At 39.9% G+C, this 71237-nt stretch overlaps 6 protein-coding genes, 2 long non-coding RNA genes and 1 pseudogene across 10 annotated transcripts; 1 reads left to right on the top strand and 8 right to left on the bottom strand.

The window, feature by feature from the left end:
* Positions 1–3682: 3682 nt before the first annotated feature.
* LOC130998357 (uncharacterized) lies at positions 3683–12687 on the top strand (annotated as a pseudogene).
* A 6365-nt stretch (positions 12688–19052) lies between these two features.
* On the bottom strand, positions 19053–21568 carry LOC130997816 (S-adenosylmethionine synthase 3-like). Of its 2 annotated transcripts, none has more exons than XM_057923252.1 (2): positions 21170–21568; positions 19053–20479 (listed from the first exon to the last, which is right to left on the bottom strand). In XM_057923252.1, the coding sequence occupies exon 2, from the start codon at positions 20470–20472 to the stop codon at positions 19300–19302; it is 1173 nt and encodes a 390-aa protein (XP_057779235.1). In that variant the 5' UTR covers positions 20473–20479; positions 21170–21568; the 3' UTR covers positions 19053–19299. The 2 variants fall into 2 exon arrangements, with proteins under 2 accessions (XP_057779235.1, XP_057779237.1); XM_057923254.1 differs by having other exon boundaries at positions 20964–21229.
* Positions 21569–30713: 9145 nt separating this feature from the next.
* LOC130998356 (lysine-rich arabinogalactan protein 17-like) lies at positions 30714–31187 on the bottom strand. Its single transcript, XM_057923781.1, has one exon. The coding sequence runs from the start codon at positions 31185–31187 to the stop codon at positions 30714–30716; it is 474 nt and encodes a 157-aa protein (XP_057779764.1).
* Positions 31188–34276: 3089 nt separating this feature from the next.
* Positions 34277–35223, bottom strand: LOC130998355 (uncharacterized). The gene is made up of 2 exons (XM_057923780.1): positions 34744–35223; positions 34277–34678 (listed from the first exon to the last, which is right to left on the bottom strand). The coding sequence occupies exons 1-2, from the start codon at positions 35221–35223 to the stop codon at positions 34277–34279; spliced, it is 882 nt and encodes a 293-aa protein (XP_057779763.1).
* A 36-nt stretch (positions 35224–35259) lies between these two features.
* LOC130998354 (uncharacterized) lies at positions 35260–36915 on the bottom strand. Its single transcript, XM_057923779.1, has 2 exons — positions 36106–36915; positions 35260–36015 (listed from the first exon to the last, which is right to left on the bottom strand). The coding sequence occupies exons 1-2, from the start codon at positions 36913–36915 to the stop codon at positions 35260–35262; spliced, it is 1566 nt and encodes a 521-aa protein (XP_057779762.1).
* A 5668-nt stretch (positions 36916–42583) lies between these two features.
* Positions 42584–45068, bottom strand: LOC130997815 (S-adenosylmethionine synthase 3-like). The gene is made up of 2 exons (XM_057923251.1): positions 44761–45068; positions 42584–44071 (listed from the first exon to the last, which is right to left on the bottom strand). The coding sequence occupies exon 2, from the start codon at positions 44062–44064 to the stop codon at positions 42892–42894; it is 1173 nt and encodes a 390-aa protein (XP_057779234.1). The 5' UTR covers positions 44065–44071; positions 44761–45068; the 3' UTR covers positions 42584–42891.
* Positions 45069–51604: 6536 nt separating this feature from the next.
* On the bottom strand, positions 51605–54141 carry LOC130997814 (uncharacterized). Its single transcript, XR_009093220.1, has 3 exons — positions 53904–54141; positions 52498–52573; positions 51605–51894 (listed from the first exon to the last, which is right to left on the bottom strand). It is a non-coding gene; the product is annotated as an uncharacterized LOC130997814 (long non-coding RNA).
* Positions 54142–59891: 5750 nt separating this feature from the next.
* On the bottom strand, positions 59892–62486 carry LOC130997812 (uncharacterized). Of its 2 annotated transcripts, XR_009093218.1 has the most exons (3): positions 62249–62486; positions 60843–60918; positions 59892–60239 (listed from the first exon to the last, which is right to left on the bottom strand). It is a non-coding gene; the product is annotated as an uncharacterized LOC130997812 (long non-coding RNA). The 2 variants fall into 2 exon arrangements; XR_009093219.1 differs by having other exon boundaries at positions 59892–60918.
* A 441-nt stretch (positions 62487–62927) lies between these two features.
* On the bottom strand, positions 62928–64108 carry LOC130997811 (zinc transporter 1-like). Its single transcript, XM_057923250.1, has one exon. It carries the CDS (start codon positions 63952–63954, stop codon positions 63421–63423), a length of 534 nt encoding a protein of 177 aa, XP_057779233.1. The 5' UTR covers positions 63955–64108; the 3' UTR covers positions 62928–63420.
* Positions 64109–71237: the final 7129 nt, after the last annotated feature.

The following is a 71237-nucleotide window of genomic DNA, read 5'->3' as shown; positions in this document are numbered from 1 at the left end:
CATCATCAATCTCCTTGTCCTTTTTCTGATTCTGCTTGAGGAGATCTTCGAACATTTTCCTCAGCTGACAGTGATCAGTCAGGAGCTGATCAAACTCGTCAGTTTCAACGGATGAGCTATCTCCAGATTCTGAGTGGTCTCCTGAAAGCATCAGGAAGTTATCAGTATATGGAGTTTTCGTGAGAGATTTTACCTCTGGGCCATTCATTCCATTGTCGTAGCTGTTGTCAGCTACACTTTTTGATTCGTTGGCCATCAGGGCTCGGCTCTCATCATCTGAGCTGGAACTGTCGAAGTCGGATGATTCTGATGTGTCGTTGGAAGAGTCAGCATCATCAGCAACCATCGCTTTCTTCTTCAAAGATCTGCGATCTTTCTTTGCTTTCAGTTCCCTGCGCTCAGCTGGAGTCAAATCAGGACATTCATGCTTAAAGTGTCCTTTCTTTCTACATCCATAACATTCCAATTCTTTGATGTCGTTAGCGGCTGACTTCCTTTCTCCGCTTCGATCTGTGGAATGTCTGGAGTCCCTTTCTCTTTTTTTCCCTTGTAGTGCTGCTTGTGGAACCTTCTGTACTTCCGGAACTTGGACTCCATCTTGTTGAATCTGTCAGTCAACAAGGCATATTGACTGAAGAAGTCCTCAGGGTTGAGTTCCGTTGGCTCCTTGATCTGCTTCTTGCCTTCTCTGGTTGAGGCCTTCAATGCAACTCCTCTTGAGGTTGATGGACCATCTTCGTCTGATCCTCCAGCCTTCTTGTTACCAAGATTTCTCAGAAGATCGAACTCATTTGCCATGAGATCGGAGAAAAGCTTGTTTGTCGGGAGCTGACTGAATCCTGGCTTATGCTGATGAGCGACTGAGTAGATCTGCCATTCTCCTCGTGGCAGTGCTCGAAGAATCTTCAAGTTGATTTCTCGTTGAGTGTATTTGTCTTTGGAAATGGATTGAACTTCATTCAATATGAGGTTGAATCTTTGTTCCATTTCCTCGACAGATTCATTCTTGAGCATGAGAAAGGAGTCGAATTTCTGACAAGCTATGGAAAGCTTATTCTCCTTGATCTCCTCAGATCTACGCACATTCTTTCCAGAATATCCCACATCTCCTTTGCTGTCCTGCACTTGATGATCTTCATGACATACTTGTCAGGAACGGTGCCGGAGATGATGCTTTTGGCGAGGTTGTCTAGCTCATCTTGCTTCCTTTCTTCTGTGGTGAAGTCTGCCTTTGACTTGGGCTGGTCCTCATCGTAAGGTTCCTGACGGATGTCAGTAGGAACCCTTTTTACAGTTTCGGTGATAATGATTGGACCGCTGGTGATGACTTCCCACATTCTACAATGTTGGGCAATGAGGAAGCTTTCAAGCCGAAACTTCCATATGTCGTATTTTTCAATACAAAACATAGGTAGAGAAGAAAATCTGCTGTGGTTAGTCTCCATCAAAAAAGAGAGAACAGGTAACAGCAGATAAAGCAAGTAGCAAGCACAAAGCAAAAAGAAAGAGTAAAACTTTTTCGAGACCTTTAATAAGGATCTAGTTCAAGTAGAACTAGTCAGAGACAGATAGTTCTTGCGAACAACCTGCTCTGATACCAATTGTTGGGTCCGGGGGGTCTCGAATAGGTGTATGGGGGGGAGGGAATACACCTATAGGCTATTTTTATGACTATCTACAAACCTCAATCAGAGGGATCTCAGTCAGAGATAGAAACGAAACTTTACACGCAAACAAGACACCTATTTAACCGAAATAAGTGTTGACCAACAGGGTTGACGACTGATACTGAAAGCTCTTCAGTAAAGAGTTATCAGTTAAGTCACTGGAACTTAACTGATCCACGTAAGGGCTTCAGTCATGTTTGCAGAGATGAAGATGATATCTCTCTTCCTTACTATCAGAGGATAGTGAGTCAGATTGATATCATACGCAGCGGAAATTAAACTTAGTTTCGAATAGCCTCGGTGGAGCAGATAGTTGGATTAAGGTTTCTCTTTTCAGTTAGTCAGCATTCAGTTTTATCAATTGAAATAACACAGTTATGAATATAAAACTGAAAGCTGTAAATAACACAGAGACTTTTACGTGGTTCGGAAAAACTCTTTCCTACATCCACGGCTGGTTGATCAGACCAACAATCCACTCCGCAAGTGCTTCCCGGGTGCACTGCAAACCGTGAACTGAAGATAGCTCTCTCTTCAGCACCTACACACCTCGCGTAGGGTTTCCCTACCTACACACCTCGCGCAGGATTTCAGCACCTACACAGCTCGCGCAGGATTTCCTTGCTAAGCACACCTCGTGCTCAGACTTCCCTATCAGAGTTCAGAACACCTTCTGAAACTCCGAGTCACTCAAACACTCTTATGGGGGAGAGGTTTAAACGAGTGCCAACTATACTTACAAAGAACAAGTTCTTTGAAGCAAGTTTGACCTTTGGCTTCTGGGTACACAGAATATATGCCTAGGGTCTAAGAGAATGTATGTAATCAGCAGTGACTGATTTTGGCTTTGGAATTCTCTTCTTCGATTCAAGCTTTGGGCGGTTTAAGCTTTAGGCTGAGTAGCTATTTCGGCAGAGCTTCAGCTTATGTCGTTGAATCGGTGAAGATTGAAGTGATCCTCGAGCGCTATTTGTAGGAGAACTCTTGAATAGATCCGTTGGCGTAAATCGTCCTCAAGATTTCTTCCGTTGGAGAGCAATTCGAATTTGGGCTGAGGCTTCAATCTTCGAGGTTCCTTGTCTGTGTGGAAACGGCTCTCTTTGATGGACAGGAGATGTGACATCTCTGAAAAGTAACCACCAGATAGGAATGACCTCTGCAGAGATAAGATATTGAGATATCTCTGCATTTAATGCGGCTGTACTTGAGCGTACGTGGCTTCCTCTGAACGTTGGAAGATCAGTCCTAGGAGGAATGTTCAACTGATACTTGACTTTAGTATCAGTCCATGGCGCGCATTAAATAATCAGTATTCAACTGATTCTTCAACTGATACTTCAGTTGGTGACTGCAGTCTTCAGTCTTCAGTCTTCAGTCTTCGTTCTTCAGTCTTCAGTCTTCAGTCTTTGACACCGCAACTAAACTAGAAACGAACTCTAACACTTGAGTTCAAAAACGATTCTAGTCTATTACATTTAAGTCCTATGAATTTTGGTATCATCAAAACATGGGTTAGGATATTCCACAAGGTTCCCAACAGAAGAAAACCTAGAAATTGGATTTTAGAATTTTGGGAATTAAATGTAGGAAAGAGAGGAAATAAAGAGGAAGGGAAGTAGAGGAGTCGGCCTCGCCGCGCCAGAGGCAGCGAAAACTGGCGACACTCACCGGAGAAGAGAGAGAGAGAGAGAGAGAGAGAGAGAGAGAGAGCAGAGAGAGGGAGAATATGGATGACATGGATTTGAAAAAATAGAATATAAGACATGGATTAAAACAAATAGAATTTAAATTACACTGTGTCATCCGGCGAGCCACGTCACATTTCTGGTGATCGAAAAATAGATGCGGGATATATTTGGTAAAACCCTGATTCTTTGAGGGTTTAGAGAGCATTTCAAAACTTACAGGGTATTTTTGATAAAGCAGGAATAGTTCAAGGTTTAATATGATATTTACCCTTTTACATACTAACTTTGGCACTTGGGTTAATAAGGGTCAAGTCATGTAAGTCAAAGATGGAGACTGATAAAGCAATTAAAGAAAGTAATGATAGAAGGTTGAAGGCAAAGTACAACAATGCCATCTATGTTATTCAAGGGCTCTTGCCCTTTACTCGTATGCTCTTGTTTCCCATGATTCTCCATATCGAAATTTTGGAAGTTTCTTGTGTATCTATTCATTCCAAGCTGGTTATTCTTATATGACCATGAGTCTGTCTTTATGTTTATCAATTATCATTATGTAGTTTGATAGTACATGCTTCGTCATAATAAAGATAGTTCATGTGGCAAAGAATCCAGTGACATCCGAGTTTAAAATGAGCTACTTTTATCTATTACTAATCCTTGCAGTTTTTCCCATCGACATTTTGAAACTGTTCAAAAATTATATCTTGGGGTTATCTTTTATTTTAAGGGGTGTCTCAACCCAAAAAAAGTTTCCACTGATGATTTTGTTTGTAGTTAGGTTTGGGGCTGGCTATGGCTATGTTTCATAAGAGGTTTTGTTATATCATATGTGAACTATCATAAATACCCCTACATGCTAAGACTTGAAATAATGGATATTTTCCGGATAAGGATACTAAAGTACTCCAACTGAAACACACTTTCACATAAGTATATTTAAGACTGTGATGGTAGATTACTTAATCTTTAAAGGATAAACTTTGTACAAAAAAACACTCTGACTTTGCTTCTTAAGAAAAACCTAAGTGATTAGGAGACTAGTAATGATAATCTCAAATTTGTACAAGTGGCAGTAATGAAAGAAGCCTAGAAATTAAAAAAAAAATGTTCTCTTATAGTTTAACAATGACTTTTAAGTTTTAACTGTCTTAGACTCTTAAATAGATTCAGTACTGAATAATTTCATTGACAGTGTTGAAGAGGTTGCCTTAAGCTTCAATGGAGGAAAAGATTCAACTGTAAGTCACACTTTTTTCCCTAATAAAATCCTAAGCTGCATTTGGAGAGAAGGATGAAAATCCAGTAAAGTCCATTGGTTGATTATTTTTTTAATGCGTTTAGAATCCATAATTATGAGTTCAAAATATTTCTTGAGTGGTTGTGATGAGTTTGAAATGATATGTAGTCATTTGGAGTCCTTTTACCAATTCATCTGCACAAATTCAACCTTAAGACGTTTATTGTCATTAATACTAAACATATAATAGCATAGATGTCTCTTTTTTTAGGTTCTGTTGCACTTTATTAGGGCTGGCTATTATTTGCATATGGCTGGGGGAAATCTGTCCTTTGGGATCTTGAAGATGCTGAAACCACATTGCCAATAAGGACAATTTATTTTGAGAGCCCAACTGTTTTCCATGAAATCAATTCATTCACTTATAAAACAGCTTCTATGTATGTGATCTCTTTCTCTCTCTCTCTCTATATATATATATATATATATGTGTGTGTGTGTGTGTGTGTGTGTGTTCTTCTTCCTTACATTCAGTTATTATGGAAGTAAAAGTAAGTTGTATAAACTTGCATGGCACAATCTAATATATTTCTTTTTATTCTCTTGCAATTGGAATGCATGATATTTTCTTACCAACCTTGGCAGTTGCAAATTGCAAATGTTCATTATCTGCTTAGATTTTAAATCTGTCTTGGAGGCTCTTTTAAAAGCTAAACCCATTTCAAATTTGGCTTGGTGACCCCCTCCCCCTACGACAGTATGTGTTCAACTTTATCCCTGCATAAATTTCAACTATGCATGAATAGTTTGGAATAACATAATTGAATTTATAAAAATTAACTTGACGCAATCTTTCAGGTAGGGTAAGAGCAGCTCTCCCCTAGCTCACCCGGTTGGCCGCCATTCATGAGAGTGAATCCCATCTTGGATTGGTCATACAGGTTGGTCCTCTATTTTGATGTTATATTATGTATTTGTTTTTGTTTAATATGTCTTTATTTTTTTAATGATAAATTTATCATGAGATTTGTAGTTATAAAAGATCTCTGTGTTAGTGGAAGAATTTTGCATCATATAACGACATTGTTTCAAAACATTTGCTAATCCTTTTCAACTCAATACTTCAGTTCAGATAAAAATAGATGTACCTGGTAGTTAGAGCATACTCTTTTTCTTTATCCTTGTTTTAAGAGGATTCAAAATGTATGAATCTAGTTCCTTCAACCATAAGTCGGTTATCAAGAACATGAAGAAACGTGTATATCAAACTATTCATAAGCAAAAATAGATTATTCAGATACAATATTGTTGCATTTGATGGTGTGTTTCTTTTACATCTGTTACACATACAAGCACATAAAGCTTGGATACATAAAAGAAGTTTAGGTAAAGGTGATTTGTGGTTTATATTACTTAGAATGCATGGCTTTCTTAAGTTTAATTATCTTCTGGAAATTACTTGTTCATTTTGGGAGGAAGCTACCCAAAGATCATGCTTAAAATTGAGTACTTATTTTGTTTGTAGGATGAACAACTTCTTGTTCCCAGTTACTGCCTAAATTGTATTTCTTACCTTAAACTATTTGTTCTGTAGAGATGTTTGGCCTTTTCTCTTGACTTGCAAGGTCTCATACTGCAACATTTATGATCAAGGGTAATTCATTGTTAGGCCTTCGAGCTAGTTTGAAGTTACTGAGAAGAATACTAGTTTTTAGTAGCTTGCATGCATCTTTTGAATCTTTGGTTAAAATGCTAGTATCTTTCTAGCCTTTTCTATTCTCTCCATGGTTTTGGTCTGGTGAAACGAGAAACCAACACCTAAACTAGAAAGCAGTAAACGAGTAGTAAACGACACCGGATTTACGTGGTTCGGTCGAGAAGACCTACGTCCACGGGGATTTGGGGGTTTTTCACTATAATCGAGAGAATGCTTTACAGTTTACAAGTTGTGAATGAATAATGAGATGATCCCCCTCTAACCCACTACTAAGTCTCTATTTATAAGCATGTAAATAAGCCTTAGGGCCTCAAGCCCATTCCCTAAGATAATTGGGCTTAAGCCCCTTTAATACATTGACCTTGGTCTGAGTCGCCTATGCTTGCTTGACTACGCCGGAAGCTCTATTATTTCTTTTATTATCCCAAGTCTTCAATTAAACCTGCAATGATTAGCTTAATAATAATAATACTAATCATAAGCATAAATAGAAATGTTCCCATTATATAGTGCACAGCGCTGGTGCATATTTCAGTCCTCATCAGCTACTCCCCCCCTGGTCTGGTTGAACCGGGTATTCTTCGTGTTCAGCCAGTCAAGTATTGTTAAAGCCAGCGCTGTGCTGTTTTCCTTAATCCCTGCAAATCATGAAGACATAAGAGTTTTAATATTATAAGAAAGCATAGATAAGCATTTTCCCCTTGACTTTGGAATTGTAGTCCAAATTAGATTTCCTTCTTGTTTATTCAATGTTGACAAAGATAAATAATTTCCATTTCTTTGGGCGCATAAGAAGACCAGCGCTGAGAATACCCCATATTGAATACTTTGCATAGATAAGCAATATAAATGCTTTGTGTTGGATGAATCAGAAGACCGTTGCAAGAATACCCGAATAACATAGGAAGACCCATGTTGAAGTTGAGAAATATGATACTTTGATCATATGAGAAAACCCGTCATAAATATTTGTCGAGTCTGAACAATATACCATGTTGTTGAGCGCGTGAGAAATCCAGCGCGTGAGAAGACTAATAGATAACAGTAGCACGCCAAAAGGCGGCTTCTTTCTCGCTGAGCAGCGATTAAAATAGATCAAAGCAGCCCATAGAGCAAAGGCGCAAAACAGTGTAGCCCATAGAGTAGAGCAGAGAAATACCCGGTCAGAGCAGAGAAATTCCTATCAGATCAGAGAAATGCTCGTCAGAGCAGCCCGGTCAGAGCAGAGAAATACCCTTTCAGAGCAGAGAAATGTCCCTCAGAGCAGCCCGGTCAGAGCAGAGAAATGCCCTTTCAGAGCAGAGAAATGCCCCTCAGAGCAGCCCGGTCAGAGCAGAGAAATGCCTTTTCAGAGCAGAGAAATGTCCCTCAGAGCAGCCCGGTCAGAGCAGAGAAATGCCCTTTCAGAGCAGAGAAATGTCCCTCAGAGCAGCCCGGTCAGAGCAGAGAAATGCCCTTTCAGAGCAGAGAAATGTCCCTCAGAGCAGCCCGGTCAGAGCAGAGAAATGCCCTTTCAGAGCAGAGAAATGTCCCTCAGAGCAGCCCGGTCAGAGCAGAGAAATGCCCTTTCAGAACAGAGAAATGCCCGTCAGAGCATTGAAATCCCGGCAGAGGATTGAAATCCCGGCAGAGCATTGAAATCCCGACAGGGGATTGAAATCCCAGCAGAGGATTGAAATCCCGGCAGAGGATTGAAATCCCGACAGAGCATTGAAATCCCGGCAGTGGATTGAAATCCCGGCAGAGGATTGAAATCCCGACAGAGCATTGAAATCTCGGGAGAGCATTGAAATCCCGGCAGAGGATTGGGCTCACGGACGGTAGCAGAGCATTGGGGTCACGGACGGCGGCGGAGCATTGGGATCACTGCAGAGCAGTGAAATCACGGTAGAGCAGTGAAATCCCGGCAGAGCATTCCTCAGCTGCTTCCCTCCTTTGTATGCATTCCTTTGCTGCTTCCCCTTGCTGCTTCCCTTCGTTGTTTCCCTTTGCTGCTTCCCCTCCAAGCTTGAACACTCTGCGCGGAGCATGGAGGACCCGGGGGGTGCAACCAACTTTCGCGGCTTACGATTAAGAGAACACCCTGCACGGAGCATGGAAGACCCGGGGGGTGCAACCAACTTTCGTGGCTTACGGTTAAGAGAACACCCTACACGGAGCATGGAGGGCCCGGATGGCACAACCAACTTTCGTGGCTTACGGTTAAGAGAACACCCTGCACGGAGCATGGAGGGCCCGAATGGCACAACCAACTTTCGTGGCTTACGGTTAAGAGAACACCCTGCACGGAGCATGGAGGGCCCGGATGGCACAACCAACTTTCGTGGCTTACGGTTAAGAGAACACCCTGCACGGAGCATGGAGGGCCCGGATGGCACAACCAACTTTCGTGGCTTACGGTTAAGAGAACACCCTGCACGGAGCATGGAGGGCCCGGATGGCACAACCAACTTTCGTGGCTTACGGTTATGAGAACACCCTGCACGGAGCATGGAGGGCCCGGATGGCACAACCAACTTTCGTGGCTTACGGTTAAGTAGTAACCTCTGCGCGGAGCATGGAAGGCTCGGATGCGCGACCAACTTTCGCAGCTTACGAGCGCTTCCCTCCCTCTGCGCGGAGCATGGAAGGCCCGGGTGGCACAACCAACTTTCGCGGCTTACGAGCGCTTCCCTCCCTCTGCGCGGAGCATGGAAGGCCCGGGTGGCACAACCAACTTTCGCGGCTTACGAGCGCTTCCCTCTCTCTGCGCGGAGCATGGAAGGCCTGGGTGGCACAACCAACTTTCGCGGCTTACGAGCGCTTCCCTCTCTCTGCGCGGAGCATGGAAGGCCCGGGTGGCACAACCAACTTTCGCGGCTTACGATAGCATCCCTCAGCTTTTCCCTTGACTTGCTTAAAAGCAATTTTGAATTTGTAAATTGGGGACTACGGGTATACACCCTACTCCCCCCTCTGGTGACATGTGCAATGCCCTGCATGAACATGTTAAGTGTGTGTGTGTTTGGTGCTCATGCTTGTGATGATTGTGAGAGAGTTAGCATAACTACAGTTCCCAAGTAACATAATTCAAGTTGCATTTCAAGCCCTAGCACATATGCAGAAGGTGTGCAGCTTCGTTTATTAATAATGTCATATTGCAAGTCTAAGCACATATGCAGAAGTTGTGCAACTTCCAAGATGATGTTGTGATTACATAAATCCCAGCATAGATCATATAAGTCATGGTTTTGCCCAAGTAAAGAAGTAGAAAATTTCTCAAATCCCTGTCATGCTTACATGCTTCCACGAGATAAAGTTCAGCGAAGTACCTGAATTACCACTTACAAGTGGATTAGCTTTTCGTGTTATGATGATTACCATACTTGTTCAAGTTTTTTCCCAAAGCTGTTTATCATGTGCTGTAAAAACTCTTGAACGAGAATATTAGTAAAATATGAGAGCCACTTGAGACAGGGCTGTAAAGAGAATTCGAACCCTAGATTATATAATCCATTGCCACAACTTGATTCCCATATTCATATACCGATGAATTCATTCAAATTTTCAAATCCCATCAAAGATCATATAAATCATGATTTTGCCCAAGTGATAAAATATCCCATTGATAGAGTTCAGCGAAGTACCTGAATTACCACTTACTAGTGGGTTACCCTGTTTACATTATGGTATTTACCATATTTGTTCAAATCATTCCCCAAATTTGCTTATCCTTGCTTTTACTGAGCAACAACGCTGTTCTAAACATTTATTCCACCGATTAAAAGTTGTAAGAATCCCCAAAAATGACATATAAATTAGAATATTTATGTCCCAATGGCTGAAATCCAGCATCCTGAAATCATGACTCTCAAAGAGAAAGTAAAACGGATAAACAATAATTATTTGTCAGTGCAAATGATATGAAACCACAAATTCCCTAATGTCCTTAACCCAAAAACCCATATCACGATTAGTCTCTTTTTTGTGAGTATGTTCAGCAGCCATGTTTTAACGCTATAACATTCCCCAAAAGTGGAGCTAAGGACCCGAGCAAGTAACTAGTGGAGCTGGCATCTGTCCCCTTATGTCAAGAGCTCCCATGAATAAACCATATTTGGCTCGGCTAGGCAATCGTAGTGTTCTCAACAGCAAACAAATGTTGAAATACCCGTCTTGATGACCCTGAACTCCCAATGCAAAATCAGGGCTAAGTTAGTCCAGCAAAATGACATATTTAATCCCCAAAATCAACACAAAAGTCATAGCTAAATCAATCCCAAGTTCGGAGCTATATTATGGCAATATCAAGTCCCAAAAACCATAATAGCATCATAGCCGTATCAAGATTACAAATAAAGTAAAAGCACAATAATACCAAGCTCAAAAATCCCAAGAACCAGCACAGGGCAAATGATGAATTTAAAAAGGCCAATCGCTACACAATCAAGGTAGTGTACAATAGAAAAGCTACTGAAATATCCTGATCATTTTGCTATCCCTCTAGACACAGTAGAAATTAATGGGCTAAGTTCAATATGAATGAAATTCGTATTTGTTTTCAATCACTATAACCCCACAAGTGACAACGTGAATCTCGACACAAATCTTTGAATCTTTAAAATCAAGAACACGCAGTAGGCATCTTAATATCTCAAACATTTAGCCAAACTTATATGTTCTCCAGATAAACATTTTCAAAAGTAACAATGAAATTAGCAGATCGTAGAAGGGAATGATCGCAGACATAATTTCAGTTCTCATCTCCCTAATGCAGTTCAAAGGGTGATAACATATAGAGAGATGAACAAATATCTTAGCTTTGGTATTCATTTCTTCTCGAGGCCCAGATCATCATTTGGGGGGTCTCCAATGGAGCCCTCTTCGAGATTTTGCGGTGTGGAGGAGGCTCGATATACAGACGGACCTGTTTCGAACCAGGAAGCGGACGGCGGCTCTGCTGATTTTGAGAGAGGGAGACTAGTTCGACTGGAGAGGGTGAAAGATGGGTTGATTCCAAATGTTTGCACGACAGAAGGCTTTGGAGTTCAGGGAAGAGCAGCCATTATTTGATCGGTGACTCCGATTGGAGATGGCGGCGGGCGTTTGCCGGATTTTCAGAGAGAACCACGATGTGGATTTGAGGGGAAATTTTTCTGGTGTTTTACGAGAGAGAGAAATAATGACGATGGTAGGCTGGATTTCATATTTGGGTGCCGGATTTTCGCCGGAGAACCTAGTGAGCAGCGATTTAGGCTGGAATAAAGGGAATTTGTGGAGATTGGGGTCTTTTCTTTGAGGATTTCAGATTTTCGCTTCTGGATCGATTTTTTTGGGGGATTTGCTGAGGAAATCGGGAAGTGATCAGTTTTTGGGGAACTGAAATGGGTGAACCTCGATTTTTCGAAGGAGGTCATCGGTGGTATTGGCAGGATGTTTTCATTTTTTGTGAAGGAGGTTTACCTCTGTTTCAGTGGCTGATATCGCCGGAAAAGTGACAGAATAGATCGGAGAAGATGAATTGTATTTTTTTTTTTCTTTCGATGAACAGTAACTTCGATGAACAGTGAATCTCACGCCTTAGCTCGATTTTCCCACAGACGGCGCCAGTTGGTGAAACGAGAAACCAACACCTAAACTAGAAAGCAGTAAACGACACCGGATTTACGTGGTTCGGTCGAGAAGACCTACGTCCACGGGGATTTGGGGGTTTTTCACTATAATCGAGAGAATGCTTTTACAATTTACAAGTTGTGAATGAATAATGAGATGATCCCCCTCTAACCCACTACTAAGTCTCTATTTATAAGCATGTAAATAAGCCTTAGGCCCTCAAGCCCATTCCCTAAGATAATTGGGCTTAAGCCCCTTTAATACATTGACCTTGGTCTGAGTCGCCTATGCTTGCTTGACTACGCCGGAAGCTCTATTATTTCTTTTATTATCCCAAGTCTTCAATTAAACCTGCAATGATTAGCTTAATAATAATAATACTAATCATAAGCATAAATAGAAATGTTCCCATTATATAGTGCACAACGCTGGTGCATATTTCAGTCCTCATCATGGTCTTATTTGATTTTTTAGTTCATTGTATTCTGCTCTGTTCTCAAAATAGTTTGTGTTATTTGTTCGCATTTTCTTTTGTTACCATTTTTTTTCCTTTTTATGTATCTTATACTGCTCTAATTATTTTTCTATAACTTTTTCTGCAGTTACACTTCAATTGGTAGCATTCATAATACAGTTCCTAATGCATTGTTGTCCCTGAGCAAATCCAGCAGCAGTGAAGATAGATTCAAACTTGCTTATATGCTTTGTGATGGAAGATGGGAAAAAGCTGGGAGAAAGCTAAAATTTTCATATCTCAGCCATCATCTGTTGTTGATAATGGCATGAAAAATGAGAATTCATTCATAAAAAGCATGTTTACAGCCTCGGTCATTGCGGTGGGTGGATGAAATCCTGTAAGTTCTTTGTTGCTCGTTCATATTCCAACATTTACCTCCGTCTTTTGAGACTGTCACAATATTATTTAGTTGTGTACCTTATTTAGCATTTGTATGTGCCACTAATTATATCGATATAGATGCACTTGTTCCATTAAGAATTTCGGTTTAAATGAAGAGGTCCCCACCTTGCTTTTGTATAGGGAGAAATATCTTTATTGTATATGATTAGCATATGTGATTTCTCTTTGTTTCGTCAACAATATTCTTGTGTTGGTTCCATAGCTCAGGTTTGGTATAGTTGAGGATAAAATGAGATCCATATTGTCTGAAAGCTTCATTCCATAGGCTGGGCTATGTTCACATGTTGTTACCAGAAATTATGTAAGTTTTCTAATATTGTGCCTCTTATTTGTACCTATGTTCATGTTCTGTGCCCTGCACCCCTACTGTTTATGTTTACATCCTCCCTACATCTCTGCGCAACTCGTGTTTTCCAAAGATCTTCTATTTACTTGCATAATGCTGGAAATTCATTAGCATGCTTTCTGATTTGGTCTTCTTCTTTCTCTAGCAAGACATGCTTGTTTGCAGGCCTGACTTTATAAAAGAGCTTATGATTTCTTGAGATTCTATTTTCCTTCAAATTTCTGTATTGCATTTAACTTCACTTTGGGTCGTATTTCCAGATTGATTCCATTGTAGATTAAGTTAAGAGACAGAAGTCTATGACTGATATGGTAAACTTTATTTCTCTCTCTCTCTCTCTCTCTCTCTCTCTCTCTCTCTCCCCTACACGGTGTGTGTAACTGCGTATGCACTCACATGTTTTTAACTGCAATTTGATTTGACACTTTCTCTAACCAATATAAGGGTATATTGTTACCACAACTTTCCATACATGGAGGGGTTGGTCCATTACCATCGGATGTTACTATAGCTGGTGTTGCTAAGGCTTTTGGTGTCCGCATGGTATATCTTGTATGTTGTCCGGGTCTTTTGACCCATGTTAATGATTAAAAATTCTAGTACTTATGAAAAGTATTAGTTCATTTATATATACTTGGCCTTTTAACTTGGTGTTCTTAGTTAATCTTGTAATGAGAAGCAAGGACTCGATCGTATGCCCTTGTAGAAATTTTATACTGGTTGTTACTTTCACTGTCTCATGCATTTATAAGTTTTTTTCTTTCAGCAAAGGCCCTTGACAAAGAATTTGAAGAATAATAAAATAAGGATTTGCCTAAGATACTAAGAGAATGAGTATAATAAGTGAACTGATTTAGGCTTTGATAATTCTCTTCTTCGATTCAAACTTTTGAAGGCAGTGAAAGGCTGAAGCGCAATTTCGACAGAGGTTCAGCATGTGCGTTTGAATCAGTGAAGATTGTGGTGTTCCTCGAGCTCTATTTATAGACGAAGTCTTGAATAGATCCGTTGGCTGAGATGGTCTTCAAGAATTCGTCCGTTGTGAGAGAGATTTGAATTTGGCTGAGGCTACAAACTTCGAGGTTCCTAATTTTGTGAAGAACGGTGTCTCAGGTACAACAGGTAAGGTGCCTCGAAAAAGCTTGCACTAAAAAGGAATGCTCTGCAGAGAAATGACGATCTTCAATATCTCTGCATTTAATGCGGCTTGTACTTGTGTGTACGTGGCTTCATTTTAGCTTAAGAGTCTTTAGTCCGAGGAAGAATGTCAACTGATACTTGACTTGAGTATCAGTCCGTGAATTCCTCGTGGCCAGCATTATTACTTTAGTCATAACCGATTCTTCATAAGACTCTCGTCCAATCAATACTTCAGTAATTAACTTGGTTTTTTCACAGCTATCTTCAGTTGAGGTCTTCAGTCCTCTGTCTTCAGAACAACAGTCTAACTAGAAAACATGAACTGTAACATTTGAGTTTGAAAGGTTCTAGTCTATTACAAGAAAAACTAAGAGTTTTGGTATCATCAAAACTAGGGATATGATATTTCATTAAGTTCCCAACAAAAGATGTCAGCACAACCTACTTCTTTAAAGATATAACATCTTAGTTTATTTATTAGGTTTGCATGAGAAGTGGGTATGAAGTGAAGTGGAATTAATTCTGGACATCATCTTTTGTAAATGGTAAGAAAGATCAAAAGTACATGTGAAGGTCAAGCATGGCTTTCTTGGTTTAGAGTAGTGGACCTGCAGCATTTAAGGAACTTGGCATAAAAATCCAATTTAAAGGTTTAAACAATCCAGTCAAGGATGCACATCATACGTTACTGAATTACTATCAAACCTTCTTATGTTATCCCGTTTCCTCTTATCATCCTGCCATTTTCCCTCTTATTTACTTCTACCAAATAGAAATAGCTCTGTCTTCTACCAAATAGTCTAATTAGATATACTTTGTTTAATTATAAAATTAATTAAACTAAAATACAAAATACTTCATCCGTCCCAATAGTAGTGTCCCATTTTCCTTTTTAGGTCGTTCCAATAATAATATCTCATTTCCTTTTTGACAATATATTGTCTTTATATACTTAATATTTAAATAATTTCCACCAACCAATTTTATCTAATTTTTACACACTTCTTAATCTTCGTGCCCAAAAGTAATGGGACACTACTAATGGGACGGAGGGAGTACTAAACTTCATGAAGCAAGGGAAAAAAAAGTAAAAACTGATCGAGGCACAAGTTAGAGTGTGATGATCTGATCAATAGAGTTTGATATCCCATAGACCCATTATAAAGAAAGTCGGAGAGAAAAGGGCTTCTTCGAGAAAGATTGCAAGAGAGATACGTTAGATTGGTGGTGGCGTGGCGGAAAAATTAGAGTTTCAGAGATATATGAGTCAGTGTTTTTTGTATGTAAAAGACAGAAAGACGGAGGTAATTTGAATAAAAATACTTAATTTTAATTTTATGGAAACAACTATTCATTATAACTTTTTTGCATGAAAAAAACTAATAATAATACCTGATGAATGTTTATATGAATGGCTGTTTTTATCCTTGTAAATGGAAAGTGAATGTTGTATTAATTCACTGAAAGGGAAAGAGTTGGTGTGACTTACATGCAAACGTCATTAAATAACATGGCTGTCACACTTCTTAAACAAGAAACATGCAGGATAAACGTCATTATTAACACAGTTGGGCTAATTAGTATATAGAAATTAAAATGCGTGCGTGAGTGAGGCACACATATTTCTTCTGGACAACTTGACCTTCAAGCCGTGCTTGGCTTGCAGTATGACGGAGTCACGAGGAGAAACAGGATGCCCCTCAACTAGCTGCACCTGGTAATCACAAATGATAGCAGCCGCCACCATCTTCATCTGTACGAACGCCATCTCCTTCCCCAGGCAAGTCCTGGGCCCCGCCTTGAACGCCATCTCCTTCCCCAGCCATCCCCTAGGGGCGCGCTCCAGTGAGACCCCCTATTTTTCGTGTAACATGAGTACAATGAATAAGACATATAATACTAATGAATAAAACGTATATCTAATGAACAAGATGTATATACTGATGATGAAAAATAAAAATAAAAAAATTCGTAATGAATAAGATATATATACTGATGAACAGGGCCATATATACTGATGAACAATGCAGTATATACTGATGAATGACAAAATTTAAAATATTCTGCTCCCTCCAGGATTCGAACCCTGTGAAAAAAAATCACCCTCCAGATACAATCTCAGCCATAGGATTGATAAAATAAACGCACCAAATTGTGTCCTAGATCTCACTAAAATTAAGGGGTCTCATTGGAGCGGCCCCCTATATATATATATATATATATATATATATATATATATATATATATATATATATATATATGGAGAGATTCTAATATATAAAACCCTTTTTCAAAATGAGAAATAGGAACTAATCTTAGCCTTTTAAAATATAGATCTAGTGATTAGGATTTATTCACTTAAACAATACGCCTATTTTGTAGTGATAAAGTTGATAGTGCCGTTTTTTTCTTTTTCAATTAATTAGAAGGTTAGTTAAGTCTTTCATAATATTCTTATTTAATTAAAGAGCCATTATTTGTAGTAAATTTTAAGAGGTACTTCGTCGAGCTCTCTTCCTGGAAATTCCAATTTGGCAGCTTGGATATAGAGTTTTGTTCCACTAGCGATTCTGACAATATTTCGTGCATATGCATTTTTCCGAGCTTCCTCCTCCCGAATACTTATTTTCTCCCCTAGACGATCGATAGATACAAAGAAGAGAAAAAATAGGGCCAAATGGTCCAAAAGTCGAAGACACATCAAACTCTTCCCTTAGGTAGTATATAGAACCAAATAAGGACCACTCATTTTCTCCATGTGGAGCACTAAGGGAGTGACACGTGGCAAGGAGCTTTGAAGGCCTTCTAAGGCAAAATCTGTCCATGAGTAAAATCGGAATATAATTTTCGAATACTTTTTAAAAAAATTATTATTTTTCATTTTTATATATATTTAAAAAAACTGATATATTTTCCATGCATATTGTTATACAGAAACATGCATAACTTTACACACAAAAATGCATTTTTACCGCCCCACCCCGACCTACCCCCCCCCCCTCCCCCCAACCCCACCCCTCCCACCCCCACCAATTTTTTTAATTTTTTTTTTATCGAAAAATTCATTTTTTTTGCACGCTTCATTAACACCAGATGCATGGTTCTGTTTTATAATATGCATTTTTCAATTTTACAATATACATGGTTTACTAACAGAATATGCATGGTATTTCTCGCCCCCAACCCCCCACCCCCCTGCCCACCACTAACCACCTCCCACCCCACCCTCTCACCACCACCAAATTGTCGAAAATTCATTTTTTTGCATACTTCATTAACACAAGATGCATGGTTCAGTTTTATGATTTGCATTTTTCTGTTTTGCAATATGCAGGGTTCGTTGATAAAATATGCATGGTATTTTTCACCACCTCACCCCCACTCACACCACCCCCCACATCAAATAGAAAAATGAACCATGCATATTGTAAATCAAAACAATGCGCATTATAAAATTGAACCATGCATCTCGTGTCAATGTATCCTGTAAAAAAATAAATTTTTGATTAAAAAAAACTAAAAAAAGAATTGTTGGGGGGGGGGGGGTGACGAGAAATACCATGCATATTGTATCAATAAACCATGAACATTGCAAAACAGAACACTGCATTTTGTAAAACTGAATCATGCATCTCGTGTTAATGTAGGCTATAAAAAAATGAATTTTCGACAAAAAGAAATTAAAAAAAAATTAAAAAGAATTTTAAAAAAATGGGGAGGGGGGAGTGGTGGGGGTGGGCGTGGGGGTGGGGTGGATGGGGGTAAAAAAAATCAGATTTATCGCATCTTTGTGTGTAAAATATTCTGTGTAATAATATGCATGAAAATATGTCAGTTTCAGGAAAAAAAAAAGTAAAAAAAAAAAACTTTTTTTTATATTCGATTTTTTTATTTTCGATTTTACCTCTGTGCGAATTTTACCTTGGAAGGCCTCTACCACGTGTAACTCCCTTAGTGCTCCACATGGAGAAAATTGCTCAACCTCTTTCATAAATTTGTATGGAGCTTCCTGATCTAGCCATTGGTAAAGATTATTTTTTGATAACTGATCGCTTGTTTCATCTGATCTCCCATCATCTCATCGAACTACGTTTATGTCCTATTTCTTTGGTTCATGAAGGTGGCTATAGGGAATCAAGAAAAGGCCCTGTAGTCATTACCTTTAAAGGGAAGGTATGAATGTTTATACTTCAATAGAAGTATTTCAACAGCATACATATAACGAGGCTGCTATAGAACTTTATGCAAGAAGTTCCATCATGGCGCGTTTTCTGAAATCGACTGAGTTGGATTGCTATTCAGTGCCTGATCAACTGCGTGCCTTACAAGCTGCTTCGATTTGCAGTGACATCAAGATTATGGTGAAGGACTAAAGAAAGATTGAAAGGAAAAGCAATTGAAATATGAATGACAGTAGTATCACAAGGAAACCAAGGAATAGGATGAACCAAGAAATGACCCAGTATCTATTTGTATGTAAAAGAAGCACCCCCACCCTCCCTCACCTCACTATTTTTGCTCCGTTTGTGATTGATTGCATTCAATCCGAGCCTCTTGTTTGCATACATTTCATTGGAGGACCATGTATGAAACCAGTTTCATGGCAGGTGAGTCCTATATTATCGGCAAGTTCATGGTGTGCAAGTCTCCGTAATTTAAATTTTGGGAGCATTGCTGCTTCACCATAAGATTTCACATTTCTGACTTGATGAATCGTAAAAAAAAAAATGAACATAACATTCAATCTCAAACTCCAGAATGCGAAGCTTCTTTATAAAAATGGGTTAGTAGACGCTTTGCTAACACAAAACAACGGTAGGGAATAAAACAAATAGGCAAATATGACGATGAATTCAAAAATACAGCAGGCTCCCACATTTCGGAGACACAAAATAACACTGATACTGCATCCGGGAGGTCCTGAAAAGTATGCGTAGTCTTTGATATACTCAGCCAAGCTAGTTATTGGTCTGCAGCAACGAGCTCAACAAATTCAGGCTTTGGGCTTGAGGATCTTGACAGTCTCCCAGGTGAAGTCAGGATCATCACGGCCAAAGTGACCATAAGCAGCAGTCTTCTGGTACCTGAAGTTTCCTCCTCTCAGCAAGTCTAAGTTGATGGCCATCATTCCTGGCCTGAAGTCGAAGTTCTCCTTGATTAGTGTCAGAATATCCTTGTCTGGGATCTTCCCCGTCTTGTATGTATCAACGAACACAGACAGTGGTTCTGCTACTCCAATAGCATACGACACCTGGACAATGCATCTGCGAGCAAGTCCTGATGCCACAATACTCTTTGCTGCTTGCCTCACAATATATGCTCCACTCCTGTCCACCTTGGTAGGATCTTTGCCAGAGAAAGCACCTCCACCATGAGCACCCCACCCACCGTAGGTGTCGATGATGATTTTCCTACCGGTGAGACCAGCATCTCCATGAGGACCACCAATCACAAACCTCCCAGATGGGTTGAGATGGAAGATTGTCTTGTCATCAAGATACTGAGCAGGAATCACAGGTTTGATGACGTGCTCCTTCAAGTCAGCGGCAATCTGATCATTTGTAACAGTCTCATCATGCTGCGTAGAGATGAGGACTGTGTGAACTCTGATAGGAACCATGGCCCCTCCCTCGTTCTTGTACTCAACAGTAACTTGTGTCTTGCCATCAGGTCTCAACCATGCGCAAGTCTTGTTCTTCCTCACTTCAGTGAGTTTGGCACCAAGCTTGGTGGCAAGGACATGAGTAAGTGGCATCAGCTCTGGTGTTTCATCGGTGGCATAGCCGAACATGTGCCCTTGGTCACCAGCTCCGATCTCTTCAGGTTTCTTGGTGAGATGACCATGAACTCCCTGGGCAATGTCAGGGCTCTGTTGTTCAATGTTGACAAGGACCTTGCAGTGATCAGCATCAAGGCCAACATCTGGTGAGGTGAATCCAATCCCTCTGCAGGTATCACGAACTATCTTTTCATAGTCCACCTTAGCCTTGGTTGTGATCTCACCAAAGACCATGACCATATTAGTCTTGGTGCAAGTTTCACATGCTACTTTGCTCTCTGGGTCCTGCTCTAGGCAAGCATCAAGAATGGCATCTGAGACTTGGTCGCAGAGCTTGTCGGGGTGTCCTTCATTGACAGACTCTGAGGTGAACAGGAAGGTATCCATATTGTATCTGGAAAACAGGATCAGGGATGTGTTAGTTCTAGATGCTAGTACATGCAAACGATTCAAAAATTTTAGAGGCAGTTAAGTAACTATAAAGGTGCAATAACTTAAAGTTTGAAGATTCTCTGTCTATCGCAAAATGGATATAAACAGGCACAACAAGTAGCTATAGTAGAAACCACGCATTTTCTTCATGAACTCCAAAGGTATCGGAGTAAACAGTAAAGACTAATTTATGTAAAGGAACGTTATAAAACTTCTGAACGGCAGATGCAGCAGATTTAGAAAGCTATTACAAATAATGCTATCTACGTGGTAGCTGAAAATTCTCATGCAATCAATCATGGATCAGATAAATCAGATTTACGAATTATGTAGGGAAAAATGCAGATCCTCAACTAATAATCACGGCATTCTCTCGAGCGCAAAATACACAATAAGATCCGAATCTCACTACAATACAGCACAGATATTTACATCCACCATCGCACTTCTAATGAAATTCTCCGATCCGGTAAACTAAACGGTATAGCAGCACACTCATCGTCGAAAACAAGAAAACTGCCGACATTCAATTACCATAAATTCACAAATCTGTATAGCACAAAAGTGTAAAAAAAACACTAGATCTAAAACAATAACAGAACACGATTACCAAATCTAACACAATAAATCGAGAATCAATCGTTATGCATACCTTCTGGCAAAAGAAGAGGTCTAGATCTGCAGATCAATATGGAGCAGGAGGAGAGAAGTAGCGAAGTGAGGGAGTGAAATGAAGGCGCGGGTACTTATAAACCCGGATCCAAAGGACTCGCTCTCCCTACTACTCTAATTTCAAATGCCAAATAAAAATAAAGAAGAAAGAATAAAAAATATCCTACCCTGTGGTGTAACTAAGATGGTGCCAGTTGGCGGTCGGAAGCTCGATCGACGGTGGCTGATACTTTTGAGCTGTAGGTGAGTTGTAAATTATAAATATCAGAGTTTTCTCCAGTTTGCGTGTTGTACTAGGCGCATGAGGTATTGTACGTGGGGTTGGTGAAATGAAAAAAAAAAAATTGACGCGCTACTGCTGACGGAAGGCACTAATACTACATTAGCTTTGCTTTAAAAAAAACAAAAATATATACATGAAATATTTGATATCAATTCAAACGATATTTTATACTTTCTCCGTCCCCACAAAATTGAATTGTATTTCTTTTTAAACCGTCCCAATAAAGTTGAATTATTTCTCTTTGTAAAATAAATTTAAATTATTTTTTATTCACTTTCTCTTTTATTTTACTTTTTCATTCAGACGAAGTATTACTTTTCCTAATAGCGTAAACACTTGGTCAGGAATTTGATAGTAAAAATTACGATTGAAGTGTTGGAATTATTTAAATCGCCGCTCCAACTGCAATTGTCAATTGCATCGCCTTTTTTAATAGCTACTAATAGAACACACAAAAACAATATTTTAATAAATAATTTTTTACAAGTAGAAATTTATATATATTTTTTAAATTATAATATTATTAAATTCATAAAATTGAAATAATTTATTTAAATTTAATATAAAAAATCAATTTTAATTAATTAAGCATAACCTAATTTTATTGCCATAAAAACACAAACAAAAAGAAAAGAAGATTGATATGAAATTCATATTTATTTTCTAGGTTTAATTTTTGCATAATTAATTTTAATTTCAATTATTCTACCAAAATTAAACTTCTAATAAAACTAGTATTTTATAAATCCTTTATATTGTAATTCTAAATTATTAAATTTACAAAATAAAAAATACTAACTTATGTGGATGAAGAGTTCTTATGGATACTACTACTTAAATCATTATTAAAATATATTACATTTTTAGATTTACTATATGAATAATATATTGAATTACACAATTGGTCTTAAATTAAATTTATATGAGGGATATAGTATGCAAATCAAATTTTGTAAAATAAAAAAGTTTTATAATAGTAAGAATTTTTTCATAGAAAAATAAATTGGAAATTAACTAATACTCCTTATGTCCCACAAGAGTGTGCATCATTTTTTGTGGCACAAGTTTTAATAAAATATTAGATGATTGTATTGAGAGTTGAAAAAGTGATCTACTTTATTATAAAATAATTTATAATAAGAGTAAGAAATAAGGAGTTAGGGGTGGGATAGTGTTCAAAAATAGCAAATGCACACACTTGTGGGACGTTCCAAAATAGAAATAAGGGCACACTCTTATGGGACGGAGGGAGTATAATAAATCAGAAATGTCATATTTGAGCCCTTGATTTATAATTCTACTATTCAGACTTTAGACTAATTTATATTTTTCTATGATCGAATTAGTATATAACCTAGCTATCCTTTATCCATTTCTATATTCTTTCTAGTATGTATTACTACATCATTATATGTATATCAGCGTCATGTGTGTATTCTTTTTTCACGAAATTTGGTTGAAGTTGGTAAAAAAGGTGTATTGCGTTTGCATCGCCTCAAACAGGTTTGGTATATTTCGATTTTGGGACTTTACCAGAAACGTTGTCCCTCTCCCACCTACTTTCATGTTAATTATTATTCCCAATTTTCAATGTAGATAATGCGTAATAATTAATTATTGTTAGTTACCTTTTTATCACATCCCAAATGTAAATTGCTCCATGTGGACTAGGATACCCTTAACAAACCCACACGGAAAAATGAAAATAAAATTACAAGATAAGATTCAGTGTTCCATAATTTTATGCGTGTTACTGTATTTCATGCTTATATTTATTATTTTTAAAATATTTTTTATAAAATAAAATTTATTATAATACTATGAATTATATTTAATTTTTATTTTAAATTTTTTTTTTAAAGTATATACCATGACTTTGAATTTATCAACCTATTATTAGCTATAAAAAAATGAAATTAAATGATAAAAAATAATTATATATCCTAGATTGATGGAATAAACCCTAGTTAATAATCACAAAATTAAACTAAAGCATACAAAGTTAAAATTGAAGAAAAAATATATAAGAAAATAAATAAAATTAAAAGTGGAACACAAAGTAAGACATAAAGTGTGGTACACTGAATCTAATGAGTAAAATTACAGGCCAGCCACCGGCCACTAAGAGTATCTTTATTGTTTAATATGGTTTTCATTTTTTTTTTTTTTTGAATTATCGTATTGAGGTGGTCTTGGTACGATCGGGTGTATCGTATGATCGAATTGATCCGCACCCAGACCCTGACTCATATTCTGATTTGAACCTATACCTTGATCCAAATCGTGCAAATGACACTATTCAGTTATACAAATGACACTACCTGTAATTGACACTATTATATTATATAAATGATATTGCGTATAAGTGACATTATAACATGAGCGAAATTCATATCTAGCCGAAAAAATAGAAGACATCATCTTTCTATCCCACTCCGTAAATATATAAGCTTTCTAGGCAATTTTGAAGGATAAGACAAATATATCCTTAGTGGTCCCACCACTATCAATTTATTATTTAAATTATTCAATTAAAAAAATTCAAACTTACCTTTTGCTCAACATTCACGAGAGTTAAATATAAAAGGGTTAAGGTACAAATACCCCCCTAAGGTAGACCCCCCTAGAGCGTTTAAACCCCCATACTCGACTTTGGTACAATTTGGCCCCCAAAGTCGAAGAAAAATATACAGATAGGTCCAGCCGTTAACGGCGGTTTAACTCCGTTTCTTCCTTTTTTTATTTTTTTTATTTATTTTCTGGTCATCACTATTCATCTTCTTCTTCTTCTTCTTCAATTTTCCGGTGAAACCATCCCGCTCTGGCAAATCGGATCTCGAGCTTCTCCGCCATCGATCCGACGACGACGACGAATTCGAGCTCATCCGCCACCGATCCACGGCAGTGTCGCTCCAGAACTCCACCACCGCGACGTTTCTCGCCGCCTTTAACTTACTAGCCCGATCCTTCTACGGCGCCAGCCCCAATATGCTCAAGTGGGTCGGCCGCGCCGGCTCCAGGCTCCACTCCGACCTGGCCGGGGAGATCCGATCGGTGGTGTACGAGGCGCTGCGGATCGAGCCGCCGGTGCCGTCGCAGTAGGCCAAGGCGAAGCGCCACTTCGTGATCGAGTCCCACGAGGCGGCGTTCCAGATCGGATCTTCACTCTCTCTCTCTCTCTCTCTCTCTCTCTCTCTCTCTCTCTCTCTCAGATCCAGATCGTCGTCGTCGTCGGATCGATGGCGGAGGAGCTCGAGATCCGATTTGTCGGAGCGGGATGCTTTCGCCGGAAAATTGAAGAATTCAGCCGGAGAAGATGACCAGAAAATAAAATAAAAAAATAAAAAAATGGTTAAGGTACAAATACCCCCCTAAGGTAGACCCCCCTAGAGCGTTTAAACCCCCATACTCGACTTTGGTACAATTTGCCCCCCAACGGAGTTAAACCGCCGTTAACGGCTGGACCTATCTGTATATTTTTCTTCGACTTTGGGGGGCAAATTGTACCAAAGTCGAGTATGGGGGTTTAAACGCTCTAGGGGGGTCTACCTTAGGGGGGTATTTGTACCTTAACCCAATATAAAAAGTTGATCAACAGAATATTATTTCACTATCACTTTTTAATTTTTATCTTTTTCTTGTCTTTTTTCACAACACGGCTGCCTCTCTTTTCCTTGCCAAAAACCTTAGTAAACCATGCACGGCTCCAACCCTTTCCCTTGCAAAAAAAAATCACGCTATTTGTTCAAAGAATTCGTGCATGACTACCTCCCTTCCTTTCCCTATTTGTTGAAGAAATCGTGTAAAGCACCGTGTAAAACAACTGTGTGTGCATCTCATACCAAACAACCGTGTAAAGAAGCCATCTATCCATATTATTGTTTTAAAATTCACAATGACCGGTAGTGCTACTCAATCGGACTACGACCGAGAGGAAGAATCGCTACGAGAGCAGCCCAGTCGCCGGAGTAATTCAAAGAAGAACGACAAATATTTGGTGGCGCCTCCGGTAAGTAACCGCAAATTGTACAATGTTAAATTTAAATTTGTGTGTCGTGTATTGTTAAATAGTGCACGATAGTTGATTATTAGGTGTTTTATGTATGGAATATGTTGGTAATTAAGAAATTTAGAGTATGTTTCGAAGTAACCGTGTACGGTTCAACCGTGCACGATTAGTTATTGAATGCACAGTAGCACACGGTTGCTTGTTTTAGTTATACAGTTTAGTTATTATGTTTTCTATTATATTTATAAGCATTAATCAAAACTTAAATGGGTATTTTGTGCACGATTTAACCGTGCACGGTTTGTTCTTTCGTGCACGGTTGTGCACGGTTTGAATTATTCAGTGCACGGTTGAGTTTTTACCTTTTTATGTTTTTGTCAACTGAAAATTGTTCTGGTGTGCACGATTGAACCGTACACGGTTGGTTATTATGAGCACGGTTTGATTATTGTGCACGATTTGATTGTTTTTGTTCGATTTTTGCTGATTCTAATAATTTTTAATTCATTGTAGCCTCACCGCTATGCTTGATTACGTCCGCACATACAGAGTTATGCGGGACGTATCAATCACTACATCTGGATATCGATATTGAAATATGTGAAGACGTGTTTGGAGCGTTACCGTCGTTTTCAGAAATTCAAATGTAGTTCGTTTGGCCACTTACATGATTTGAAGAGGGAGGAGAGCGCCAATGCCGCACTGCACCAGCTTCTTGCACGAGAGTTGTACGACCCGCAGTTTGGTGCATGGGAAAAGTGGTTCCACGTTTATGGACACGACATACGATTTGGCCCGTCGAGTTCTGTTTGGTGACGGGATTACACTTCGGGCCTTCCCCACTGGATTTTAATCCGAATGCGGATCATGATATTTGACGGAGCTGTAGTTTGAGCTTCGTGCAAATAAATAATCTTGTGCCCACAACTAGACTAGCTAGTGGTAAGTCCAGAGTCGAATCCACAGGGAACTGAGCAGTAACTTCTCCTGCAAAGGTGTCACTAAAAAGGTTTTGTTTTCTGTAGTGTTCTGACCAAAACGTGGTTGTGGGCAGAACGGGTATCCAACCTAAACTGAAATAACAAAGTAGATAAATCAAATAACAAAACAATTCTGACTTGGGTTTGAATCACTAAACATGAATTAACACTCGATCATTGGTGCAAAGATTAATCACTATATTCGCATACCAGTGGTTATAGGCATAAGAATTGTTGTGCCCCTATTGTCACTCGTCACGCACACAACAAACCCCTTACCCAATCTATCCTTTCAGTTTATGATCCCTTAGAAGGGTCAGCTAATGGAAATCAACTACCCCGGGCAACATCCACGCTCTCTGCGATGGCCTATCGCTAGTTGTGCTTTGCCCAGAATGCTTTAAGAATTAGATAGACCCACTTGACTCTTACGCCGATATTTCACAGCAGTCACGGCTCCAACACCAGTTGTACTATTTTGGAGGTCGATGGCAACTCGCCTTATGCCCAAATTATTACTTGTGGTAAGAACTTTCTAGTTAACTAGTGATCAATTAATTAACCAAGTTGTTACAACCTTTTTTGGAATCAAACCTAGTGTATCGGGAATATACTCATATAGTTGTTATGCTCAAATTAGACCTCTCGAGTTTATTCATTCATGCTTAGATCATCTTTCCCAAATCAGAATATAAACTTAGCCAACCATAACGTAAATAACACAAGCAAAAGATATAAAGGAAAACATAACTGGAATTGAAATTACTTAAATGAAAATCGAAATACCTACGGCCGAAAGTGCCGTGCAAAACATAAACAGAAAAGTACGAGGTTACGCCCACAGCCTGGGCTAGCTTCAACTCTCAAACAATATATGCACAACAAAACGGAATTTCAGCACCCTTGGCTTGTGAAGCTCGTCGGGTATTTATAGGAGTCATTAGGGTACGAAGGCCCAGCCCATTAGATGTGGCCGAATCCATGCAAGCATGGAGATGCTTATCCCTTTTCAGACCTAATCTTCATGAAGATATGTTTCCTTTTGGATAAGGCGTTGGTTTGGCCTTATCGATCTCTTTTGGATAGCTGCCGCCTTCCGCCTTTCTCGGACTCCTACTTGCAATCCTTCTTCGCCCGTCTGTTGTGCCTCCGTCTTCTCTTGCCTGCCAGCTCTCGTGCGGTACTTATGGGCATAAGGGATGGTTTTGCCTCCAAATCCCCTTTGCTTCTGGCGCATACCTCTTTCACGAGAAGTGACAGCACTATCGACCCCTGGAGTACTCGGAGGATTCTTCTGCTCGGCTGATTCCGCTGCTCGGCTGATTCTGCTGCTCGGATAATTTCTCTGGCGAAACCGACTTCGCTACTCTGGCATTTTGAATCCACTGGCAGCTTGATTTCTCTGGCAAAGCCGACTCCGCTGCTCTGGCATTTCGAATCCGCTGTCAGCTTGATTTTTCTGGCAAAGCCGACTCCGCTGCTCTGGCATTTCGAATCCGCTGGCAGCTTGATTTCTGTGGCCCTTTGAATCCGCTGGCGGCTTTGATTCCTCTGGCCCTTTTGAATCCGATGGCGGCTTGGATTCCTCTGGCATTTTGAATCCGCTGGCGGCTTTGATTCCTCTGGCCCTTTTGAATCCTCTAGCACTCCGCTTCTCTGGCATTTTGGCCTCTTCCCCATAAGCTGGTCCTGCCATTGAATTACGCCCTCCCAGGCGACCAAACGACACAAACACAAGGAAAAAGACTCGATCTAGACTTAAAACAAACACAAAAACAGAGCACAAACCTGGGCTCATCACACGCACACACTTTAAACACGATTGTCCTCAAGCGTGCATGCATGATTTTGCCCAAGTACAGACACGGACGAAACAGACACATAAAACGAAAACACACAACATGCTATACTCTCTTAGTCCAACAGTAAAATGAAGATCAAAAGAAACAACAAGTAGCTTGATCAAACAATCAAAATTGCCATCAGTTGAGTCAAGATCGGGTTCTGGGTATAAGGATGTTCCTCCCCTTTCACTCTTTCTCTCAAATGTTTAGGCTCGTGTTTACACTCCGGACATCTTGATTGGGTTCTGACCATAAGCTTGCCTATCTTCTATTGTCTTCCCCTTTAGTCAAAGCCCTAGGTGCATCTCATTAGGTCTTTCATGGGTTGTAATGTGGCTTAAGGCATAAGGTGAGAATTTTTTGTACGAGGCTAAGGTCATTCTGAACTTCATTCTGGGCCACAGACTTCCCAGATTCTTTTGATCCTTGCCTATTCTTGCGGGCTTAAGCACATTCTTCCCTTTATTCTTCCTCTCCTTTTTTTTTTCTTTTTCTCCTTCTCTTTTTTTTTTCTTTTACTTTTTATGGACTTTTTCTATTTTGGGATTAGACGTCCCATTTTGTAATTTTTGCACTAGTCCTGCCCATAGGCTGCACTACACTATCTCCCTTTCTTTTGCCCTTAAGTTCAGTTTTGACCGGGACGGCTCAAATCTAGGCAAATTTATAAGTGAATTCAAAAGAATTATTAAGCTCAAAAAGGGGTTGCAAGTGATAGATGTAGGGTTGGTCAGTTTGGCTCAGTGGGCTAAAGAAAGAATTTGCCTAAATCATTTAATACACCTAGACTATGTACACAGGGTTCGACTAAGAATCAAGGCAAGTTCTAGCATCACCCCTAAATCAAGATGTCAAAATTCACACAATGAAAGAAATAATTGTTTTGGGCATAAAGTAACAATTTTAAAAGCTCAAATCCTCACAAGGTATGCCCAATTCCCTATCTATCGTCCTCAACTACATACGGCACAAAGTTTGCATAATCTCACTCACAAAATTGCACTTTCTAATCATCACAAACTGAATAACATCGATTGTACAGCATGCTCGACACAAAAAACTTTTAAAAACATAAAAAGAAAACCGGGTCTTCCCTCCCACTCACACACTTTGCCTTAAGGCAAAGGGTGCGAGAACAAGGATTACCCGGTAAAGCAACAACAGACGTCTTGCCCTCCCCCCCACACACACACTTTGCTTTGGGCAAAGTGGGTGTGTAGAGGGGGTCAAGGAAAACGCAAACAAAATAAACAGAACAAAAACACAAAGACGCAACAAAACAAACTAAAAAACTAACATCCTAGGGAGGGTAGAATTCAAGGGGCAGGTGCAGGTGGGTACCTGAACCCTTGATACTTGAAGAAGGCCAGAAGGGCCTTCTGGGTCGCTGCCAGTGCTTTCTGGGTCTCCACAATCAGGGACTCGATTCTGTCCAGCTGACTCTCCTCTTCCTCCTCTGACTCTGACTCCTCCACCTTTTCTTTTCCTTTTCCCACAGCGGGGCTTTGGCCTTCGGCCGCTGAAAATTCCCTCTCGTCTGGATTGATAAATTTTGGCACACCCCGATCCATTCTGACATCCTTCATGCGGATCAGGGCTTCGATGTTCAGCTTCTCCGCCTCAATCTTGGTGTTCCCCTCCTCGATCTCAATCTCATTCGCCTTGGCAAAAGCGGTGGTGAACTGAATGCAGGAAAGCCTCTGATTAGGCTTGCTGATGATGGAATCGATGTGCTCGATCAGAAAGGCTCCAAAGTTGAGCCTCACCCCGCTGTGCATTGCCCAAAGGATGTAGAGATCCTTTTTGGACATAGCATTTCCGCTGTCAATTTTGCCGAAGAAGGAGTACGAGAGAATGCGATGGCAAACCCTCAGGGCTGAGTCGCGAATCCTATGCCCTTTTACCTTCTGGGTTTTGAACTGGCCTCCATCGCCGATCTCTGCCCACATCACATCCCACTCTTGTGCAGTAAAGGTAGGGATTCCTCTCTTCGCATCCTTGTATTCCTTCTTTTGCAGGTCTTTCAGTTCCGCCATTCCCAAGTTGAGGTTGAGTTCATTCACGGACATATCTCTGACTTCTCCCTTCATGGAAAAGCTCATGCCCAAAGGTCCGCAGGCTTGGTTGATGTCCACCTGTACCGATTCAAACACTTCCCTGACCACCTCCTCGTATGCGTGCCCTGGCCACTCCAGAAACGCCTTCCAGCCAATGTTCTTGAAGTACTCTTTCACCTTGTCTACTATGCCCAAGGGTTCCAGTGCGTCCATGTCTGGGATCTTGGGCACAGCGATTCCTCTCTTCGCTGTCTTCTTCCTGCTTCTTGATGCTGATGCCGGCTCTCCCTTGATCATTCGGATCGGGGTCGGGTTGATCACATTCTTCCTCATTTTCGCCGGATTTTCTTCTTACTCTTCGCCGGACTCCCCTTCCTCGCTCTGCATCACCGAACCAGAGGGTTCGTTTCTTTCGTTGGATGATTCTTCGGCCGGCGTGGCCAATTTTTCGGCCGCCGGTTTCTTCCTCTTCGGAGCAGTGGGGGTGCGCTTCTTTTTGGATGGTTCTCCCTCGCCTTCCTTCGCCTTTTTCGGTGTCGCATTGCCTTCTCCTTCAGCTGCATGCTGGTCTCTGGCGCCGAGAGTAGGGACGTCTATCTCCGCTGTGAATTGCTCAATGGCATGTTCGTCCACCGGCGAGGGGCTCTCGATTTGCGGTAGGGTTCTGGATGAGGGGGTAGGTGTAGTGTCCATCGGAATTGGTTTTTGGCGTGGGTTCTTTTTCGAAGCTTTTGGTTTTGACGGTGGGGGGCTTTCTCCGGTGAGATCGATTTTGGTTCCTTGGGGTATGCCTCGGAGTTTGTTTTTGGGTCTGGTGGAGACCATGGCGGCTGGGTTGTGGTTTTGTATTCGAAAAGCCGAGAAAGGGAGTGGTGATTATAGGAAGTTGGATAGTTAGGGTGGTGACGTCGTGGTAGGGGTTTTAGGGTTTTGGGGGTGTAGGGGCTGACAACTGTCACTTGATGTGACGTGCGTCAGGCGGCTCCAGCCGCGTTTTACCCGAGAGCCCTCTTTTGCCCTGGAATCAATGCTTCTCCAATCGACTGCTCTTTGCCCATAATTGCTCCCCCTGTATCTGCAAAGCACATTCAAACTTCCGCGAAGGCGGGAAACTCAAACTCGCCCACAGCTGTGGGCATAACCGGGTTCCTAGGCAAACAAAAACGAAAGCGAAACAAAACTAAAAGAAAATAAACTAAACGAAAATACCATGTTACCTCCTAGCCAGTGCCCTATTTATCGTCCTGGGCATGACGTGATACCTTCCAATTAATCCGAGGTGCTTGTGGCTGGGTCGAGATCCAGTTCCTCCCCAGCGTCGGGCTTATGCCCATAATAGGCTTTCAGCCTTTGTCCATTCACCTTGAACACTTTCCCAGATTTTGGATTTCCGATCTCAACAGCTCCATTTGGGAATTAGGTCTTCACCACAAATGGCCCGGTCCACTTGGTACTCATCTTGCCTTGTGCAAATTTGAACCGTGTTTGGTACAGGAGAACCTCTTGCCCAAAGCTGAATTGCTTGTTTGTGATCAAGGCATCGTGGCTCTTTTTCATTCTTTCCTTGTAGAGAAAAGCATTGTCGTATGCCTCTCTCCTGATTTCTTCGAGCTCTTGGATCTCTAGCTTCCTTGCATGCCCTACCTTGTCCCAATCATAGTTCACTTTATTCACTGCCCAGAAAGCCTTGTGCTCCAATTCCACCGGTAAATGACACCTCTTGCCATACTCCATTCGATATGGTGACATCCCGAATGGAGTTTTGTATGCAGTTCGATATGCCCATAAGGAATCTTCCAACTTAAGACTCCAGTCCTTCCCTGTGGGGCCAACGGTCTTTCGCAAAATCGTTTTGATTATGCGATTTGAGAGTTCGGCCTGTCCATTGGCTTGTGGGTGATAGGCTGTCGAGACCCGATGTTGGACTCCATACTTTTTGAACAAGCTTTCGACCGAGAAATTGCAGAAGTGGGATCCTTGGTCGCTGATGATTGCTCTGGGCACACCAAACCTGCAGAAAATGTTAGTCTTCAAGAAATTCACCACTACCTTTGAGTCATTCGTCGGGGATGCTTTTGCCTCCACCCACTTGGAGAAATAATCCACCAAAAGTAGGATGTACAAGTTTCCTCTTGAGCTGGGAAGGGGTCCCATGAAGTCCATTCCCCAAATGTCAAAAATCTCTACGGGCATAATGGGCATCATGGGCATTTCATTCCTCCTGGTTATGTTTCCTTCTCGCTGGCATTGTGGGCAATTCTTGCAGATGGTGTAGTTGTCCTTAAAGATTGTTGGCCAATAAAAACCACACTCCAGAACCTTGGCTGCAGTTCTCTTGTGCCCAAAGTGTCCCCCACACTCCTTTGAATGGCAAAATTCTAGAATGCTTCTTTGCTCATCTTGTGGGATACATCTCCGAAGTACTTGGTCCCCGCATTGCTTCCACATATACGGTTCGTCCCAAATATATTCTCTGCTGTCTTTGGCCAATTTCTTCTTCTGGGCATAAGTGTATCCAGAGGGTACATATCCAAAACATAGGTAATTGCTCAAATCTGCGTACCATAGATCTTCCCTCCTTCCTTGGGCATAGAACAGTTGTTCATCCGGGAACATCTCCTTGATTGGTTCCCCTTCTTCCTTCCTCACGATCCTGCTTAGATGATCGGCCACTTGGTTTTGTGCTCCAGCCTTGTCCTTTATTTCCACGTCGAATTCTTGTAGAAGTAGAACCCATCGGATCAGTCTGGGCTTAGACTCCTTTTTGTCCAGAAGGTACTTCAGGGCCGCATGATCGGTGTAAACTGTGGTCTTTCCTCCAAGCAAGTAAGACCTGAATTTTTCAAAGGCGAACACCACTGCCAACATCTCCTTCTCAGTCGTTGAATAATTGACTTGGGCTCCGTTCAGTGTCTTCGAGGCATAATAGATGACGTGACTCTCCTTCCCCCACTTTTGCCCAAGAACTGCCCCTATGGCATATCCACTGGCGTCGCACATCACCTCGAAGGGCATACCCCAGTCAGGGGGTTGTATTATGGGTGCGGAGATCAGATTGTTCTTCAAGATCTGGAAAGCCTCCTTACAATCCTCATCAAAATTCCACTCCACTTCGTTTTGTAGCAACCTTGTCAGAGGTTGGGCAATCTTTGCAAAATCCTTCACGAACCTCCTGTAGAATCCAGCATGCCCAAGGAATCCTCGTAACTGCTTGATGTTCGTTGGATATGGTAGCTTGGCGATGATTTCAATTTTTGCTTTGTCTACCTCTATTCCTCTTCCTGATATCACATGTCCGAGCACGATACCTTCTTTAACCATAAAGTGGCACTTCGCATAGTTCAACACCAAACTCTTGTCAACGCACCTTTTCAGCACCTTTTCCAGATTGGCTAGGCATGAGTCGAAGGTTTGCCCATACACCGTGAAATCATCCATGAAGACTTCGATGCAATTCTCAAGGAGATCCGAGAATATGCTCATCATGCATCTTTGGAATGTGCCCGGGGCGTTGCATAGCCCAAATGGCATCCTCCGGTAGGCAAACGTCCCAAAAGGGCAAGTGAATGTCGTTTTGCCCTGGTCCTCCTCCGCGACCCAAATCTGCATATAGCCCGAGTATCCATCCAGAAAGCAAAAATATTGATTCCCCGCGAGTCTTTCCAGCATCTCATCGATGAAAGGCAAAGGGAAGTGATCCATCCGTGTTTTTTGGTTGAGCTTGTGGTAATCAATACACACCCTCCAGCCAGTTTGCAACCTTGTAGCAATCAATTCTCGGAATTCATTCTCCACCACTTGTATGCCCGACTTCTTGGGCACAACGTGTACTGGGCTTACCCACCTACTATCGAATACTGGGTATATTATGCCCAAATCCAACAGTTTGAGTATCTCTTTCATCACGACTTTCTTCATGGCTGGATTGAGCTTTCTCTGGGGGTCGGACTGGGACTGCATCTTTTCTCTAGTAATATGCGGTGCATGCATACAGTAGGGCTTATGCCCTTAATGTCGGCTAGGGTCCATCCAATTGCTTCCTTGTACTTCCCCAAAGTCATCTTGACTTTGTTCTCGTCTTCGAGTGTCAACTCTAAATTGATGATTACGGGTAAAGTGTCGTCCTCGCCCAAGAAGATATACTTGAGGTGTTTGGGCAAAGACTTCAGCTCGAGCTTGGGTGCCTTTTGGATTGATGGAACAAGTCGGTCTTCTTCCTTCGGGGTGGGGATTTTCAGTGCTTCAGTGTGGTTGACCTCTTCGCTCCACGCATTAAGTATCTTCACCGCCTCTTGCAAATGCTCCTCTTGCAAGTCCTCCTCGGTTATGCCATATGGATTATAGTGCCATATGGCTCCTTGAATGTTGTTCTGGGCAAAACCTCCTCAACAACCTTCTCGATCATGTCGACACTTTTCACCATCTCTGTATCGGCTGGATGTTTCATGGCATTGTATATGTCGAAGGTCACCGTTTCCCCTTCAAACTGACATGTTAGCTTGCCCGTATCACAATCAATGCGAGTCCTGGCAGTCTTTAGAAATGGTCTGCCCAAAAGTATGACCGGATCTCGTGCTTTTGACTTCCCCATGTCGAGAATGTAAAAATCCGCAGGAAAGATGAGTTCCTCCACTTTGACCAAAACGTCTTCCAATATCCCCTCTGGGTAGACATTTGATCGATCTGCTAGTTGGATCACCACTCGGGTAGGCTTCAGCGGTCCTATCTCCAGGTCCTGGTACATGGATAAGGGCATAACATTGATGGATGCCCCTAAGTCGAGCATTGCCTTTTCCACCTTCATGGTTCCTATTACACATGGAATGTAGAACATGCCAGGATCTCCACATTTTATGGGCATATCGCGTTGTAAGACTTCGGACACGGATTCACCCACTTAAAATTTCGCATCATCCGTGTATTTGACCTTCCGAGTGCAGAGTTCTTTGAGAAATTTTGCACATCTGGGCATAGAGCGTAGCGCGACCAAAAGGGGTATATTGACCTCTACCTTCTTGAAGATTTTAACCAGTTCGGTTAATTCTTCCTTCTCTTGTTCCTTGGCCATTCTGTCTGGGAAGGGGAGTCTGGGCTCAGTCTGGCTTGATTTCTCTTTACCCTTCCCTGTCGCCTTTCGCTTTGCCTCTTTCTCTTGGGCGAATTCTTCCTCATCTGCTGATCCCATTCCGACTTGCTCGTTGATCTCCGGCTTTTCTTTGTTTTTCTCCTTATCAACCTCGGGTAACTCATTTCCTCCTCTGAGTGTCATGGCATTCACCTTCTTCACCTCCACTTGGGATGGGAGTGTCCCTTGTTTGCTTTCAAGTCTGGCGACTGCTTGGGCAAGATGTGATAGTTGGGAGTTCACATTCTGCATTCCTCCTCTCGTCTCCATTATGAATTTTTCGGTCTCTTGCTGGAACTTCATTTGTTGTTGGGCCATTTGATGCACGAGCTCTGATAGGGAGGATCCTCTTCCCTGTTGAGGTTGTTGCGAGTATTGTGGTGGGTTACTCGTCTGCCCTTGGTTTGGCCCCAAAAAGTTGTTGTTGCCGTACCTAAGATTCTCATGTTGCCTCCATCCTTGATTGTTGTACTGCTGCCTGTAGGACTCAAAAGGTTTCTGGTTCTGCCCTCCGTTGTTTCCTCCTGGCTGTTGCCCAATACCATTAAGCTCTTCATCTTCGAAAAGTTGTGGACATTCATCGGTTGCATGTGAATTTGCCATGCAAAGCTGGCATGCCTTCACAGGCTTCCGAATGTTGGGAATCTCTTGATTGGGTGTTCCTTGGTTCGTCATAAATTTCTCGAACATGTTGCAAAGCTTGTCCAACTTTTCGTCTTGGGCAGAAGGAGCCGGCACCGGAGTAGTTCTGACTATAGTCCCTTCCTCATCTCTCGATTCCTCTGCCATGTCCGCTATGAGCTTGAAAGCTTCCGCTGCAGATTTGTTTAAGATTGATCCTCCACATGCAGCGTGTAACCATTGCCTATCTTGTTTTCGGAGTCCTCCCACGAAATACCGAATAAGATCATGATCCGGTATTTGGTGTTGTGGGCATTTGGCCAACATCTGCTTGAACCTTCCCCAGTATTCATAGAGGATTTCTCCCGTCCCCATTTTGATGTTACTTATTCGAGTCCTCAAATTCTGGATTCGGACGGCTGGGAAGTATCGCTCTAAAAACTTGCTCTGCAGCTCTTGCCAGGTCCGAATGCTTCCTTCGGGTAAATCGTACAACCACTCCCTCGCTCCTTCTAATAGAGAGAACGGAAAAGTGAGGAGTCGGATGTACTCGCCAAGGGCTAGACTTGCGGTGCGCACTGTTCCACACGTCATCTCAAAGTCTTGTAAATGTCTTTGAGGGTCTTCCCCGGGCATATCACTGTACTTGGGCAAAATTTGGATTAGTGTATGCTTCAACTCCCAATTTCCAGTGATCTCGGGTAACACTATTGCTGACGGCCTGAGATTCAGGTTGCTTGGGAACATCATGTCTCGAAGGGTCCTCTTGTTGTTGTTGTCATTCTGTCCTTCCGGATTTTCTGCCATCTCTCTCTTGCCTGTGCCTCTTGTTCTGCCCTGCGTCTGTTAGCGTTGTTCAGTCGGACAAGTCGCTCAATCTCCTCGTTGAACAAAAGGTCTTCGTTCCCTGCACTCCTAGTACGACGCATACACAAACGTGAAGGCAAAACTCACACAAAAATTACAAAAGAAATTACTAGCGCTCTCAGTTCCCCGGCAACAGCGCCAATTTGACGGAGCTGTCGTTTGAGCTTCGTGCAAATAAATAATCCTGTGCCCACAACTAGACTAGCTAGTGGTAAGTCCATAGTCGAATCCACAGGGAACTGAGCAGTAACTTCTCCTGCAAAGGTGTCACTAAAAAGGTTTTGTTTTCTGTAGTGTTCTGACCAAAACGTGGTTGTGGGCAGAACGGGTATCCAACCTAAACTGAAATAACAAAGTAGATAAATCAAATAACAAAACAATTATGACTTGGGTTTGAATCACTAAACATGAATTAACACTGGATCATTGGTGCAAAGATTAATCACTATATTCGCATACCAGTGGTTATAGGCATAAGAATTGTTGTGCCCCTATTGTCACTCGTCACGCACACAACAAACCCCTTACCGAATCTATCCTTTCAGTTTATGATCCCTTAGAAGGGTCAGCTAATGGAAATCAACTACCCCGGGCAACATCCATGCTCTCTGCGATGGCCTATCGCTAGTTGTGCTTTGCCCAGAATGCTTTAAGAATTAGATAGACCCACTTGACTCTTACGCCGATATTTCACAGCAGTCACAGCTCCAACACCAGTTGTACTATTTTGGAGGTCGATGGCAACTCGCCTTATGCCCAAATTATTACTTGTGGTCAGAACTTCCTAGTTAACTAGTGATCAATTAATTAACCAAGTTGTTACAACCTTTTTTGGAATCAAACCTAGTGTATCGGGAATATACTCATATAGTTGTTATGCTCAAATTAGACCTCTCGAGTTTATTCATTCATGCTTAGATCATCTTTCCCAAATCAGAATATAAACTTAGCCAACCATAACGTAAATAACACAAGCAAAAGATATAAAGGAAAACATAACTGGAATTGAAATTACTTAAATGAAAATCAAAATACCTACGGCCGAAAGTGCCGTGCAAAACATAAACAGAAAAGTACGAGGTTACGCCCACAGCCTGGGCTAGCTTCAACTCTCAAACAATGCACAACAAAACGGAATTTCAGCACCCTTGGCTTGTGAAGCTCGTCGGGTATTTATAGGAGTCATTAGGGTACGAAGGCCCAGCCCATTAGATGTGGCCGGATCCATGCAAGCATGGAGATGCTTATCCCTTTTCAGACCTAATCTTCATGAAGATATGTTTCCTTTTGGTTAAGGCATTGGTTTGGCCTTATCGGTCTCTTTTGGATAGCTGCCGCCTTCCGCCTTTCTCGGACTCCTACTTGCAATCCTTCTTCGCCCGTCTGTTGTGCGTCCGTCTTCTCTTGCATTCATTCCTTCTCTTTCCTGCCAGCTCTCGTGCGGTACTTATGGGCATAAGGGATGGTTTTGCCTCCAAATCCCCTTTGCTTCTGGCGCATACCTCTTTCACGAGAAGTGACAGCACTATCGACCCCTGGAGTACTCGGAGGATTCTTCTGCTCGGCTGATTCCGCTGCTCGGCTGATTTCGCTGCTCGGATGATTTCTCTGGCGAAACCGACTCCGCTGCTCTGGCATTTTGAATCCGCTGGCAGCTTGATTTCTCTGGCAAAGCCGACTCCGCTGCTCTGGCATTTCGAATCCGCTGTCAGCTTGATTTCTCTGGCAAAGCCGACTCCGCTGCTCTGGCATTTCGAATCCGTTGGCAGCTTGATTGCTCTGGCCCTTTGAATCCGCTGGCGGCTTTGATTCCTCTGGCCCTTTTGAATCCGCTAGCGGCTTGGATTCCTCTGGCATTTTGAATCCGCTGGAGGCTTTGATTCCTCTGGCCCTTTTGAATCCTCTGGCACTCCGCTTCTCTGGCATTTTGGCCTCTTCCCCATAAGCTGGTCCTGCCATTGAATTACGCCCTCCCAGGCGACCAAACGACACAAACACAAGGAAAAAGACTCGATCTAGACTTAAAACAAACACAAAAACAGAGCACAAACCTGGGCTCATCAATATTCCGAGGACGGACCTTTTTCACAGAGTACTTCGAGGCAAGAAGACGGCAAACATCTTTGTGTCTATTAGTGATTTGCAAAAGCGGTTCAATACCAATAGGCTGGGCGATAACCCCGATGATTATCTGAAGGCGACAAACATCCTCGTGGCCTATTTGATCATTTTTTTGTCGCGATAAGGGGTATGTTGATGATTGGGTGTGGGCACTGATTGAGGATCCTCGGGCGTGGTTGGACTTCCCATGGGGCTCATACTCATTTCAAATTTTATGCCATGGGATGAGCGTGCTGAAGAAGCACCCTTCGAAGATTGGCGGTCGAGGAAGACGTACCATTTCTATGGGCCCGCATGAGCATTACAGATTTGGTCATATGAGGCCATTCCGGCTTTGGGCAGGGCGTGTGGGTTGCGAGACACGTCCCTGAGAATGCCCTGATGTTTGATGTGGACGACCTGGAAGTCATCCGCTGACTTCACCCATTTTTCGATCTGGAAGTAATTATTGATGCTTTACACTTTCACTTTTTTTATGTTATATTTGACTAATCTTTGCTTACCTTTTATGTAGCATGACTGTTACACGACTCTGGCGCCAACTAAATTGGAGACAGATGAGCTTTATTATAACACCCTCTTGATCGGTCAGACATTTGATGTCCGATACTACCCTCAAGGGCAATATGCCGGATTGAGGGATCATGTTTTACCCGAACATGCTGTTGTTATTCCTCCTGCGCCGAAGAGTAGGTCACATTTACGATCAGAGAAGGCTCGTGGCAAGATGTCTGAGGTTGTTGAGCGTAAGAGACGCTCGTTTGTTGATCCGACTTCTAGCCCATCAAAGAGGCATAGGGCGTAGGAGTTTGAGTGAGGTCCAGAGGCAGAGTCAGATCAGGTTTGCTGTAAGCACGCCTCGTAGGGTCGACGGAACGAGGAGCTGATTTCTCATGTTATCGAGAGTGTGACTACTCGGTTGACTGACAGTGTGTGCCGCTCGATTATGGAAGATGAGTCAGAGCATGGACTGATTGCTCGAGTGACTCGAGGTGTGGTCGCCGCCATGTAGGATTTCTTCGGCCGACGATCTTCCAAGAGGTCTCGAAGATCATCATCCAGCCATATAAGTCATGCTGGACGCAGGAGTGAGGAGTACGACGGTCCGAGGATCAGTCACAGACGGTTTGCCTCCCATATTCCGCACGAGAGTCACAGACGATCATCTCATCATGATGATCGGCCTCCGGAGAGTGACAAACGATCATCTCATCATGATGATTGGCCTCGGGAGAGTCACATGCGATCATCTCATCATGAGGATCAGCCTCGTGAGTGTTAGGGATGATCAGGGCATGCTAAGGATCAGGCTAGGGAGAGTCAGGGGAGATCAGTGCATGCTGATGATGCGACTCGTCAGAGTTAGAGACAATCTGCTTCTTTGAGGATCATAGTTATCACCCGGAGCCTAGTCCACACATGCCTAGTGATGGTCTCGCGGATGACGATGTCTAGTTCAGTTGGACATATTCAGTTGAGGAGGACGATCATCCACATGATTTGGGTCGACCTGTTCTCAAGCTGTCTGCTGCCTTGAAGAGCCCGTACGTGGGTGGCCGGGTTATTGCGAGCGTGCAAGAGTTGAGGTCTGCTTTCACCCAGTTTAGGCGGTCGAGCGATGATGCTTATGTGACAGTCTTTGAGATATTTTACATGACCAAACCTTTGTTCACGCGGATATTGGATAGATTTTCAGAGTTCTCGAGCGAGGTACTATTTAAGTTATTTTTTAGTTATTTGATTACATATCGTAATGTTAAGTTATTTTTTTTTAATTGTGCAACTACATGATGCAGATTATCGACATGTTCATATTTCACCTGTATTGAAGGATTAGAATAAACCAGCCAAAATTTGCAGAAGGTCGAAGTCGTCTCCTGGGTGGAATTAGTTTAGTTGTTACTCCACTAGCCCCACTTGAGTTTTATTTAAGTTTTATTGTAAATTGCTTCGTTTTAGGAACAAATTAAGAATATATTTCAATTATTTCTTTTTCAGGAACAAATGAAGCTCCAGTTCGCAGAGTTGCATCCCGATGATCCTCAGGGTTTGTATGTGGAATCAAAGATGCACTATAAAAGACGGAACCCCCCGGATCGTGTGAATGGTTCCCACTGCATGAATGCCCGTAATGTAAGTGTACTTATATGTAATTCTATGTGAAAGGTCACAACATTCTAATTATATTTGTTGATAATGCAGATATATACTATCTGCAATGTTGGTGGAAACCATTGGGTTACGATTTGCATATCCATATAGCGATGGACAGTGGAGGTGTATGATTCATTGTCCCATGTTGAAGCTGCTTGACGACTCAGACACTCTCAGTTGAAGGCAATCACTCGTTTATTCCCTTGATTGTCAATTAGGGTGGGCTTTTGGGGCAACAATGCTAGATTGAAAGCACGTCGACCAGATGACTATTTGGAGTTGGTGATCATGCCACCTGAAGTTCAATTACACCAAGAAGACGAGGTGAGTTGCGGTGCCTATGCATGCGCTGACCTTAACATACTTCTTATTGGTACTCCGGCGCTTGATAGCTTGCAGACCGTGGAGTAGATACAAACATACCGAGATAAAATTGCCCACATTATTTTTAATTTGTCTATAGACGTACCAGGATTGTGATGGATTTGATGTTGTTCTAGTGCATTTGATGGATTTGATGTTGTTTGGATGTTGGCATTGTTGCATTTGATTTGGTTTGATTGTTTGTTATTGTTTGGTTGGATTGCTTGTTGTTGATATATGTCGATTGAGTTTAAAAATGGCTAACACTTGGCTGTACACGGTTTCTACTCGAAACCGTGTACAAAAGTGCGCAACCGTGCACCAAAGAACTCAGAACCGTGGGTGCAACCGTGTACAGTGCACCAAAGATTCCTGTTTTAAATTTTAATAGACAAATAAGTAAGTCAATTTCCTAAATTTAATTAATAAAATCGTTTATAACTATGTAATAATATCCATATATTTTATTTTCATTATATAAAATGGCATTAATTACACATTCAAACTATATAATAATATCTATATCTTTAACTTCCATAAGATAATATGATACCTAGTTAAATGTGCAATGCACGTTGATTTTGTTAGTATATAAAAGGGGCAAAATGATATATACATATTTTGAAAAAACCTAAAAATACCCACTTTTTATAAAAACATATAAATATACTTATTTGGGACATTTTTACCCTTATGTCGAGCATTAGTGTATTTTTTGCACTAATGCTTGATTTGTAATCGACAAATATCGAACATTAGTGTATTTTCTAAGAATGCTCGAATGCTTGACTCGCAATGGAGCATGTCGAGCATTGGTGTATTTATCATTATTATTCGACTCGCGGAAGTCGAGCATTAACATATTTATCACAAATACATTAATACTCGATATACTCACGGAAGTCGATATACTCGACTTGAAATAATCGAGGATGTTGAGCATTACGTGCAGCATGGATGAGCCGAGAAATCGTGAAATGTAACATAACATTCAATCTGCGACCCCAGACTACTATGATTCTGGAGAAAAATCGGTTAGAAGACAACTTTACCTAAGAGCAAACAACACGGTAATAATAATAATAATGATGATGAAAAAAAAAATTAAAAAAAAAAGCAAATATGAAGATGAATTCAACAACACAGCAGGCTCGGCTCCCTCATTTTCGGAGACACAAAATAACACTAATACTGCATCCGGGAGTCATGAAAAATATGCGTAGTCTTGATATACTCAGCCAAGCTTGTTATTGGTCTGCAGCAACGAGCTCAACAAATTCAGGCTTTGGGCTTGAGGATCTTGACAGTCTCCCAGGTGAAGTCAGGATCATCACGGCCAAAGTGACCGTAAGCAGCAGTCTTCTGGTACCTGAAGTTTCCTCCTCTCAGCAAGTCTAAGTTGATGGCCATCATTCCTGGCCTGAAGTCGAAGTTCTCCTTGATTAGTGTCAGAATATCCTTGTCCGGGATCTTCCCCGTCTTGTATGTATCAACGAACACAGACAGTGGTTCTGCTACTCCAATAGCATACGACACCTGGACAATGCATCTGCGAGCAAGTCCTGATGCCACAATACTCTTTGCTGCTTGCCTCACAATATATGCTCCACTCCTGTCCACTTTGGTAGGATCTTTGCCAGAGAAAGCACCTCCACCATGAGCACCCCACCCACCGTAGGTGTCGATGATGATTTTCCTACCGGTGAGACCAGCATCTCCATGAGGACCACCAATCACAAACCTCCCAGATGGGTTGAGATGGAAGATTGTCTTGTCATCAAGATACTGAGCAGGAATCACAGGTTTGATGACGTGCTCCTTCAAGTCAGCGGCAATCTGATCATTTGTAACAGTCTCATCATGCTGCGTAGAGATGAGGACTGTGTGAACTCTGATAGGAACCATGGCCCCTCCCTCGTTCTTGTACTCAACAGTAACTTGTGTCTTGCCATCAGGTCTCAACCATGCGCAAGTCTTGTTCTTCCTCACTTCAGTGAGTTTGGCACCAAGCTTGGTGGCAAGGACATGAGTAAGTGGCATCAGCTCTGGTGTTTCATCGGTGGCATAGCCGAACATGTGCCCTTGGTCACCAGCTCCGATCTCTTCAGGTTTCTTGGTGAGATGACCATGAACTCCCTGGGCAATGTCAGGGCTCTGTTGTTCAATGTTGACAAGGACCTTGCAGTGATCAGCATCAAGGCCAACATCTGGCGAGGTGAATCCAATCCCTCTGCAGGTATCACGAACTATCTTTTCATAGTCCACCTTAGCCTTGGTTGTGATCTCACCAAAGACCATGACCATATTAGTCTTGGTGCAAGTTTCACATGCTACTTTGCTCTCTGGGTCCTGCTCTAGGCAAGCATCAAGAATGGCATCTGAGACTTGGTCGCAGAGCTTGTCGGGGTGTCCTTCATTGACAGACTCTGAGGTGAACAGGAAGGTATCCATATTGTATCTGGAAAACAGGATCAGGGATGTGTTAGTTCTAGATGCTAGTACATGCAAACGATTCAAAAATTTTAGAGGCAGTTAAGTAACTATAAAGGTGCAATAACTTAAAGTTTGAAGATTCTCTGTCTATTGCAAAATGGATATAAACAGGCACAACAAGTAGCTATAGTAGAAACCACGCATTTTCTTCATGAACTCCAAAGGTATCGGAGTAAACAGTAAAGACTAATTTATGTAAAGGAACGTTATAAAACTTCTGAACGGCAGATGCAGCAGATTTAGAAAGCTGTTACAAATAATGCTATACGTGGTAGCTGAAAATTCTCGTGCAATCAATCATGGATCAGATAAATCAGATTTACGAATTATGTACGGAAAAATGCAGATCCTCAACTAATAATCACGGCATTCTCTCGAGCGCAAAATGCACAACAAGATCTGAATCTCACTACAATACAGCACAGATATTTACATCCACCATCACACTTCTAATGAAATTCTGCGATCCGGTAAACTAAACGGTATAGCAGCACATTCATCATCGAAAACAAGAAAACTGCCGACATTCAATTACCATAAATTCACAAATCTGTATAACACAAAAGTGAAAAAAAAAACACTAGATCTAAAACAATCACAGGTCACGACAACCAAATCTAACACAGTAAATCGAGACTCGGTCATTTTGCGTACCTTTCCGCAAAAGAGGAGGCCTAGATCTGCAGCTCAAAAGGGAGGAAGAGAGAAGTAGCGTAGTGAGATGCAGGTTAGTTGAAATGAAGGCGCGGGTATTTATAAACCCGGATCCGAAGGACTCGCTCTCTAGTTTCCCTTGGCAAATCAAAAAAACCTACCCTACCCGGGCCCACTACCGGACTCCTATGGTGCCAGTTAGCCAGTGAGACGGTGCCAGCTGGCCCCATTGACGGTGTCGGCTCACTTGGGTTGTGATTACCACAGTTTTCTGCATTCCGCAAATTGTACCATGCGCCATAGCGGTTGTACGTGGGTTGGTGAATCTTCGAGTTGAACCAAGCGCTAGCATGTTTGTACGTGGGTTGGTGAAATGTGAAAAATTAGTTCGATGTATTTGACTGCTTCACGAGTCACGAAAGTACTTAGTTTTGCTTTAAAGCAAGAAAAGAAAAGGAAAGAATATTAGTTTTAGTTTTACATGTACAGGCGTGAAATCGATCGAAATTCAATAGAAAATTATTTACATTTAATTATTAGCCATAAAGCATACGAAATGATCTTTAATTTTTAATTAAATTTATTTGACTGAAATTAAATTAGTGATATAATTTAAATTATAATAATCTCAATAATTGTTTATCATATGTTAATTTTTTGTTGAGAGTTAGAATATATTGCCATTTTATATAAGTTTTCATTTGATAAAATTTCATAAAAAGTTGATGTAGGATTGAGGATTTTAGAAAAATAAGAAGAAAAAACATATGTAAATTTGACATAGAATATGATGGAGGATTGATACATCGCATTTCTTGTTAATTGTATATAGAAAATATTTAATAATTTTATAGAAGTACAATTTTTTTAAATTGACAGGTAAATTTAAGACCACATCTTATATGTGAGCATCATCTCATCCGAACTTTACAAGACTTTTGAGCATCATCTGATCTATAGCTGAAATATCACATTTGACTTTTGTACGTCAAACTTTTAATCATCATCTTATCTGAATATTGAAATGTGACATTTGCTTATGAACATCATCATCTGAAGCTTAAAAAAATATAACTAACTTTTGAGCATCATCTCGTCTACAACTTGAAAGATAAAATTGACTTGTGAGCAGCATCTCATCTAGAGCTCGTAAGACCATAACTGACTTGTGAGCATCATCTCATGTGGAGCTTGAAAGACCATAATTGACTTGTGAACGTCATCTCGTCTATAGTTAGATAGACCAAAACTGAGTTCTAGGCATCACTCATTTTGATATTGAAATACCAGAGCTGAGTGCTAAGTAACATTTCATTTGGAACTTTAAAGGTCATAATTAAGTTATGAGCATTATCTTGTTTGCTTCACAAATCACTTCTAACTTGTGAGCATCATATTGTTTGGAGTCAAAACTGAGTTCTGAGTACATCTCGTATGAAGCTTGATAGACCACCTTTGACTTTTGAACATTATATCACATGGAGTTTGAAAGACCAGAAATGAATTTTAAGAATCATCTCGTCTAGGGCTATAAATAAGCATATATATTCCTAGCATATCAATTAGTTGACCAATTTGTATAGTAATTAATTTAGTACAAATAATAATTTTTCCACTTTGAATAAATAAAAAACTTATGCAGACATGTCAATATGAGTTAGTTTTAAATATATTAAACCAACTTTTATTAAATTTTAATTTATTTTATATATAAACATTAGTGTTTAGAAAATCATCTTATGTTCATCAAACAATCGAAATTTTCAGCTTTCTCAACGTTGGTATCATGGTAAACTCATCATTTTTAAAAATTAAATTAAGTAACTTAAATTTAGAGTGTTCACCTCTACACTAAATTGCATTTCCCTCAAACCAACATCAAATAATTGAATTTTTCAATTCGATTATTGGTTAATCAAGTTAAACCAAGTAATATTTTAGTTTTGAAAAAATTAGTAATAATTCGTACTTAAATTGGTCGATTTGATTTTATAAGAAACAACAAAATCAAATTAATTATTTGATCTTTTTTTATTTTATACAATAAAGCATAACATAGAATTAATTAATTAATTAACTACTTTAAATAAATTAACAATGTGTTATCCAATTAACCTAATAAAATGTTATATGTTGTTATACATAGACTTACCCATTCTTTTTTTTTAGAAGAGTAGTTACCCATTCTTTAAAATCATGTACATAAACACAATCTATATACTGAATTGATATTTTGTTGATTAATTGAAAAATAAAAATGAGCCGCAAAGATTAATCCCGAGAAGTAAAATTTATTAATTCATTTTTCTAACATGTGATTTCTATTATTTGACAAACTTAATTATTTTATGTTTAACTATAAAATCAGTAAACTAAAAAGATAAAACATGACAAATTAAATTTATTAATTTACTGTTTTATTATATGGACATCTATTATTTTGACAAACTTAGTTATTGGCTGAATTATTATTAATCGAATTAAATTAAAATTTTGATGAAAAAATATAACTACTTATTTGGCCAACTAAATAATTAATAATTAGTCCAATTAAATTCAAGATGCAAAATATATGTAGGATGGGATACTATACATAATTATTTATATAAGTTTTATTCAAGGTGTAGTATGATTAAAAACAATATGAAATAGAAGTAATGAGAAAAAAATAAAAAAAATAAAGAAAAATTTAAAATATATATAAATAAAAAAATTCCAGGTATATCACTTAGGTCAAACTCATTTGCAAAGAAGATTTTTGATGGTGGCGTTTTATCATTTGTTGGTTGACTTTTGGCTCGTAGCAACTATCACAAAATTATTTGATAATTTGGTCGAAATTGTATAGTTACTTTTTCTTTTCTTTAAACATCTTAATCAGGAATATGGTAGCTCATAATATCATTTTAGGTGCTGCAATAACTGGAAATACCGCTCCGGCGCCAATTATATCACATTTTTTACCTATTAATTACTTTTATTTATTTTTAAACAAAAAATTCCCGTCGAATTAGGATGCATAACAGAAACACATAAAATTTTTATTATGATTTAATTAAAATAATGAAAATGAAGAAAGAATCAAGGTGTTGTTTTTTTAAAATTACAATATATATCTAAGTATTATATAATTAAATGAGCAATCTGCACGCAAGCGAGATCTCTACACCACACAAAGGTGAGAAAATAATCGCATGCATGCAAATCACTATCTACACAAAAGTTGTGGAAAAATAACTGCATGCATGCGAAACCACTACCCGCACAAAGTGGAAAAATTATCCGCACGTAAATGTGATTGAACCAAGATCTCTCACAAAAGAAAATTTTTGAATGCCTTAACTTTGCCACTTGAGCTAGTCTTCATTGCCCATTCATTTATACTTTTTTATTTTATGCAAATCATTCATTTATACTTTTAGTAAGCCTTTTTTTGAACTCCGGGAAAGAAAATGGACAATAATTTTAATAAATTTTAGAATAATTGCATGTTTTAAAAAATCGAATAGAGATAAAGTATATCTTGTTCATCACTTATTTATTTTAATAATTTAATACAAAATATACATGTAATTTATATACACACATAATGTGTGGGTGTATTATTTTTCATGAAATTGGTTGAAGTGGGCAGAATATGTGGTGCCTTTGCATTGCCTCAAAATGGGTTGGTGAATTTTCACTACCAGAAAAGTCGTCACCCTTCTACCTACATTTATGTTACTACTTGTTAATTTGTTATTCCGAATATATAGCGGTAACTCAAATGTCCGAAATTTGAATATTCGATTCAAAATAAATTAAGATTTGAAATTTAATTTGAATTTGTCCAAATTTTGGATTGAGTGGGATTGAATTTTAAGTAAATTTTAAATTTTTGAATTGAATCGAATTGATAGTTCTAAAGTTAAAAAAAAAAAAAAATCAAAACTCGAATTATATTTATAATATAAATAATATTATAATATTATATGTAAATATATATGGATTAGTTCTTAGATAGTATATGTAAATATTATAATATTATATGTAAATAATATCTAAATTCTAACCCTACACTCTGATCTTGGTTGATTATAATTAATAGTTTGTTAATTAGGATCTTAATTCGATCAAAATTATCTAATTGGTTAAGTTGATATGTAGTTTCGATTTTTCGGAATTTTTTTTTACATTTCGGATTTTGCGATTTGTATCAAATTTTATCCGAAATTTTTCAAATTTTCAGATTCGAAATTTTGAATAATATAGTTCGGATTGATTGAATTTTAAGAGAATTTCGGAAATTTTGGATCAGATCAAATTGAATTAGGTAAAAATCTAATCTACAATTCGAATGCTCGCCCCAAATTTCCAATGTTCAATTAGTGCACGGTCCTTTTAAAAAATGTAGATAATGCACGGTGTCATCACCTTGATTATTTATTACTCCATCCGTCCCATGAAGCATGACACACTTCTTTTCGACACGGGAATTAAGAAATTGGTATTTTGTGTCTTAAGTGTGATAGGTGGAAAAGTGAAAATGTGAATAAAGGGTAAAATTTTTGTCATTTTTAGAAACGTGTCATGCTTCGTGAGATAGACCAAAAAGGAAACTGTGTCATGCTTCGTAGGAAGGAGAGAGTATTATTATTATTATTTACAAATTGCTTCAGAAGTAGTAGGACCAATAAAAAACTCTCGACGAAATAATAAAATAAACAATTACTCCTGGTGCTTACTTTGCATGACATAACAAAAAAAAAAAAAATGACATGGAGAGAAAAATAATCCCACAGCACACTAGTTCCTGACAGGCATGAATATGATGAAATATATCTGTCTTACATGTCGCAGAATATTCATAAAGCAGTTAGCAGTATAAAGTAACTCTTGAAATCAAGTTGATAATAGACAATTATGGTGTGTGCCAAAATTTAAAGTAAAAGGTTATGACCATTTTTTTTTTTTTTTATCGTTAATTCAGAAAGAACAATTTCAGATTCACATTTATAACAAAGGAACCGTGATTGTTTGGAAATAATCTATCCTATATAATAAGTAAATGACTTATTCCATATGACATTCTCATATTTTGTTATTTCAAATCTCTCGAACTCCACTTCATTTGCAATTATTCCTATTATATAACATTCTTATAATTTTAATTTTAATTTATATTGACTTCAATAATGCATTTAAAAGATCACTTTAATTCATGCGTTTACATATTATTATGCCTATAGTCATTTTATTTCTCTTAAGTTATCACTATATATTCTTAATTTATATATTTTTATTTATATAATTTTTTGAAGTTGTGTACTAAATTCATAATTTAAATTAAATTTTATTAAAAGAAGGAAAACAAAAAAACCCTTGAGAGCACAACGAGCAAACTAAGGGCCGAGCCTCGTTAAAACCTTTCTAAGGCAAACCCGCAAGGGAAAATCCTTAGAAGGGAAAAAGAGTACTCGTAAGAGAAACAAAAAAGTGCAAGGAAGCGGAGGTGAGACGACTTCAAAGGTTCCGGCCTAACCATCACCCCTAAGCCGCTCGGCTTCCCAACACCGAAAAACAGAACAAACACAGGGTAGAGAAATAAAAACAAACAACGAAAGAAACAACCCCGCACCATAAACACCCACACGCATAAGCCAAGCGCCTTCGGAAAATAGGAGGTAAAACTCCGGGATTCGGCATATCGACAACCAGGGGCGGATCCAGGATTCAATGTTAGGGGGGGTTGAATCTATTGGACTACGGTGCTTGAAAATATTTACACGGGGGTTCGGGGGCGGGAGCCCCCGAAGCAATTTTTTTGAGCATTCCGTACACTCCATTTCATACATTTTTTCAACAATCACTTAATATAATAAGATAATTGTTCGCAATTCAATTAATTCAACATCAAGTAGATTGAAAGCATATAAAAACGTACTTTTATTCATTTTTCTTAAAAAAAAATTGTTTCATCTTCTAAACAAATAAACTAATTTTCATTGTTAGTAATTAGTAATTTTACTTTTACCTTTAGAATTGACTCAAATTTAACATTAAAAATTAACTAAGAAAGAAAAAATGATAAAAATAATACTATAAATGTAACAACTCAATGTGTTGAGCAATTAATATGGATAGTTGGATACTATAAATAATGTATTACTATATTTTTTCTTGTATTTTTTTATTTATATACACATATATATAGATATAAAACAAAATAATAAATATATATATCTATAATTTAAAAAAAAAAAAAAACTCAAAAATTGGGAGGGGGCTGAAGCCCCCCCTAGCCCCCCCTGGATCTGCCACTGTCGACAACGGAAGCCACAGAATCCCAAAAGAAAACCGACCCCGAGAAACGGGATCGGAAACCAACGGAGTCCGACCAGCAGCGCCCCCGAGCCGAGCTCGCCCAGACCCGAAAAGGCGCTACTGACACTCCAAACCTCACAACACCAGACCCCCGCCAACCAACAACCAACCTCCGCCTCATCACCTGCGCCACCAACAGCGCAAAAGCTAACTGAACACCAAAAGCCCAGCCTAAACCAAGTGCCTACCAACTGTTCGGTAAAAAGCTGCCCCAACCGACCATAAAAAAAGCGAAGAAACAACCCCTCATCAACGCAGGTAAGCGCCTCCGGGAAAAAGGAGATAAAACTCCAGGACTCAGCATAACGATGACGGAAGCCACTGAGTCCCATGAAAAAATAGACCCCGAGGAACGGGGCCCAAAATGTAACGACCCGACTTCTCCAAGGCAAAAAGAAATAGGAAAATAATTGAAGGATTTAATTGAGCTGAATAAAATTGATAATTTACCCATTAAATCGGGTATTCATCTCTAAAGAGATAAGATGAAAGAAGATAAAATGAAAGGCGTTGAGAGATGCCAATCAAATGACAATATTCAAACTCAGGATCGCATAGGTTTAGTTTCGTGACTCTGATTATAATCATTGATAGCTTCACTAATAGAAATATGGGTTAAGAGTCTAAGCCCAACAAGATAATATTGTACCACATAATAGAAGTTTCAATTTAGGGGATGGAGAACGAGGTGACAAGCTAGTCATTAGCGGAAGCAAAAGACATCGTAGAACCCTAGCCTCAGCTCAGTCCCGTCTGCACCAACCGATCAACCTGAAAACATTTGAAAATAATTTGGGCTGAGTACTAATGTACTCAGTGGGCACAAGTTTTCGAAATATTTTATGAAGTAATCGAAGCAGTTTATCCAATATCACAATCATGACTTAGAAGGTTTTAAAACGGAATCCCACTTCTAAGCATGACAAAACTTTTCTTCATTAAGTGGCGCGCCATGTACGTTCGATTGTTACTCACTTCCTCCCTACATTCACTGATCTCGGGACGCACCCAGTCAGATCCAAAATCTGTTATTGATCTCGGGACGCACCCGGTCGGAATCAATAACCTTAACTGTGCTCCGAATAACCTCCTGTCAAGCACCGTGCTCCGGATAACCTCCTGTCAAGCACCCACCCTTATAACGTTCTAAATCTGTTAGTGCACGATGGCGATCAACTCATCGAGCCACTAACCCTGTGTACACAATCCTCTTTTAGCGTGTTAGGCCAAATGAGAATCTCGATCGATACTTAAGCGAGCCTTAAACAATTACAGAACGCACATAAAAACATTTATATTGGATAAACAGATAATTTTCATGAAATATCAGAGCTTATATAACTCAAGATACATTGTATGTAAAATAAAACCCACCTGAATAGGCAAAGCCTGTAGTTTAATCGTAAACCTGTCACGGGAAAGCAATGCTAAACCTCCTGATCCTCAAAGCCTACAAAAAATCTATTCTTAATAGGTCTATTGGTGCTATTCTAACTTCTAAATAAAAAAATGGGAAAATCACTAACTATTGATACACTTTGCCCGAATTAAGGAATACGTATTCATTGAGGATCAAAGTTCCAAAAATAATTAATAACTTAATGAAAATTAAATAAATAATGAATTTAAAAATTTTAAAATACTTAGTAATTTAATCAAAATATAAATTTAATCCATGAGGAATTAATAGACTACTTAAGTCTCATAAAATAATAGAGTCCAAAGAATTTAATATAAGAGGCCTGCTTAATTTAAATGAGCCAAGGTAGAATAAATAAACAGAGCCCAATTAGAAAATAATAAAATCAGCCCAGTATATATAACTAAATCGGCCCATTAGCTAATTTGAAGATAACCCAAATTAAAAGTCCAATTAAAAGAGTCAAAACCCTAAATGTAAAAGTCTGAAATTAAAAACAAAATAAATTAAACATTTCTCATCACTCTCTCTCCTCTCAAACGGCTCTCTCTCTTTCTCTCCCTCTCTCTCCACTTCTCCTCCTTTCTCTCTCAAAACCCCCGCCCCTCTTTCCCCTCCATAGCTTCCGCCGCCACCGCCTCCCTTCCGGCGCCCGCACGGCCGGAAGGCCTGCTGCCCTTGACTCTCTCTCTCTCTCCCAGCCCTTGACACACTCATCAGACACGGCGCCGGCCACCCTCTGAATCCAGCGACGACGCGACTCCAGCCGCACCGCCGCCTCCTCCCTCTCTCCCTCTCCGTCCGTGGCCGCACGATAGCGGCCGGGCCGCCGCGCCCTTCCCATCTCCTCCATTCTCTCACTTTACCGGCAGTAGGCAGCCAAGGAGGGCCGCCACCGCTGCTGCTCCATTCATGCCGCGTCAGCGGCGCTCGGCCTTCGGCCGCGCCGCCCCGGCCTCGCCCCCGACGCCGCCTCGCTCCGACCCCGTCTGTCTTGGCCGTGGGTGGCCGGCGGGCTGCTGCAACGCCGGCAGCCGCGGCTTTGACAGCTCGGCGTCGAGCTCGGACAGCCCGCATTCGTCTCCCTCTCGTCTCTCACACTCAAAAAGGAAAATTCTCAGATTTGAAAAGATTTGATTTTGAGTGATCTATTTCTGAAATTTCTTAATGAAAGCTGTCAATTTGTTTCTTTGTTTTGAACTGATCCTTCTTCTCTCATTCTTTGGTTTAAAGATGAATTGGTATGTGAGTTCTCATTGTAAATAAGTCATGAAAAAGTATGTCTTAGAGTTGTACTGTGTGAGTCTATGTTCAAGAAGTGAAGGAGATGAGACTAGCATAAGACTGTAGAGAATCTTACCTGAAAGCTGGAGCATAAGCTGAAGCATAAGTGGTCTGTGTGGTGAGGTGAAAATGAAGGTGTGTGGTGAGGTGAAAATGAAGGCTGCAGTCATTAATTAGGATTGATGAATAAATTTGAAAACAATGGCTGAAATGAGGCTGAAACTTGGCTGCATGTAGGCCAAGTGTCACAACATGGCTGTTGAAGAATATCTTGGAAAGGAAAAGAATTTCCTGCAGGATCACTTGTCTGGAGATAAAATAAATTCTGATGTTGGTGGATTCTTGAGAAAAGAATAGATGTTTCATCTCACTCACGTAGGCAGAAAAAAATATTAATCTGATCTTGGGCTCATAAAATAAAGTCTTCATATGTTGGGCTTAATGCCTCAAAAATAAATAAATAACTAAATAAATAAGTAGATCAACCCAAAGCTTTTAAAAATATAACTATATATATATTGGGCCTTAGACTCAGTGGAATAAATAAATAAATACAATGATAGATACTTGAATAAGTAAAATGAAAAATATTAGTCATATAATTTAGTAATGTCTCAAAATTTTGATTGATCAAAATAATTATATTGAATATAAATCTATATCAATCTCCTTGATATAATATAATTATAAAATATCGAACGTGTATCAATAGTATACTTAATTAATGGTCTTCTATATTTCTTATGAAAATGTCGGGATGTCACATACCACCCTCCTTAAAAAAAAATTCGTCCTCGAAATTTACAAGCCGTAGCAATCTAACTTGGGGTATTGAGCTTACAACTTTTCTTCTAGTTCCTACTTCGCTTTTTCTACACCATGGTGGTGCTAAAGTACTAACCAAGGGATTTTGCTCGTTTCTTAAAACTTGGATCTTTCGATCAAGCATCGGGATTGGCTTATCTCCATAGTTCAGGTGTTGGGCTAGATCTACTTCATCCTGCTTTACTACACGCTTTGGATCAAACACATACTTTCACAATAGTGAAACGTGAAACGCATTGTGCACGTCCTCAATGCTAGGTGGCAGTGTCAACCTATAAGCTACATTGCCCACTCTATCTGAGATCTCAAAAGATCATATATAATGAGGTCGTAAAATACCTCTACTTAAAAAAAAATGGATAACTCCTTTTGTTGGAAAATTTTGAGAAATAGTCGATCCTCAACTCAACATCGAACTCTAATTCAGTGCATCGTGTATCACATATGACTTTTATCTATCTTGTGCTTCTTTTATCTTCTGCTTAATCTGGCCGACTTTCTCAATCATCTGCTGAACTAGTTTCGGTCCCAACAATTTTCGCTCGCGTGCTTCTTTCCAATAAAGTGGTAATCTGCATTCACGTCCATGTAGCACTTCGTAAGGTCATTCCAATCGTTGACTGGTAGCTGTCATCATAGGTGAACTCCATGAAAGGCAGCAGGTCCTCACAATTTCCTCATTTCTCTGCAACAATTGCTCGAAGCACCTCTTCCAATAATTGGATTGTTCATTCAGATTGACCGTTTGTTTAGTGGTGGTAAGTTATGCTGAAGTTTATCCTGGTGTCTATGGCTTCTTGTAAGTTCCTCCAGAGTCTAACTGTGAATCTCGAATCACGATCAGATGCGATTGACTCAGATACATCGCCAAGACGCACAATTTCTTTAATCTCTAGCCCCGCAAGCTTCTCCAATCTGAAAGTCATTTGTATGTGGAGGATATGTGCCGAACTTGATAGGCGATCCACGATCACCCAAATGATGGTGTCTCTATGCGTTGATCTGGGTAAGCTCACCACAAATCCTATATTGATATGCTCTCATTTTCATTCCGAAATAGGCAACTGTTGCAGTGTTTTGTAGGGTTTTTGGCGCAGAGCTTTGATTTGCTGGCATGCAAGACATCGTTCCACGAACAGAACTATACCTCTCTTCATTCCTTTCAACTGGAACGCTTTTCTTCAAGTCTCGATACATTTTCATGCTTCCAGGGTGGGTTGTAATCGACATGTCGTGTGTTTCACTCATGATTTCACTCTTCAGCTCTTCTTTGCGTGGCACACACAATCTTTCACCAACCATTAGTGCATTATCCTTGGCTTCGGTGAATCCTTTAGTTTCACTTGTTCTTGCAACGAGACGAATCTTCTCCAAGAACCAATCTTCCTTTTGTTTTTGCACAATTCTTTCGCTCAAATCAGGTTTAACTATTAGTGCAGCTACACAACTTGATATTGTATCTGATGATTAGCAATTTCTAAATTGAGTGAGGCGAAGTCACGATTCAGTTCCCTCTGTTGGGTGGTGAAATACCCTAACTTGGCTCTCGTCTTTCGATTTAAGGAGTCAACTACTACATTCGCTTTTCCTAGGTGGTAACTGATGGTGCAATCGTAATCCTTTACTAATTCGAGCTATTTTCGTTATCTCATGTTCAAATCCATTTTGCTCGAAGAGGTACTTCAACTCTTATGATCTGTGAAGATTACTCACTTAACTCCATAGAAGTGGTGTCTCCAAATCTTCAACTTGTACACGACGACCGTGAGCTCTAAGTCATGAGTCGGGTAGTTCAGCTCATGGGGCTTCAGTTGACGACACGCGTATGCTCATACTTTCTGATTTTGTATCCACACGCAACCTAGTCCTAGCTTTGAGGCATAATGCCAACACCACAAACTCTTCATTTTCTTCTGGCATTGCTAATACTGGGGTAGTAGTCAGCCTTCTCTTGAGTTCCTAAAAATTTTGTTCACAAACTTCGGACCAAAAGTACTTGATTCTCCTTCTTAAAAGCTAAGTCATTGGCCCAGCCGATTTTTTTTTAAGAATCCCTCAATTAATCTTTAGTAGTAGCCCGTTAGACCGAGGAAACTTATAATCTCATTAACGTTTGATGGTGCCTTCCATTCCTTAACTGCTTCGACCTTGGCAGGGTCCACTTTGATTCCCTCAGTCGACATAATGTGACTGAGAAACATCACTTCTCCCAACCAAAACTCACACTTGCTGAATTTGGCGAGTAGTCTCTCATCCCGCAACGTCTCGAGTACGATGCGAGTGTTCTTCGTGTTGTTCTACAGTCTTATAGTAGATGGGGTTGTCCTCAATGAACACTAAGACGAAACTATCGAGATACTGATGGGACACTCTATTCATTAGATCCATGAAAATGACTGGGGCATTTGTTAATCCAAAAGCATCACTGTGAACTTGTAATATTCGTAACGCGTTTGAAATGTTGTCTTAGAAATGTCCTCCCTTTTCATCTTGAGCTAGTGGTAACCAGAGCTTAGGTCAACCTTGGAAAAGACATCGGCTCTTTTTAGCTGATCAAATAGGTCGTCTATCCTCGGAAGAGGATATCTATTCTTTATCGCGAGCATGTTTAGTTCCCTATAATTGATACACATTCTTTAGCGAACCATCTTGCTTCTTAACGAATAGGGCCGGTACTTTCCCCGAGGATATGTTGGGCTGTATGAAACCTAGGTCCCGCAATTATTGCAGTTGCACTTTCTATTTCTGTAGCTCTAGTGGGGCCATTCTATACGGCGCCTTTGGCACTGGAGATGCTCTAGGTTCTAGGTCAATTGTAACTTCTAGTTGTCGGTCTGGTGGCAAACCGAGCAATTCTTCGGGAAAATCATCTTTGATATCTCGAACCAATGTAACTTCTTCGATCGTCTTCCTCTGAATCAGGTTCTTCTGTCAAACTGACTAAGAAAAGTCTGACATTCTCATTTCCTCATTAGCCTGCTAGCAATGACTAGGTCGTGAGAGCTCTGCTTAGTGGTTGTGCATAGGTGAGACGTCCCTGGCTCGCTAGGGAGATTGATATCTCATGGCGCGGTCCGTTCCCGAACTTCTCCGCGCGTTTCTCATCCGTGTTCACCAGTTGTGGGGCAGACCTCGACAATTAGTTAAAAGCTCAATCAGAGTTGGTGACTGTTCCATTTCTTTGCTTTAAGTCTCAAGATTCGTTCTGTTTCTTTTGGCGGTAACAGTTAGGTATGTATTTCTCATATAACTCTGCCTTGAAGTCATCCCAGGCGAGATTCTCCCATCGCCTTGATCCATTCCTCAGTATCCATAGGATCGCCTAAACCGTCGAACATAGGTGGCTTCTCCTTGTCGACCCTTTTTACTACTAACCGCTCTGGTGCTACTTGTGGTGCAAGCTCATTAGAGGTAATTCTTTATCGTCATCCACGCCTTCTTATTGCCATATCCATCGTGTAGTTAAAGGTTCAATTGGTTAATAGGGCTTAACAATATCATATGTGAATCAATCATGAGACATGCGTGCTACGAGAAGAAAATTTGAACACGCATAAAGTATGAATAAGTTACTGATATACATGCCTCAAGAGAGGACTTTCAAACTATTCAAAATAACAATAGCGCATCTCAAAGGGGTTCTTTTGGTTAATACGATTGAACAACTTCGGATGTAAACTAACCATAATAACTATGCGTGTTACGTAAAGAAGAATTTGAATAACACGCGTTAAAGCACGAACAAAATATTTATGAATCATATGCCTCGAAAGAGGTCTTTCAATATAATGAATATAATACTATACTTCAACTGTTTCTTTGGAATACATAAGTGCAATACGAGAATTTATTAAAAGAATTTGGGTGTCTAGGTAAGGTCTGAGCAAAAAGTAGACGAGTTCGACCTCACAATCAAAAGGTTAGGTGGTTCTATCAAAAGAAAGGTTATTCAAACAACTATTACAACTATTAATCTAATAACGCATGTAGGCAATTGTTTTCTCATATATTTCTTGTGATAACTTCCTCAATATTGTTCTTATGATCTTCGTACGATGTCAATGGCCTTGGCTTGGTGCTCTTGGTCAACTGCGGAAAATCGTTGATCACAATTCTTGGGCATGTGTTGGTTGTCCCTATATTCCATTCATTAGAAAGGTGCCGCACGAGCCTCGTTGATGATTCGATATCTAATACTCTTCCATTGCGCGCATCTATTCAAAACACGAAAATCTCCCAAAATTTCTTGAAGAAAACATCTAGGTTCTTGATGTAGTCATGGAACTTCTCGTCATATTGTTCTTGCAAGTACATTGGAGTCCAATGCTTGCGGAATCTCTCGCTTTGTTCGTTTATCTAGAAAGAAAGACCAATGACTTTCAAATAGAAATAGCGCAAGGCTAGATCTAAGTTTCTTTATTCTATAGGCATCGTAGGTATTCTGAAAACATTCTATGTTCTTCAAGGTTCTATTCCTCATCATTCTAAAGTTCGCTAGACAAAAGTCTAGTTAATATGATTCGAAATCATGTCATAGCATTAGCTAATACACCTCTAACTATGAGGTAAAGCATACTCTTATAAGCTCATAGCTTTATTGACTATTGAGTCAACCTACTCATAACTTGTCAAGTCAAAAAGGTCTTAAATAATCTAAGTCGACAAATAATGTTACTTATGCCATCTGAAATATTTCTCAACATGCATGAAGTAAAAATCATAACATATCTTTAATCATAAATGATTCCTAGAATCAAAACATAACAACATATCTTTTCTCTTCCAAACATGCTTATGTGAGCTCAAGGGACTCATCATAATATACTTTTTCTGAAAAATAGATCATGTGGGCTCGGAGAGTCCCTTCATGATTACATACTTTGCTTCTTGTAAGGACTCACTGGTCCAAATATCATACTCTTATTTCTTTGCATAAGCAATATCTCTTTGCATCTGTGAAATCATTCAAACATTTCACAAGGTAATCTTTTGCGCGCACTTTCTTGAAACAAAATTATTTATTTGAAATTTTTGAAAACGTACCTTTGTTGATCAGGCAGTGAGACGGTGAGCTGAGGGTTGCAGAATTGCTTAGTAGTCTAGAGGTACAATTCTAGACTCGAAATAGTTAAACTAGCGGTAGTCAGAGACACGAAAGAAAACCTACGCTCTGATACCACTTGTAACGACCCGACTTCTCCAAGGCAAAAAGAAATAGGAAAATAATTGAAGGATTTAATTGAGCTGAATAAAATTGATAATTTACCCATTAAATCGGGTATTCATATATAAAGAGATAAGATGAAAGAAGATAAAATGAAAGGCGTTGAGAGATGCCAATCAAATGACAATATTCAAACTCAGGATCGCATAGGTTTAGTTTCGTGACTCTGATTATAATCATTGATAGCTTCACTAATAGAAATATGGGTTAAGAGTCTAAGCCCAACAAGATAATATTGTACCACATAATAGAAGTTTCAATTTAGGGGATGGAGAACGAGGTGACAAGCTAGTCATTAGCGGAAGCAAAAGACATCGTAGAACCCTAGCCTCAGCTCAGTCCCGTCTGCACCAACCGATCAACCTGAAAACATTTGAAAATAATTTGGGCTGAGTACTAATGTACTCAGTGGGCACAAGTTTTCGAAATATTTTATGAAGTAATCGAAGCAGTTTATCCAATATCACAATCATGACTTAGAAGGTTTTAAAACGGAATCCCACTTCTAAGCATGACAAAACTTTTCTTCATTAAGTGGCGCGCCATGTACGTTCGATTGTTACTCACTTCCTCCCTACATTCACTGATCTCGGGACGCACCCAGTCAGATCCAAAATCTGTTATTGATCTCGGGACGCACCCGGTCGGAATCAATAACCTTAACTGTGCTCCGGATAACCTCCTGTCAAGCACCGTGCTCCGGATAACCTCCTGTCAAGCACCCACCCTTATAACGTTCTAAATCTGTTAGTGCACGATGGCGATCAACTCATCGAGCCACTAACCCTGTGTACACAATCCTCATTTAGCGTGTTAGGCCAAATGAGAATCTCGATCGATACTTAAGCGAGCCTTAAACAATTACAGAACGCACATAAAAACATTTATATTGGATAAACAGATAATTTTCATGAAATATCAGAGCTTATATAACTCAAGATACATTGTATGTAAAATAAAACCCACCTGAATAGGCAAAGCCTGTAGTTTAATCGTAAACCTGTCACGGGAAAGCAATGCTAAACCTCCTGATCCTCAAAGCCTACAAAAAATCTATTCTTAATAGGTCTATTGGTGCTATTCTAACTTCTAAATAAAAAAATGGGAAAATCACTAACTATTGATACACTTTGCCCGAATTAAGGAATACGTATTCATTGAGGATCAAAGTTCCAAAAATAATTAATAACTTAATGAAAATTAAATAAATAATGAATTTAAAAATTTTAAAATACTTAGTAATTTAATCAAAATATAAATTTAATCCATGAGGAATTAATAGACTACTTAAGTCTCATAAAATAATAGAGTCCAAAGAATTTAATATAAGAGGCCTGCTTAATTTAAATGAGCCAAGGTAGAATAAATAAACAGAGCCCAATTAGAAAATAATAAAATCAGCCCAGTATATATAACTAAATCGGCCCATTAGCTAATTTGAAGATAGCCCAAATTAAAAGTCCAATTAAAAGAGTCAAAACCCTAAATGTAAAAGTCTGAAATTAAAAACAAAATAAATTAAACATTTCTCATCACTCTCTCTCCTCTCAAACGGCTCTCTCTCTTTCTCTCCCTCTCTCTCCACTTCTCCTCCTTTCTCTCTCAAAACCCCCGCCCCTCTTTCCCCTCCATAGCTTCCGCCGCCACCGCCTCCCTTTCGGCGCCCGCACGGCCGGAAGGCCTGCTGCCCTTGACTCCCTCTCTCTCTCCCAGCCCTTGACACACTCATCAGACACGGCGCCGGCCACCCTCTGAATCCAGCGACGACGCGACTCCAGCCGCACCGCCGCCTCCTCCCTCTCTCCCTCTCCGTCCGTGGCCGCACGATAGCGGCCGGGCCGCCGCGCCCTTCCCATCTCCTCCATTCTCTCACTTTACCGGCAGTAGGCAGCCAAGGAGGGCCGCCACCGCTGTTGCTCCATTCATGCCGCGTCAGCGGCGCTCGGCCTTCGGCCGCGCCGCCCCGGCCTCGCCCCCGACGCCGCCTCGCTCCGACCCCGTCTGTCTTGGCCGTGGGTGGCCGGCGGGCTGCTGCAACGCCGGCAGCCGCGGCTTTGACAGCTCGGCGTCGAGCTCGGACAGCCCGCATTCGTCTCCCTCTCGTCTCTCACACTCAAAAAGGAAAATTCTCAGATTTGAAAAGATTTGATTTTGAGTGATCTATTTCTGAAATTTCTTAATGAAAGCTGTCAATTTGTTTCTTTGTTTTGAACTGATCCTTCTTCTCTCATTCTTTGGTTTAAAGATGAATTGGTATGTGAGTTCTCATTGTAAATAAGTCATGAAAAAGTATGTCTTAGAGTTGTACTGTGTGAGTCTATGTTCAAGAAGTGAAGGAGATGAGACTAGCATAAGACTGTAGAGAATCTTACCTGAAAGCTGGAGCATAAGCTGAAGCATAAGTGGTCTGTGTGGTGAGGTGAAAATGAAGGTGTGTGGTGAGGTGAAAATGAAGGCTGCAGTCATTAATTAGGATTGATGAATAAATTTGAAAACAATGGCTGAAATGAGGCTGAAACTTGGCTGCATGTAGGCCAAGTGTCACAACATGGCTGTTGAAGAATATCTTGGAAAGGAAAAGAATTTCCTGCAGGATCACTTGTCTGGAGATAAAATAAATTCTGATGTTGGTGGATTCTTGAGAAAAGAATAGATGTTTCATCTCACTCACGTAGGCAGAAAAAAATATTAATCTGATCTTGGGCTCATAAAATAAAGTCTTCATATGTTGGGCTTAATGCCTCAAAAATAAATAAATAACTAAATAAATAAGTAGATCAACCCAAAGCTTTTAAAAATATAACTATATATATATTGGGCCTTAGACTCAGTGGAATAAATAAATAAATACAATGATAGATACTTGAATAAGTAAAATGAAAAATATTAGTCATATAATTTAGTAATGTCTCAAAATTTTGATTGATCAAAATAAGGGTTAATGGCGTGTAAATTACCAAACTATTTCCAAATTCTGGTCTAAATACTGAAATTCAAAGTGTATCATAGAAATTCCTACACTATTGATTTGATCTGATTTAGGTACTCCGCAAATTTTCCGGCGAAAAATTGATGACATGGACAACTGGAAATCCTATGTGGATACGCCGAACCTGATTCTAAACACAGTCATTTTATTAATTAAAAACGTCATTATTTTTTATTTAATTTGCCCACACGTTTTAATTTGACCACACTTTTTTACTTAATTTGACCTAACCCCTACCTCCATTACTTTCTCTCTCTCTATTCCTTCAACAGGCGCAACTCTCAGATGTCTCCTTCCTCAACCAATCGCCGCCGCCCCTCAATTTCCGGCGAAGCCGGACGGCGTTGGCTTCCCTCCCTGTCGCCTCTCAACTATCTCTTTCCTTTCTCTCTTTCAGTTCAAGTTCACGCTGCCCACACTTCTTCATCTCTTCCTTCTCGGCTCCCTTCTCCGGGGACTGCAGCAGCGGCGAACCGCCGCCACCAACTCACCCCCCGATTCAACCCCAAGCGCGGGACCCTCATATGAACAGAGTCCGCTCGAGAGTCTCCCTCTCTACAGAATCGCACCCAACACCTCCCAGCCACCACCGCCCGGAGTCTTGCAACTCTCCGATCTGGGCGAAGTCGCCAGCCCACGAAGTGCTGCTTCTTTTCTTGGTGACGGCGGTCGCCATGGCGATGAATCCCGAGAAGGGGAATTCGGCCCATGGTGTGTGGCTGATGCAGGGGTCAGCCTGCGAAATGCGTCGGGGAGAATGTGGACGAATCCCGTCGCCAGTACGACGCCACCGGCGAAGGCCTTTACCATCAGGAATCTGTCGTTTTCGGGGAGGAGAACGAGCAGCTTTCGACCGAGGAGCGGGAATTTGATGCCCGCGGTGAGGATCGAAGCAATCGCCACCAGTTTCAGCTTTAGGGCTTCGCTCTTGTTGCCTTCCTCGGCTTCGGTGTCGTATCTCATGCAGTCGTCTGCGGCCGCTGAGGCGGCGGCTGAGATAACCATGAGGAAGATTATTTTGTGAGTAGTGGCCATGGCGCAGAGTGATCTGAAGTGGGGTAAGAGTGTAGAGTCCAATATATCTTCCATATCAGTAATTTGATTTCAGTATACATCTGAAAGTTCCTCTCGTTGTGGTGTTTTGTGTGTCGTGAGTGTGTCTCTGTGTGTGCGTGTTCTGTTGAGTCGGAGATAGGGGTCAGAGGGAGATTCGGCAGCGACCGACGGCCGGCGTCGGCTACTGCCGCTGGATGAGAAGAGAGAGAGGGGGGTGTTGTGTGTGATGTTGAAGAAGAAAGAGGATCTAGTGGACATTAATTTGCCAGCGCAACATTAATTTGACTGGACTTGGTGTGGTGGATGCCACATGGACGCCAACATGGTTCCAGCGCGACATTAAATAGACACGTGTGCAAAATACCAAAAATACCCTTGTCGGAAATTGGCCGGAGTACCTAAATCAGATCAAATCAATAGTGAAGGAATTTGTATGATACACTTTGAATTTCAGTATTTAGACCAGAATTTGGAAATAGTTTGGTAATTTACACGCCATTAACCCTCAAAATAATTATATTGAATATAAATCTATATCAATCTCCTTGATATAATATAATTATAAAATATCGAACGTGTATCAATAGTATACTTAATTAATGGTCTTCTATATTTCTTATGAAAATGTCGGGATGTCACACAAAACCCACGGAGTCCGACCAGCAGCGCCCCCGAGCCGAGCTCACCCAGGCCCGGAAAGACTCTACTGACACTCCAACCCTCACGGCACCAGACCACCGCCAGCCAACAAACGACCTCCGCCTCAACATCCATACAACATCCAGACGCAGGGACGAACTGAACACCAGAAAAACGCAGCCAAAACCGAGTGCAGGCCAAGTGTTCGAAAAAACGCCAAACCCAAGAAAACCACCTCAACAACACGCCAACCAGTCCAGAAGAACTACCCCCATCAGCAAGAATTAATGTTGTAGACGCAGATGGCTATGCGAAGCCATATCAAGACGAACCGCATCCTTAATCTCCTCAATCTCGTGCGGCCACCACCCTTCTAAACGTTGTTGGTTGGCCATAATATCCGCCGCTTTGTTGCCCTCTCTAAAGATGTGAGTAACTTGCAGCGAGAAACCTTCTAACATCTTTATAATCTTGTTCCAAGCTGCCTTAAATCTCCAAGGCACCGCCAAGGATCTAGAGTTTAAAAGAGAGACCACGTAAGTGGAGTCTGCTTCAATCCAAAGCTTGTTCCACCCGCGACTGTTAGCAATTTGAATAGCCGAGATAACAGCCATAAGCTCGGCTTCAAAAGCATAGCCCGAACCACCTTTGAAGTGAAAACAACCACGCACCACATTCCAATTATCGCGAAACACCCCGCCTGCTGCAATAGTGCCCGGTGCTCCCATTGCCGAGCCATCCGTATTCACTTTGATCCACGGTGCCACAGGCGGCCACCAATGGACCTCCACAAACTCCGGTGGAGGAGCATTCCTGGAAGTAACACCCACGGCACGGAGAATAAGGTATTCCGACCAGGAATTCCACATATAGCCTAATTTGGGAAAGTTAGCATCAATATCTTTGAAGGCGACTTTCACGGTGCGAATGACACGACGGCCCTCGAACTTTTGATTATCAAAGATGCAATTGTTCCGCTGCGTCCACATAGCCCAGATGACCGTGATGATACCTGCTTTCCATAAATTACCGGCGAGGGGGCTAAGTTTATACTGCCAAGCTTCCACCAAAAAACTATGAATATCAGTCGCATGTAACCCTTGTGTGAAATTGAACCAGCCAAGAAACGTAATCCAAATCTCCTTCACCTGCTCACAATTCCAGAAAAGATGATCCTGATTCTCGCTCTCTTTAAAACAGAGCAAGCAGATGTTAGGCGTGATCATGCCATGGCGAATGAGGCGATCATAAGTCGGCATACGATTATGAAGAAGACGCCAGCAGATCAAGGATCTGTGTATCGGAATAAATGGCTCCCAAAGCCAAGTTCCCCAAGACACCTTCGGAAAGTGATGACAATGTTTATTAAAGGCAAGCGCAGCAGTCACATTCCCGTTTAACGAAGGCTTCCAAAAACGCACATCTCCCTCGTTGCCAAGAGGAGTGAGTAAAATGTCACAGACAATTTCTGGAAAAGCATTAACAAAAGCCTGAGTAAAATGCCAGACACCATCATAGAAATAATCCACCACCGATTGAGTGAAGAACTGAGTCATGAAGTGAGGAATTTCGCATTTAGTCATCAGATTATACCCCAGCCAGTCGTCATACCAGAACGAGATGGAAACCCCATCCCCAATATGCGAATACGAATCTGCCACCAGTCCATCAATTTCCTCACGTAAACTCATCCAGATAGTAGAAGCAGCCACCAAAGGTTTACGGCGCCCAAAACAATTATTCTACATAAGATAATTATTATATATTTAATCTTTATTCATGTGGTATTCTAGAAATCAATCATTTAAAAATATTTCTATTCTTCTTCATTCTCATTTTTTCACAAGTACATATTTCTTACTCCCTCCGTTCTATTACAAATGTCTCAGTTTTCATAATGGGGTGTCTCATTTCTTTTTTGACAAATAATTAAGGGAGTTTAATGGGCTCACCTACCCTATTCTCTATCTATACCTACTTTTTTTTAGGCGCTATCTATACCTACTTTTAAAATAATACTTAAACAATTTTTACCAATTCACTTTATCTATTAATTACACATTTCTTAATTTTTGTGCCAAAAAATAATGAGAAATTTGTAATGGGACGGAGGGAGTATTACATATTGATTCAAACTCCATCTTGACTAAAGCTTATATAAATACTTCTGTGTAATATCTCATCCTTTATATATTTGTAGCATCGATTAAATTTAATTTGACTACTAATAATACAGCTAATAATTAAGTTTGACAAATAATAGAAGTTTATGTATTAGAATAATGAATTAATAAATTTAATTTTTCTTATATACTACTCCCTCCGTTCCAAATGAAATGTCTTATTTTCCTTTTTGGGTTATCCCACTTCAAATGTCTTGTTTCCTTTTATGGAAAAAATTGTTCTCAAAAAGTACAATTTTTGGGACCACACCACTTAATAATATAATTAACATTTTCTTAATAACCGTGCCGAAAAGAAACAAGACATTTCATTTGGGACGGAGGGAGTATATTTTAATTTTAATACGTTTATCCTTGATAGAATACGCTTACAAAAATTGATTTACTTTATATAAACTAATATACCGTGTTATATATATCTTAATAAAATGACAAAAAATGATGTGAGATTCAAATTGTACTCCCTCCGTCCCATAAGAGTGTGCCCTTATTCTATTTTGGGACGTCCCATAAGAGTGTGCATTTGTCATTTTTGGACACTACCCCACCACTAACTCCTTATTTCTTACTCTTATTTTATAATAAAGTGAATCATTTTTTCAACTCCGACATCTAACATTTTATTAAACCCGTACCATCAAAAGTGATGCACTTGTGGGACGGAGGGAGTATAATTTTATTTAGATTTTCAATTTGTGAAGTCTAATGAAAAATTGAAGTATAATTTAAAATCTGGTTAAAAGCTTACAAAATATATTATCTCATCCTACATATGTTTTCAACCTTGAATTTAATTTGGCTATTTTTTTTGGACTTGGGGGAGAGGGAGCAGTGGGCTTGAACCGTAGACCTCACTGTTCACAGACAGCCAACAGGAGTTCGCACCGCTTGGTGTTCCCTTGGGGATAATTTAATTTGACTAATTAATTATTTAGTTGGCTAAATAAATAGTTATATTTTCCATCAAAATTTTAATTTAATTTTGTTAATAATAATTAAGCGAATAACTAAGTTTGTCAAAGAATAGAAGTCCATATATTAGAACAATGAATTAATACATTTAATTTTCTTATATTATTTTTCCAGTTTGCTAATTTTATAATTAAACATAAAATAATTAAGTTTGTCAAATAATAGAAATCAATTAATTTAACAAATTTTATTTTTTGGGATTAATCTTTGCGGCTTATCTTCATTTCTCAATTAATCAACAAACTATCAATTCGATATACAAATGACATTTATGTACATAAGTGTTATTATATGAATTTTAAGAATTAGTAATTACTAACATCTGTATCAGATTCATATTTCATTAGCTTCTTTATATTCATATGTATTTGTTGATAGTAATATATATATATATATATATATATATATATATATATATTGGCTTCATTTAAAAAAAATTGAATTCCATAGTAATTTTTTCATGAGACTTCATCAATTAGAATCACACATCAATTTTTTATATAACTTTATTTTAAATGATAAACTAAATTTGTGATCAAAAGAATTATGTATAACAACATATAATATTTTATTAGATTAATTGGATAGCACATTTTTAATTTATTTAAAGCAGTAAATTAATTAATTATGTGTTATGCTTTATTGTATAAAATTAAAAAATATCAAATAACTTAGTTTTGTTATTTATGGTCCAAATTTGGTGGTGGCGTTATTATTTTGGATCTTGTCTTTCTTTTGGTTTGTTGGCACAAGAAAAATGTGGCTTACTTTAGGGCGATGGTTAGATTGGGGCTCTACTTGTAATCGTGTTTTTCTTATGTCATGTTATGTTTTCTTTAGTTTAGATGGAAACGAGTAGGTGGTGGTTAGTCCGAAGCTCATCTCCTTGTTGTCTTATTCTTGTGTCTTTTTACGTCTTTGGTTGTTAGACGGACACTCTTTTTCCTTTTTAAGGACTTTGCCACTGGATTTTCCTTAAAGAGGTTTTAACGAGGCTTTGCCCTTAGTCTGTTTTCTTGTGCTTTCAAGAGTTCTTCTTTTAACCTTTTTTTTTTAAATATTAAATCTCATTTCAATAATAAAATCAAATCAACCAACTTCAATACAAATTATTACTAATTTTTTCAGAACTAAAAATGTTATCTTTATACCTCCAGACGGGATGATTCTCAAAATTCTAGTTTTTCATACTCCAGATGAGATAATATTAAAAAGTCATAAGTGGTCTGTCAAGCCCCATACGAGATGTACTCAGAGCTCAGTTTTAGCTCTAAACAATATGATGTTCACAAGTAAGAAATAATTTGTTAAGCTCCAAACGAGATGATGCTCATGACTTAATTTCGCTCTTTTAAGCTCCAAATGAGATAATGCTTAGCATTCAACTCCAGTATTTTCAATCTCCAAACAAGTGATGCTTAGAACTCAACTCCGATCTATCAAATTATGGATGAAATAATGCTCACAAGTCAATTATGTTCTTTCAAGCTCCACACGAAATGGTGCTCACAAGTCAGTTATGGTCTTACGAACTCCAGATGAGTCAGCTCTTATCTTGCAAGCTACATATGAGATAATGCTTAAAAGTTAATTATATTCTTTCAAGTTCCTGATGATGATACTCATAAGTCAAATGTCATATTTCAAGCTTTTGACAAGATGATTGTTAGAAGTTTGATGTACAAAAGTTAAATGTGATATTTCGAGCTACAGACAAGATGATGCTCAAAAGTCTTGTAAGGTTCGGATGATGTTGGGTTCCGGAGGGTCACTGGACAGGTGTATGGAGGGGGGAGGGGGGTAATACACATGTAGGCTATTTTTCAAACTTCTTGTGTAGTTAACTGAGATAGTATCAACTGATACTGAAGGAGTTTGACTGATGTGAGCAATTAAAGAGAACTTCAGTTAAACGAAGGTTGTAGACTGATACTGAAACAACTTCAGTATTTTGATTTCAGTTAAATTCAGAGCTTTAACTGATATCCACGTAAGGCTTTAGTCTTGATTTTGTAAACAGAGAAGTGTTATGAATCTTATTGATTATCCGAAGATTTATTAGTTAGACTAATAACACTAGCAGCGGAAAATTAAACTTAAGAAATAGCCTTTGTGATTAACACGTTGTCAAGATAGAGTTTCACTTTGCAATTAATCAGTTTTAGTTGAGAAAGCGTTTGTGCACAGATAAGAATGTAAAACTGAAAGCGGTAAACGATAAATGATTTTTACATGGTTCGGAACAAGTTCCTACGTCCACGATCAGTTAAACACACTAATAATCACTCTGGGCTTGTGCTTGCGGGTGCACAACAAACCTTCAACTGAAACAAAGTTTCAATGCCAATACACTGGATTGGACTTCTTGTCTCTTTCTTAACTCACAAAAGCAAAGACTACACTTGTCTTGCGTGCGGGGGTTAAGAACTCTTGAGTTCAGACACTGGTTCGAACTCTCTCTCTCAAACTCTCTTTTCGTTAAGTTGAAAAGGGTTCAAATTACCAACTAGACTACAGAGAACATACTCTCTGTAATCAGGGACTTAGGCTTTGAATTTTACAAAGTATTTTCCTAAGTAACTAAGAGAATGTATGTAATCAGTAAACTGATTTAGGCTTTGAGTATTGTCTTCTTCGATTCAAGCTTTGAAAGCAGTGAGTAGGCCGAGTTGCAATTTTGGCAGAGGTTCAGCTTGTGCATTTGAATTGGTGAAGATTGTGGTGTTCCTCGAGCTCTATTTATAGGCGAAGTCTTGAATAGATCTGTTGGCTGAGATGGTCTTCAAGAATTCGTCCGTTGTGAGAGTAATTTGAATTTGGCTGAGGCTTCAATATTCGAGGTTCCTAATTTGGTGAAGAACGACGTCTCAGGTACAAGGGGTCAGGCGTCTCTAAAAAGTTTGCACCAAAAAGGAATGCTCTGTAAAGAAAGGACGATCTTCAATATCTCTGCATTTAATGCGACTGTACTTGAAAGTACGTGGCTTCCTTTTAATTTAAGAGTTTCAGTCCGAGGAAAAATGTCAACTGATACTTGACTTGAGTATCAGTCCGCTAATTCCACGTGGCCAGCATTAATACTTCAGTCATAACTGATCCTTCAGTGAGACTCTCGTCCAATTAATACATCAGTATTTGACTTTGTCCTTTCACAACAATCTTCAATTGAGGTCTTCAGTCTTAAGTCTTCAGTTCTCCAGTCTTCAATCTTTAGTCCTCCGGTCTTCAGTCTTCAGAACAGTAGTCTAACTAGAAAACATGAACTCTAACACTTGAGTTCGAAAAAGCTCTAGTCTGTTAAAAGAAAATCTAAGAGTTTTGGTATTATCAAAACTAGGGCTAGGATATTTCATTAAGTTCCCAACTGATGAGATGGAGTTCACATATAAGATGTGATCTTAAATTTGACCTATCAATTTAAAAAAATTATACTTCTATAAAATTAGTAAATCTTTTTTATATACAATTAACAAGAAATATGATGTATCAATCCTCCATCATATCTTATGTCAAATTTACTTA

This window comes from Salvia miltiorrhiza, chromosome 8 (genome assembly GCF_028751815.1).
Source record: "Salvia miltiorrhiza cultivar Shanhuang (shh) chromosome 8, IMPLAD_Smil_shh, whole genome shotgun sequence".
In the NCBI taxonomy this organism is placed as follows: domain Eukaryota; kingdom Viridiplantae; phylum Streptophyta; class Magnoliopsida; order Lamiales; family Lamiaceae; genus Salvia; species Salvia miltiorrhiza.
Note: the sequence above shows the minus strand (reverse complement) of the source record. Positions and strands in the feature narration are given on the sequence as shown.

Bases quoted from the DNA above. Each gene is read 5' to 3' on its own strand.
- LOC130997816 (XM_057923252.1), bottom strand. From the start codon at position 20,472: ATGGATACCTTCCTGTTCACCTCAGAGTCTGTCAATGAAGGACACCCC.
- LOC130998356 (XM_057923781.1), bottom strand. From the start codon at position 31,187: ATGGTCTCCACCAGACCCAAAAACAAACTCCGAGGCATACCCCAAGGA.
- LOC130998355 (XM_057923780.1), bottom strand. From the start codon at position 35,223: ATGCCCATAAAATGTGGAGATCCTGGCATGTTCTACATTCCATGTGTA. The intron at 34,679-34,743 runs GTTTTGCCCAGA...ATAACCGAGGAG, and splicing joins TCGAGAAGGTTGTTGAGGAG to GACTTGCAAGAGGAGCATTT.
- LOC130998354 (XM_057923779.1), bottom strand. From the start codon at position 36,915: ATGGCAGAAAATCCGGAAGGACAGAATGACAACAACAACAAGAGGACC. The intron at 36,016-36,105 runs GCATGCCAGCTT...ATTGGGCAACAG, and splicing joins ACATTCGGAAGCCTGTGAAG to CCAGGAGGAAACAACGGAGG.
- LOC130997815 (XM_057923251.1), bottom strand. From the start codon at position 44,064: ATGGATACCTTCCTGTTCACCTCAGAGTCTGTCAATGAAGGACACCCC.
- LOC130997811 (XM_057923250.1), bottom strand. From the start codon at position 63,954: ATGGAAGATATATTGGACTCTACACTCTTACCCCACTTCAGATCACTC.